At 38.1% G+C, this 72,089-nt stretch overlaps 1 protein-coding gene across 1 annotated transcript; it reads right to left on the bottom strand.

The window, feature by feature from the left end:
* Positions 1 to 30,330: 30,330 nt before the first annotated feature.
* MKRN3 (makorin ring finger protein 3) lies at positions 30,331 to 32,665 on the bottom strand. The gene has a single exon (XM_019945976.3). It carries the CDS (start codon positions 32,546 to 32,548, stop codon positions 31,046 to 31,048), a length of 1,503 nt encoding a protein of 500 aa, XP_019801535.1. The 5' UTR covers positions 32,549 to 32,665; the 3' UTR covers positions 30,331 to 31,045.
* Positions 32,666 to 72,089: the final 39,424 nt, after the last annotated feature.

Here is a 72,089-nt window from a genome sequence, read left to right as displayed (position 1 = left end):
ATAAGATTGTCTATAAAAAATTTGCTGGGATTTTTAAAAGAAATTTAGTTAAACTTATATATGAAGTTGGGGAGAATTGACATTTTTTACTATGTTGAGTCTTCCAATCCATAAAGACAGTATATCTCTCCATTTATTTGGATCTTCTTTGATGTCTTTCATCAGCATTTTGTATTTTTCAGTGTACAAGTACTGGATATGTTTGTTAGATTTATACCTAAGCATCTCATTCTTCACGAGTGATTACAAATTATATTACATTTACATTTCAGTTTCCATGTGTTCAATGCTAGTGTATAGAGATTTGTATGTTGGTCTTGTAGCCTGCAGCTTGCTGAACTCCCATGTTAGTTCTGAGAGTTTGATTCCTTAGGATTTCCTATGTAGTCCATTGCGTCATCTGCAAATAGGGACAATTTTATTTCTTCCTTTCTATCTGTATACCTTTTTTTTTCCTTTTACTGTCTTGTGCTGAGCTTCACATAATATATTGGACTGGAGGGGTGAAAGCAGATATCCTTGCCTTATTTTGATGGTGGGGGAAAAAAGTCTTTCACCATTTAAGTATAATGTCACCTGTAGGTTACCTGATGTGCTTTATCAAGTTGAAGAAGTTCCCTTCTATTCTTATTTTTCTTAGGGATTTTATCATAAAAGAGTGTTAAACATTTTATTAAATGTTTTTTCTGCATTGATTTCTTTGATCATGTGATTTTTGCTATTTAACCTATTAACAGGATGGATAACATTAATTTATTTTTGAAAATTAAAGCAGCCTTGCATTCTTGGAATAAACCCCACTTTTGCTGAATTTTATTTACCAATATTTTGTTAGGATTTTTACAACCATGTTCACGAGGGATGTTGGTCTGTAGTTTTTCATTCTTTCTTTCTTTTTTTGGGAGGTATGGGGGAGGGGGTACTGTGTTTGTCTGATTTTGGTACCAGAGCATTACCAATTTCATAAAACATTCTTTCCTCTTTGGCTTTTTGGAAGAGATTGTATAAAATTTGTGTTAAATCTTCTTTAAACAGAATTCTCTAATGAAACCATCGATTTTACAAGAAATTAGTTTCTAATATAGTCTTGCTTCAGGATGGAGGGAATTCTGCTGCACATAAGTATAACATCCAGTGGAGTTTCCAAAGAGAAGATACCAGCCTATACCTGAAGATGATCCAAGAATGGGTGTCATTGTTTCTCCTTTGGGAGAACCCAGGGTCAGCACCAGCCCCTACCTCAGAGTCAAGGGCAAAGTCCAGCCTGGACTGCAGCATATGACTGATGTCTGAAATTCCAAGTATATCACAGGTTTCCCCATCTCTGCCTTCCATTGCCAAGCAGGGCGTTTGGCCCTGGTCTCTGAGCTCTCGCTCTCTTTTACCCAGTGTGTGGCTCATTTTCACTCTCTTATGAATTTCTACAATTTAAAAGAAGATATTAGCATATTTACCCAGAAGAGTTGAAATTGTTAAGGATAAAATAAGAATTGAAACAGAACCAGAACAAAAAAATTCACAATTTTTATGGAAACACGAAAGACCCCAAATAGCCAAAGCAATCTTGAGAAAGAAAAACAGAGCTGGAGGAATCATGCTCCCTGACTTCAGACTATATTACAAAGCTACAGTAATCAAGATAGTGTAGTACTGGTACAAAAACAGAAATAGAGATCAATGGAACAGGATAGAAAGCCCAGAGATAAACCCAAGCACATATGGTCACCTTACTTTTGATAAAAGAGGCAAGAATATACAATGGAGGAAAGACAGCCTCTTCAATAAGTGGTCCTGGGAAAACTGGACAGCTACATGTAGAAGAATGAAATTAGAACACTCCTTAACACCATACACAAAAATAAACTCAAAATGGATTAAAGACCTAAATGTAAGGCCAGACACTATAAAGCTCTTAGAGGAAAACATAGGCAGAACACTCTATGACATAAATCACAGCAAGATCCTTTTTGACCCACCTCCTAGAGAAATGGAAATAAAAACAAAAATAAAGAAATGGGACCTAATGAAACTTAAAAGCTTTTGCATAGCAAAGGAAACTATAAACAAGATGAAAGGACAACCCCCAGAATGGGAGAAATATTTGCAAATGAAGCAACTGACAAAGGATTAATCTCCAAAATTTACAAGCAGCTCATGCAGCTCAATAACAAAAAAACAAACAACCCAATCCAAAATTGGGTAGAAGGGCTTCCCTGGTGGCGCAGTGGTTGAGAGTCCGCCTGCCGATGCAGGGGACATGGGTTCGTGCCCCGGTCTGGGAAGATGTCACATGCCACAGAGCAGCTGGGCCCATGAGCCATGGCCGCTGAGCCTGTGCATCCTGAGCCTGTGCTCTGCAACGGGAGAGGCCACAACAGTGAGAGGCCCGAGTACCGAAAAAAAAAAAAAATTGGGCAGAAGACCTAAACAGACATTTCTCCAAAGATATACAGATTGCCAACAAATACATGAAAGGATGGGCAACATCATTAATCATTAGAGAAATGCAAATCAAAACTACAATGAGGTATCACCTCATACCAGTCAGAATGGCCATCATCAAAAAATCTACAAACATAAATGCTGGAGAGGGTGTGGAGGAAAGGGAGCCCTCTTGTTGTTGGTGGGAATGTAAATTGATACAGCCACTATGGAGAACAGTATGGAGGTTCCTTAGAAACTAAAAATAGAACTACCCTACGACCCAGCAATCCCACTACTGGGCATATACCCTGAGAAAACCATAATTCAAAAAGAGTCATGTACCACAATGTTCATTGCAGCTCTATTTACAATAGCCAGTACATGGAAGAAACCTAAGTGTCCATCAAAGGACTAATGGATAAAAATGATGTTGCCCATATATACAATGGAATATTACTGAGCCATAAAAAGAAACAAAATTGAGTTATTTGTAGTGAGGTGGATTGGCCTAGAGTCTGTCATACAGAGTGAAGGAAGTCAGAAAGAGAAAAACAAATACTGTATGCTAACACATATATATGGAATATAAAAAAAAATTTTCTGAAGAACCTAAGGGCAGGACAGGAGTAAAGATGCAGACATACAGAATGGACTTAAGGACATGGCGAGGGGGAAGGGTAAGCTGGGACAAAGTGAGAGAGTGGCTTGGACATGTATACACTACCAAATTAAAATAGATAGCTAGTGGGAAGCAGCCACATAGCACAGGGAGATCAGCTCCGCACTTTGTGACCACCTAAAGGGTGGGATAGGGAAGGTGGAAGGGAGATGCAAGAGGGAGGAGATATGGGGATATATGTATATATACATAGTTGATTCACTTTGTTATAAAACAGAAACTAACACACCGTTGTAAAGTAATTATACTCCATTAAAGATATTAAAAAAACAAGAATTGAAAATATACTCAAAATATACTCAAATATAGTGGTGGTAAAGGCAGTGAGTTCTATAGTCTGGGACTTAGGTACTATCATTACACTTGCTACAGTACATTTTTGAGGTTTCTCTGCAATGAGTAGGCTGATAGCATACATTTGCAACTTCATGCCATCATCCTGTTACCCAGCTCCATGTTTAGGCAGAAGTGTTCAGCAAGAGGAAAATCAACATTTCAGTTAATTTATTTCTATATTAACCAGTAAGTTTACAGAGATAGCCAAAGGCAATAGTGGTTAAAGAAAGCTTATATTCAGATGAGGTGCCATTCAAGATTCTTTTGTTTCTGCTTCATGGGTTGACCACTTACCCTTAGATAAGGGGAACATCTACTATTAGGGTTCACATGGTTCTGGAAAAGCAACAAAAGAGTGAAGACACAGATAAAAGTCCCCATTATCATGGTGCTTACATTATAGTGAAGAGAGGTGAGTCACAAACAAATGAGGAAATGTCAGTAGTGACAATACTGTGTAGAAATTAAAACAAGACGAATTATAGGGAGATAAAGGGGCTCTGTAGATAGTGTGATCAGAAAAGGACTCTGAGAAATTCATATTTACATTGATATTTTAAAGACAGAATGGAGTCAGACCACATAAAAGTCTGGGGCAATAGCATTCTAAGAAGAGGAATTGCCTAGTGCCAAGGTCATCAGGAGGAGGTATTCATGGACTGGGTACAGAACATATTTCAGTGTGCCTGGAGCAGACTGAGTGGTCAAGGTTGGTGTGAGTGCTTGCCCTTTTTTTTGGCGATGGACACCCATAAATGAGGAGGGTAACTTGGGAACATTGATTTGCCTTGCTCTCCCATTAGCTGATTAGGGGTTGGTGCACAATATCCTTGTCTACAGATTGCACACAGGATCCCTTAAGAAGTCCATCTGTGGAAATGAGTGGGCTGAGGATATATGAATCAGGTTTGTGCAGCTGGCCAGGGCTACTGGGGCCAGCTGGCCTTAGGATCACATTTGTCACTTCTTCCATGACTTCGATAAGATGGATGTAACCTCACTTGTCTCTAATGTGATGCGTACTTCCTAGTCGTTTGGGTACATTGTAAAAAGGATATACCTAAAGGAATTCCCTGGTGGTCCAGTGGTTAGGACTATGCACTCTTACTGTTTAGGGCCCAGGTTTGATCCCTGGTGGGGAAACTAAGATCCCACATGCTGCGCAGCCAGAAAAAAAAATAAGAGAGAGAGAGAGAGAGAGAGAGAGAGAGAAAGAGAGACATCGACGGGTGTGCCTGAGAAATTTTTTTTAAAATAATAAAACACCTAAAAAATGACCCAAAAAATGGATATACCTAAGGGAAGTTTTTCTTGAAGTCTTTGAGAGGAGGCATTATTCAAAAATTAATACTAGTTTCAGAGAAAGCTACCTCAGTTTGAGGAAAGGGCCAGCTGTGTTCAAATAATTCTAGAAAAATAGATGAGCCATCTCCTTTTAAGGCTGTCTGAGTTTCATCTGTGTGGTTTAGGTACCAAAATGAGTCCAGGTCTGTGTTGTAGAATTCCCTGAAGAGTTTATATGGTATTCATGGAGAGGCAGACAGTGCTAGTGACTTCCTCGTCCAGGGAAGCATGTAGGGAGCATGGTACTGATCAAAATGAATTCCTATGCTCTTGGAAACCAGGAGCCACCAGAGACTTAGATGCCCTTCCTAGGGGCATGCTGTGTGCTGATGCCTAGAAGATAAAGCTAGGAGTTCCAGTCCATCATCACTGGTCATTCTGAACCCTGGGTTAACACCTCTGGGGCCCCACAGCCATGTTAAAGTCTACACTTTGGTTATGATTCCTGATCTCTGGAGGGTGGGGGAAAGAAATACATTTTAAAGGGAACCCAGAGTCTGCAGGAATGAAAGGGAAGCAGGTTGCACTGAGGGAGAGAATCACATAATAAAGTCACTAATTCCTGATTGTTTCAGGAGACAATGAGATGAAATACACTGTCTGAAATCAAGGTCTTGTGAAAGCACACGAAAGGCTTCCTACCAATTCATACAAGTTTTGATTTTTTTTAATGCATCCCCATCAAGGTAATAAAAAAATCAACTTTTTGTTTCAGCTCTAACATGCAAAGATCTTTCTGTACTTAAATGAAGAACAACCTCAACAAACAGACAATCAATGAGTTTTCTTGGACACTTCAGAGAACTGAGGCTGCAAAGCAATACAAGCACCCAGAAATGTAGAGAGAAGGAAACTCCAGTGAGTTGCAAGATGTGAAATTCTGGGGCAGAAGCTCTGGAAGCCAGAGGCTGGAGGAAAGCCTTCACAGAGAGCAGTGCTGAAACCTCATCCCATCTGGGGGAAGGATGTCTACCCACTCCAGCCTCACTCCAGTATTCTTGTGTCATCTAAGGAATAAGAAAATTGAAGCCAACAGGTGAGAGAGCTCCAGGGAAATAGGCTGGGGGCATCACAGTCAAGAAAGAAGGTAGGAGATGGGAAAAACTCTAGGGAGGGACAGAGACATCTGTAAAGATCCCCACGACAGAAGCACACTGTACCCCCGAAAGACTGAGACTTAATCAGAAGCTTAAAGAAAACTCCTGCCCCACGCTCCACCTCCTCACTAACAAACCTCCAACAAGAGCAATGGATTAGTGCAAGAGTTGCAAGTTGCAGAATCTCTCTGAAGATCAGTACAAAGGGCCCTGAAATTCAACACCCATTCATGACAAATACTCCTGAAAAACTAGAAATAGAAGTGATCTTCCTAACTTAATAAAATGTTTATATGAAAAATGTGCTGCTAACATCATACTTAATGATTAGAGACTCAACACTTTGCCTCTAAGATCAGGACAGCATGGCAGTGGTGACAGTATAGACACACAGATCAATGAAACAAAAGAGAAAACCCAGAATAGACTGTCACAAATATAGTCAACTACTTTTTGACAAAGATGCAAAGGCAAGTCAATGAAGAAAGAATATTCTTTTCAAAAAATGATGGTGGAAATATTGTAAGTCCATATGCAAAAAGTAAATTTTGATGCTGATCCCACATCTTACACGAAAAGTAACTCAAAATGTATCATAGAACTAAATATAAAATGTTAAACAATATAACTTTTAGAATAAAACAGAGAAGAAAGCTTGCATGCCTTTGGATTTGTTGATGGGTTCCTAGATACAACAAAAAAGCATAATCCACGGTATTAAAAATTGATGAATTGGACTTTATTAAAGATAAAATCTTTTTCTCTGCCAAAGTCACTGTTGAAGGAAAGAAAAGACAAGTCCCAGCCTTGGATAATATATTTGTACATCGCATATCTAATAAAGAAATTGTATTCAGAACATACAAAGAACTCTGAAAAGACAATAAAGAGAAAATGAATAGCCCAATGAATAAATTGGCAAAAGAACATCTCACAAAAAATTTTCAACACACTTGTAGATAGTCAGCAGCAAGCCTTAGTTTTACACTTTTTTTCTTCATTGTACCCTTTACTATCTATAGAGTTTCTAAATAGGAGTGTCCAGAAGCTATCCTAGAAGAGGGCAATGAGGTCTAGACAACTTTCTAGCTGACTCCCCAGAGTGAGGTTACATGTTTTTAACACATGCACATGACTATTCTTCATCCTAAAGTGAATACTTTCCCACCTCAGGAAGATCTCATTTAATTCCAGTTTTGTAGCATCCTATAACACAGCATCTTAGGCTGTGAACAAGTTTATTTTTAGAATGTCTTTGAGGATTATTTTCCATTCTCAGTAAACAACAGCAAACGTGTTTTATACCGCAGAGTGTTCTGTGAGATCTGGGTCTGTCCAAGTACAGAGTTCCTTCTGTCTGTGATCCATGGTCTGCGAAATAGATCCCACTAGGGCCATCTGGTGGCCACTGGGTAAACCAGCAGGTTTTTGTATTTTCTGTTTCTCTGGAGAACTTTAGCTTCACTAAAGCTCTACTAAGAAGTCTAAAAATTCTAAAATGAGGGCTTGCTACAGACTATCTGTAAGCTTCCTGAACATTTAGCAGAATTCAGTAGCCATATGCTTTGTAATGTATTTATCGCTCCATATATTTTACATATAATTATTATATAAATGGGGCTTCCCTGGTGGCGCAGTGGTTGGGAGTCGGCGTGCCGATGCAGGGGACACGGGTTCGTGCCCCGGTCCGGGAAGATCCCACATACCGCGGAGAGGCTGGGCCCGTGAGCCATGGCTGCTGAGCCTGCGCGTCTGGAGCCTGTGCTCCGCAACGGGAGAGGCCACAGCAGTGAGAGGCCCGCGTACCGCAAAAAAAAAAAAAAAAAAAAAAAAAAAAAATTACATAAACGTATAATCCATATGATTTCTCTGGACTCGGTTCATTAAATGACTCCATGCAATATATCCATTCTCCCCTTTCTACTACGTTTGCCTTATGTTAAGTCCCTAGCATCTCTTGCCTGGAACATTTCTCCTATGTAGTGTCTCTGCTTCCCCTCTTGAGCCATTTCCCAGAGTAGCCCAAATTAACTTTTAGAAACATATGTATCATAATAGGGTCATGTTTTTTCCCTGCTTAAATCTTCCAGTGATGTTCCATCACAATTGTTGTGGATAATTGTGTAGGCTCTTCACAATCACCCACAGAGTCCTACATGATCTGGTCTCCACCTATGCTGTCAACCTCATCCCCTACCTCTCTCTTCTTCATTCACTAGAAACCAGATGGACTAGTTTCTTTCTGTTTCTTAAACACAGCCTCCCAGACTTTGGTTTTTGTGTGTTGTTCCCTCTACCTAGAATGACTGGTTCCCAGGTATTTAAATGGATTGCTTTTCTCTAAAACCATGGGGTGGTCTCAGATCAAATACCAGGTCCTCAGAGATGTATCCCCTCTCTGATTACTTCTGGGTTGCTCAGATAAATTAACACTAAGCCGCAACGACAAAGAAACCCCCAAATCTCAGACATTTGGTTATATTATGTCATGTCATGTTACATTATGGTATGTTAGGTGAGATGTCATGTCTTGTCATGTTATATGATATCACATTATTCTTGATTATGCAAATGTCAGTATGGGTTAAAGAGAGTGGAGATTGAGAAGCTCTGCTCCATGTAATTATTCAGGGACTGAGGCACCTGCTCACTTACGACTCTGCTTGGCACCTGGTTATTAGAATCTATGCCATTCACCTGTCAGAGGAAGTAAGAGAGTGTGGAGGATTCTGTCAGAGGGTTTTATGGACCAGATATGGTAGTGGAGTGCTTTATTTCTGCCTACATCCCATCAGTTGGAATTCAACCACATGGTGTCAACTAACTATGACTGTGGACTGGAATGTAGGCCAGCTGTGAGTCCCGGGGAAAATAAGATTGGATGAAGATATAGCATTTTCTCTGCCAAGGTGGCCATTTTGTTCGTCGAATATTCACTTCACTGTCTCCTTACATGTTGAGCAAACCCCTTTCCTAAGGGAGACAACCCAAAGTTCATCTACGTATTGAAGCCAGTTCAAAGTTCAGGATTTCTGAATGATACTGAAGTCCTGATGTGGTTTTTCATGGTCAAGGACTTGGATATGTTATTTTCTCTCAACATCAAATAGTCAGTCAGAGAAAGGGAAAGGCTGGCCGTAATGAAAATTCTCATTTGGAAAAGCAAAGGAGACGCACAATTACCAGGGACCCGTAGGAATTATGGGATCCAACTGACACCGGTGATGCCTGTGATGCAAGTGAGAAGTAATATTGTAGAAGGACATAGTTGTGGGATGAAATCCTAGTTCCTACCTTTTTGAGTAAAGTGGGTAAAAATGGAAGATCTGAAATAATTACTACATTTCTTTACATTTAAATGCTGAGCAGAGAAAGGAGTTGTGGCTTGATTCCATGTTGAATTCTTTGTCTGAGTGTTTCACATGTGTTTCATACCCCACTCTCCCATTTGTACCTGGAAGGTCAGACCACTTGTAGGCATGAGGCACTTACTTTGAAGGAGCAACCAAAACTCTGACTCCAAAGAATGAAACTCAAAGACTGAAAAGAATGTAAAAAGACATATGCAACCGCATGTCTAATTTTTCAGTTCTTGATAGTTCAAAGAGGACTTAAGGGACAGAAAATGTGGATGGAAGATAGATAGAAATGGGTAATATGTGATCTTGAGCAGTGAGGTGAGGGTTGAAGTTGATGGTTCAGTAAAAAGGAATGTTCATTCAGAACAGGGATCCTTTTATAGCAGCTGTCCCAACCTTTTTGGCACCAGGGACTGGTTTCATGGAAGACAATTTTTCCACAGACCGGGGTGGGGCAGGGAGGGAATGGTTTCTGGATGATTCAAGTGAATTACATTTATTGTGCACTTTATTTCTATTATTATTACATTGTAATATATAATGAAATAATTATACAACTCATGATAATGCAGACTCAGTGAGAGCCCTGAGCTTGTTTTCACTTGCCACTCACTGATAGGGTTTTGATATGAGTCTGCAAGCAATTGATTTATTATGGTCTCTGTGCAGTCAAACCTCTCTGCTAATTATAATCTGTATTTGCAGCCACTCCCCAGCGCTAGCATCACTGCCTCAGCTCCACCTGCGATCATCAGACGTTAGATTCTCATAAGGAGTGCACAACATAGATCCCTTGCATGCACAGTTCACAGTAGGGTTTGCGCTCCTATGAGAATCTAATGCCGCCACTGATCAGGCAGTAATGCGAGTGATGGGGAGCATCTGTAAATACAGATGGAGCTTCACTTGCTCACCCGCTTCTCACCTCCTGCTGTGTGACCTGGTTCCTAACAGGCCACAGATCAGTACTAGTCCATGGCCCGGGGGTTGGGGACCCCTATTTTATAGCATGGGTCCCAATTCAATGCTTAATCTTTCCCGTTTCTCCTGGGACCCTCTCTAGGGAGAGATCAGCCCTTTAGCCATTGAGTATCTAGTCTGAGATAATGCTTCTATCTAATTTGTTGTTTGTGTCCAAAGATTCTAGAAACTTGTAATTCTAGGAGACAGGGTAGGTTGTTTGGACATACTGGGGAAGGCAGAGCAATAAGAAAGCCTAAACACCCAATCATAATCAGCTCAGAAAAATCCACATAGAAATTATCCTCTGATTTAGAAAAGGACCCTTGCTCTGTAGGATACCCCATAGTTGTTGGTGATCTATGATGATTGTTTGTCTTCCTTACCAGGCTGCAAGCTTTACGATGGCAAGAGTGGTGTCTCCTTTTCTCACTATCGATTTCTCAGCTCTTCTCACAGTGCCTGACTTACAGTAAATTTTCAGTAAATATGAGTTGAATAAATGAATAAATTTCCTGTAGCCATCGTTGTTAAACTGAATGAGAGTCAGGCAGTGAAGCCTGTATGTTCTCTGTGTATGTACACATTGCAGCTCAGAGTCAAATGCCTATGGCACATATTTGAGCTCCTTGTACCTTGTTTAGAAAGAATTGGCTGTGTTGAATGTTGTCTGCTTAAAATCTTTAGGGTTGGCCATATGGGAGCCACTGTGTCTAACAACAAACTCAATTTCATTATCTAGAAGAAATCCCTGGGTTGGAGGATGGTTGTTTTTTCTTGGAAAGAAAAGCCTAAGACATGTATCACAACTGAGCTCTGGGGGAACAAACTATATAGCCTAGACTTATGTGCTGTGACCACCTTTTTGTATTGGTACCAATTATTAGATGGGAGATGGTTTCTGAGTAGAGAGACCACCTAAGACATGCATAGTTTAGGGTATAAATTGAACAAAAGAGACACAAACCATGTTTTCTGGAGCTCCCAGACTAGTGGAGGACTATAAGTTCAATGACAGCAAAAGTACAGTGGATCATGCATCACAAGTCAGGAACGTTTAACAAATTTAAGGAGATTAGGGAAGGCCATCAGCAGAAGTGTCACAAAAACTGAAACTTGAAGGCTGAGTAAATGGTAAAACACTCAGGGATTAGATGTTCCAGACAGAGAGAAAGCATGAATGAAAGCCTGGGAAAGGGATCATGGTGCATTTGAGAGACAGAAGGGGAGGGAGAAGATGATGTATTCTGGAAAAGGTATTCTGCATTCAAAGAACTGACAGCAGATCACTGTTGCTAAAATTTCAAGTGAATGTGTGTGTATGTGAAGGAGTTGGGAATGGAGAATGTTGAATCTGGAAACATAAGAAGAAGGAATACAATGAAAGATCTTGTACATTATAATAATAGGTTTGGCCTTTAATAGTAATAGGAGACCTCTGAAGGCACTTAATCAGGAGAATGGTGTAATCAGATTTACTTTTTGAGAGAGATGAAATGAGTCTTACCATACTCCCTGGTTCCCCCACCTCCTAGAGCTCCTTTTTTTTTTTTTTTAACATCTTTATTGGGGTATAATTGCTTTACAATGGTGTGTTAGTTTCTGCTTTATAACAAAGTGAATCAGTCATACATAAACATATGTTCCCATATGTCTTCCCTCTTGCGTCTCCCTCCCTCCCACCCTCCCTATCCCACCCCTCCAGGCTGTCACAAAGCACCGAGCCAATATCCCTGTGCCATGCGGCTGCTTCCCACTAGCTATCTACCTTACTACGTTTGTTAGTGTGTATATGCCCATGACTCTCTCTAGCCCTGTCACAGCTCACCCTTCCCCCTCCCCATAACCTCAAGTCCGTTCTCTAGGAGGTCTGCGTCTTTATTCCCGCTTTACCCCTATGCTAACACATATATATGGAATTTAAGAAAAAAAATGTCGTGAAGAACCTAGGGGTAAAGTAGAGCTCCTTTTATCTGGCTGAAAATCCTGGGGCTTAAAGATAACTGATTTGGGCAAGTCATGAATCACTGTCAACATTGTAGGGAGGCTTTAAAAGTAACCAAGGGCTCAGAAGGTGTGAAAGCACCTTTTGCATAATGAGACCATTACACTAAGCCGGGTTGGCTTTGATGCTTTTGTGTAGACTCAGATTCTCATGGAGAAAACCAGCTCTGCCTCAGAAAAGAGACCCTTTTCTCTAACACCCCTGGAATGAGAGTACATCTTCCCCTTCCCCTATGGAGCCATTAGGCAGTGGGAAAAAACAAACAAACAAACAAACAAAAAAACTTAACCATTCTCCTCTCCACCAACTACTGGCTCAATATAAACTGAGCTGAAGCAAAAGTGACTAAGAGGCAGTGGGCATCTGAAGTGGCGTAAAAAGTATCTTGGTGGCCAGGATACCATTATGTGACAAGGAGAGGAAGTGGCAGAGGAGGAGAGGGCAGACCCCTGGATGGGGCAGAGTTTCAAGGGAGATGACTGTGGCAAAGGACACAGAGAAAACAGGAGTTAAGATATGATAGAACCTTCTTCACATGAGACCTCCTTTCAGGTCTGGTACGTGAGACATTGCACAGGAGATTGATGAGTCAAGGCATAACCAGATTCAAAAGTCTCTGTCTCAGACTGAAAATTCCAGATCAGCTTAAGGTATTGGCAGAACTCTGCAGGAAAGAAAAGTTTGAACATTCTTTGTGAATTAGCAGCTATTTGGTTTGAAGAAGGAAGGTGAAAAACCACCTGCATCCCTAATTGGGAGGATAGATCCCTCTCCGAGACTGTCACGTGGTACTAGGTTGCACCCAACTATGCCCTTTTAGACAGTAAGAAGTATCAACTGGTTAATTTCCCAACTGGAAAATTGTAAGGCTACCCTCAGCCCCTCTATCCCCAGAGTCAAATTTGTGACATACACTGAGGGGAAGAACAGAGGGTCTTTCCTCTAAGGTTAGAAAAATCATCCTGACTAGGGTGAAGAGAACGGATTGAGTGGGAATAATTGAGGAGACAGGGGAACCAGATGGAAGCTAGTCCAATAATCCAGTAAAGAGTAAAAGCTTGCTAAGGTAAGATAGTGGCAGTGAGATGGAGAGAAGCAATAGATTTGGAGATTAAGTGGAGCCATCCCTTGTCAACTACCTTGCACTCAAAGACAAGAGAGATATGGAAAGCTATCAAAGTTAAATACAGCTCTAAGTTTTCTGGCTTGAGTGACTGGATGTATACAGGTGTGCTTATTTGGGTAAAGGAACACAGAAAGGTAGCTACTGACGTGGGTATTCAGTTTCTGATATTTGTATCACATATCTAGGAAATAATTCACATAGGCAGATGCATTCATTTGTTTGTTGGTTTGTTTATTGCTTTATTCTGGAAAGCACTTGGGGTGCATTGTGGGCCCACAATGCAATCTGAAGGCAGAAGTTCCCAGTGTAAAGAGTTCATTGAAGCCTCCAGTCTGAAACTTGGGAAATCACACCATTCATTGGTTATCCCGGCTACGTGAGTCCTGGTGGAGCGGTTAAACATCTGTGGTCCAAGAGCTGCTTGTGCCTTGGCACAGAACCACCGAAGTGGCCTGCAAGGCTGCTCCCACATGGGTCTGTGAGGAGCAGTTGGGGTGGGAAATGGGGGAGAAAGTCATCTAATGGAAGGGAAGCCAGGGCAAAGATGTTGTTAGTTAGAGTTGGCTGAAGTGGAAAGATCAGCAGAGTAAGCACTCAAGGTGGAGTGCAGGTAACTGGGGGCCAGGTGACAGACTTGTAATTTCTGATTCCCACTGAGTGGGTAGCCTTCCTAGTTCATGGGGTAAAAATATGGGTGGTATTTGTGAAGCACCTGCCACGTGGTCTGGGGAAAGCATGGGGGAAATGTGGTGGAAGATATCCTAATAGCGTCAGGGGTAACCATGATGGGGGCTCGCGGTGGCCAGAAGGGGTTGGGAATTCCCAAGTGAGCACACAACACACAGACACAGAAGGTCAAGGTGACCAGGTCCAAATGGGCTGTGTTTGCAGGCCGGGGAGCTATCTGGTTCAGAATGCACAATTTGGCTTGACTCGGTGGGGAAATAGGATACAGTGCTGCCCTGTGGTCAGCAGGGGAAATACTCATAGTCTGACAGGACTCTTGGTACAGAGTAGGGTCAGCAGGCAAACAATGGGAAAATTCAGCAAAATAATATTTCACTGAATCCCACAATTCCATCAGGGCAGTACATTTAGTCCCTTGTTCCCAGAAAGTCTTAGTCCCCACTGTGGGGATTCACTGAGTTCACTATAAACTGGGCAAGGAGTGAGGTCTGTGGCATGGTGCTGTGTGCCTGAGGAGTCATCTCTGCTAGAGGAGGTGTAGGCTCCTCCAACGGTGAACTCGGGCTGGGTGAGGTGCTCTGGAGTGGTGGCTGGCAAGGGTGTGGGTGACCTTCCCATGGGCTATGCATTTGGGGTCACAGTCATGGGCTGGGAGCAGTGTAGCCTGATATACCTTGGAGGCTTCCCTGAGGACTGAGCTAACATATCTGGGCCTGCTGCGAGTGCAAGACATTCTTAAGAGACTCCCTGGGGACATCAAGGGCACAATTAGAACAGGAATGGGTGGCTACCCTTTTATTCCCTGACGAGCTCATCCACAGTACGTAAAGATTGTGGACACAGTTATATCCCTGCTAAGGAGGATTTTATGGATGCTATTTAGGCATTCCTGGGACTGGCCTGTGAGGGCAATTGGCAAATCATGGGACCACAGTTCCCATAACCGGGTGGGTTTTATGTATGGGCACTTAAAGGTCCAGCTAGCTTGAAGCAGTATTTGATGTACAGAAATCAGGAGGAAGGGAAAGTGTCATTTAGACATCATTTCCAGAAGGCCAATCTCTGCAAAGGACTCAATCCCTTCACTGCCCAGACTTGGTGGCATGCTGGCCTGAGCCCTTCCAATGGGGCTCTCCAACATTCCCTGCTATTACATCCTATAACCAGATGGGTTTTACGTATGATCATCATTGGTCTGGTTAGCTTGTAACAGTATTTGATGTACAGAAATAGGGAGAAGAGCATCATTTAGACATCACTTCCAGAGGGTCCATTGTCTGTAAAGGAATTCAATCTCTTTGCCAGGAGACCTGGTGGCCTGCTGGCCTCAGCCCTTCCAATAGGACTCTCCAACGCTCTCCACTTTTCCACCCTGTGGTGCAATTGCAGGCTGGAGCAGGACTGGTCCAGCATAGTATCTGTGTGATGGTTAGCCCTGAGGGGTCTACCAGTAGCTGTGTCACCCAGGCAATACAAAGCAATAAGAATAGCCATAGTTATACAGAGCACTGGCATTTCATGAGCAATTGTCAGGTTGCTTCTGGCTGAACTATTTATGTATTGATTAACGGCTCAGTGTAATTGCTCTTCGTGAGAAAGTCATGGGTTACCTCCTCAGGCGTGAAGTACGGCTGTGACTTGTAGCTTTCATCTCCAAATATGGCTTGCACCTACCGAGCAGAGTTTCTTTCCCTCTTTCAGACACCCAAACTTGTGCCCCTGGTTGGTCCTGTAGCAATGATTTCCACTCCCTTAAATTACTAGGGAATTAAGTTTAAATTGGCCAGCCTTTGTATCTTCTATATTTGGGAAGAGCAGCCAGTACGGAGAGGCTCTTTTCGAAGGGTCCTCACCATTGTCAGGGTTTCCAAAGAAACAATTTTGCACCAACTTGGTGGGCTTTGGGACAGGATGGCATTCAGTGAGGAGGGGGTCAATTGGATGATCTGCCCTTGATCAGGTCACCAGAGTGAAGCAGATGGCGAGATGACTGCAAAATTATTGAAAGAGGGAAGTGAAGTCAGAGGATAAAAGGAGAAGGATATCGTCTTGGAGGGCAAACACTTGAGGCTTGCCAGAGAGGAGCAAAAGTGACATTTGGGGGGGAGGGAGGAATGGATAATAACTGATATGTTGGATATAAAGGCCCAACATATAAAGGGGTGAGAGTTAAGTAATATGAGGGCCTGTGATAAGAATTCAACCCATTTCAAGGACCACATGCCTGGAAGTAATTTAAGGAGTGTCTCTTTAAGGAGGCCCTTAAGATGCTCAGTGAGGCCAGCTGCCTGGGGGCAGTAACCTAGATGGACTTTCCAAAACTGCTATGTTGGAGAGCTCACTGTTGAGTCTCCCAAGAGGTAAAGTGGGTACGTAGGTCAGAGTTAATGTCTGGTGATCCGAAAAGAACAAGAATAAATTTGGTAAGGAAGGAGATTACATTGTTTTCAAGAGGAATGCCAGGTGGGGGTCACCAAGAGCAGTCCCATATCAGTGATTGTGACAGCATATGTAGAAGCCCCAGTAGAAGGACAGTGACCAGTGAAACCACATCTTGACAGATGAGGCTGGACATGGGATCTTGTGAGGGACGATTGCCCAGGTGTATTGGTGTAGGTGGTGTGTGAGGCTGTGCACATTTGCCCTTCCAACTTCCTCGTAGGAACCCTCAGCATCAATATGATGCCAAAAATGACACTTTTCCAATTGCAAGGCATTTAAATCCTGGCAGCAGAGTTATGTGCAATTGCAGAGCTGTTTAAATATCCCATAAGGAGCTGTGTAAATGTGTATCGAACCCTGTCAAAAGTGAAAGCAAAGTAGGCCTGGAATTTCCCCATGATGGGAACAGAACATGTTAGCTAGGTCAAGGTCACTCCTTGCACCAGTGTTATGTCCTCAATCAATTCTGCAGTATCAGGAATTGGAGTCTTAATCGGGGGAACTGGAGTATTGAAGTTTCGATAGTCAATGGCCAGGTGCCATACATTAGCGGTTGGCTTAGGTTTTAGCCAAAAGGGGCTACCGAAAGGGAAGATTATGGCTTAATGTCCCCAGTCTCAAGCACATTGATAATGACAGGGTGTAGACGTTCAGTGCCTTATTTAAGTCGGTACTGGGGGCGTTTGCCACCTTGATTGACGAGGAAGAGTCACTGGTGCCCAGCAGGAAGGCTAAGAACTTGTTCCATGTGGCATGGGGCCATGTTAACGCATCCATGCCTGTTATGGGGAAAGAATAAGCCCAGGGGCAATCAGGAGAGGAAGCAGTTTGAGGTAAATGTCTCATTGGTTACATCCAAATGGGTCTGTACACCTTTGATTGTTTTACTGGCATGCCCTTTTGTGGGCTCCCCTTTTGTAAATTCAGAGGCACTGTCTGGAATGACAGTGACTTGGGCCCCACTGTCTAATAGGTCCTAAAAGACTGTACTTTAAGTGGAAGACAACTTTCCATTATTATTTTTATTAAGTTAAAATTCATGAAAATTGAAGTGTCCAGACTTTTAAGACCATATAAATGTAATTACTTTTGGCAAATGTATAAATCTGTGCAGTGCTGTGGTGGTGAACTAGCTCTCTAAACAATCACTGATGTGCTGTTTGTCAATGCCTATGGTGTAAATACTCTCACCACGTCCAGTTTCGAGCCACTGAGTATTGCTGAGTATGAAGCTGGGAGGGGATGTGCACTTGGCTCCTTTTAGCCATTAGTCCAACTCCAGCATGTGATTGGATGGGTGCAGCCAACACCCACACGAGATACAGAACATTTCCATCAGTTAAGCATGTTCCCGTATGGCCCCTTCGAGATCTCCATAGATCACCCAGGTTCTGATTTCCAACACAATAAATTAGGTTTTCCTTTTCTTTAACTTTTTATAAATAAATTCATATGGTATGTTCTCTTAACTATCTGGATGTTTTTGTCAAAAATATTACTTTGTCATCTCTTAATTTTGCTGTTTTCCTAAATAGTTATGTGCCCCCAAAACCATACTTAGGTTTTTTTGTTTTTTAGAAAATGAAAAGTAATTTTTGTAAGACTTTCAATATCACAGTTTTAACATTTATGCTCTTAGTTGAAATACATTACATAATAATCCCCTATCATTAAAATTTGAGGGAGGGGCACTGGGTTAATATGTCTCCTGTCTAAATCATTATTCATGTGGGAATAATAAACTCCATAGATCTTGCCTCAAAAACATTGGTGGAGTCCAGATCCTTGAGTGCAAACATCATGCTCATCTTTGGTCTACAGACACTCATGAGTTCCTCATTTATACTGTATCTAGATTCCATTTGATTCCCTTCATCCAGGTTTCATATAAACAACACCAAAAATGAGGTGCTGTTATTCCCATTTTCTCTCAGATGAGTAAACTGAGCTGTAGGACACTTCAGTAACTTGCCCAGCTTACTAAGACACAGAGATGGTGTTAGCTTCCAATCCTCCACCGTACCCTGTCCCCAAATAACTTCCCTTTCTCTAAGCATAGTCTAATGTTTCTTCTGCCTCTTATGTAACAGTCTGGATAAATGGTACCATTATATAAAATATATATGTAAAAATATCTATCTATCTGGAGAGATGGGTGGGAGAGAGAGAGACAGAGAGTTAGTAAAAGAAAATATGACAACTCCAGTGATGAGGAATGTAGCTTAGGAGAAAATTTTCAAACTGCCCAGGACCAGCCTCAATGCCTCTTCTTTAGATCTGCCCCAACTGCCCTAGCCTGCTACTCTGCCTTTATTTTTTGTAGCATCTGCTTTCATTATTACAGAGTCTCAGAGAACATGATATCTGGCCAGATTCTCTCATTGTTTGGTTCTTTGGCTGACTGAAGCCCTAAAAAAGAAACTCTATTAAGAATAAGTGTCTCTCACAGACATAGAAAACAAACTTATGGTTACCAAAGGGGATAGTGGGGGCAGGGGGGAGATAAATTAGGAGTTTGGGATTAACATATACACACTACTATATATAAAATAAACAACTAAGACCTACTGTATAGCACAGGGAACCACACTCAATATCTTATAATAACTTATAATGGAAAAGAATATGAAAAAGAATATATAACTGAATCATTTTGCTGTATACCTGAAACTGACACAACATTGTAAATCAACTACACTTCAATTAAAAAAAATGTGTCGATATAACAAGAACAAAAACAAATAAGTGTCTCAAAGGAAGGGTCATGATAAAATCTCACTGTATGCCCATCACCAGGTATTGCAGCACAGGTGGGACAGTTAAGAGCTTCTGGTTCCTTCAACAGATATCTGGAAATCTTCCAACTACGGGGAGTTTAACTGACCAAGGACCCCAACTGCTGTGCTCTGAAATCCATGATTGTGTTTATGTCAAAGCCATGCTTCCCATGGGCTGCTCCCAGCTAGTGACTGAATGTGACAAGGTCTACTTCTGAGAGATTAGGGGACTCCAGTGATGGCCAGCTGTGGCTTGAGGACTCCTGGATGGCCTTGCTGAGACTCCACTAGACTACACAGCAGGCCAGGATGATTCCATCCTACCTTCCTCCTCTCTCTCTGTCACCTTCAGTCAGACTTGGTCTGAAGTATCTCCCTGCCTTCCTGGACCTCTCTCCAACTTCTCTCATGGGAACTTACCCAAATAACATCCGTGCACACTTAATTCTGTTTTGGTGTCTGCTTCTCAGAGGACCCAGACTACCACCCCCTGTTAACCATTTGGATGGTATCTTTTTGGAAGGGTTGATGTTGGAAGAAATAAGGAAAGCCACAATGAATGAGTCTGAACCATTGCACCAGGAAGCAAAGAAGCATAGCAAAGAGAACACAAAATCTGAGGAACTGGGCAGAGTCCTGGCAGCAGAACAACTAACCCCTTGTTCAGAGGCAGATGAGATGGAAAGATAAGATCTGGAGTGTCTTTTATTCCCAGCAGTTCAGTGATACCTGTCCTTACCTTTGTGACTTGCCCATCTACAGTGAACATGTGTGTGCTTTTCCCCAAGCAGCTTTTTTGTAGGAGACACCCCCACCCCCACACTGGTACACTCACTCCAGATCAAAGGGTAGGCAGAATGGGAGGGGCCAGTCAACTCAAGTGTTTGGGAATCAGACAAGCCAGATTCAAATCTTGGCTCCACAACTTTCTGGATGTGGTCCTGAGGTGGGCAAATTACTTAACTTCCCCATCATTAGCATTATATTCCATAGATATCAGGAAGAGTACTAGTACACTGGGTGTTATGAAAATCAGATCATGCTTATAGACTCCATTTGCACTTTGCCTACTACATGGTAAAAACTTATTCATGGTATATATTTTTATAAGAAAGACAGGTCATTGCAAAGGTTTCTGGGTCAAGGCTTCTGGCCAGGCATCTTCCTTTTTTATCTGCTATCCATACCATGAGAAATTAATTTTTTAATTTTATGACTATAGGATCCTAAATGTGACAATTAAGTCCATAGTGTTCATTGCTATTTAAATCTAGTTTATCCTTATTTCTTTTTAAATAAGTGACTGATTAAGATGTGTTAAAAATATCTACTAAGCTTGTGGATTCCTGTATTTCCCCTATTGGTTCTTTTGTCTTTGTATTTTCTGAGGCTATGTAATCACATGAATACAAATTTAATTTGCTTTTAACTTCCCAAAGCATTGAAATTTTCTCACCTTTTCTACTAACACCTTTGCCTTAAAATTAACTTTGATATAAATCTAGGAAATCTTTCCTCTGCATTACTTGTGTTTAATTTCCAATATTACAGTTTACTTTCTATTTTTCTTGCTTGTTCTATGTCAATTTTCTCTTCTTTCTTACCTTTTTATAAATTTATTATTTGTATTCTCCTTTTTTCACCTTTTAGCTACTATTTCATTATTTTTTTAAAAAAACATCTCATTGAGAATCAGGAGAATACAGAATATTGAGTATAAAGACCTGTGCATGAGTCACAGACTGAATTATCACATGGCAATAGTAGACAGTACCAAGCCTTATTAGTGAATGTGTGTCTACATCTGTGGGATCCCTGAGAGTCAGCTCTGTTGCCATAGTGACTAGTGATAATAGTCATTGCTGGGTCCTTACAATGAGAGTGTGCTGTATTTGGCTGAAACCGTTTAAACAATTTTTCTCGTGGAGTCTAATCAATCATATCTTTGCATCTTTTCTCCACACAACCCACACTCATAAAGGAACCAAATGTACTAACCACTGACATTCAATTTTCAGGTCTACATTTATTTTATTTTACATACATACCTATATATGTATACATTTTCTCCTGTGTTCATATTTAATTATATATATTTTACACACATGTATGTATATGTATGTATATCTATAGATACATTATTTTTTTTAAAAAAAACTTATATTCTTTCACAAATGATTTCTCAGGAGACTTTTATGTACATATAATCAAACACACCAAATATAACTATATATATATAAGCAAAGACACTATATATAATTATTGCTGCCTTTACATACAAGTGATATAATTTCGTAAACTTCTGCACATTTAATTCCTGCTTACCACTATACATTTACAGGTCAGCCCATGCAAATTTCCTTCTGCTTTTTTGTTTGTTCACTTTTTAAATGTGACTTCATAATATTCCACTGTTTGTCTCTGCTATTTTTTAACCAGTTGCCTACTGTTGGATTTTTTAGGCATTTCCAATCTTATACTGTTATAACAAAGGCTGCAATTAACATCCTGGTATTTGAATTATTTCACATACATGTAGAATATACATGTAAGTCACATTTAAATAAATAGAATGACTGGTCAAGAAGTATGCATATGTAAATTTATGATTTGATAGTATCAAGTTTTCCTCTATGGAAAGTGTACCAATTACACTCCTACAAGCAATACATGAAGGTAACTATTTCCCCAACTGTCACCAGTGTGCTTTCAAATGTTTGCGTATTTGATAATTTGAAAGGAGAAAACTTAAACATTATTATTGGTGATGTTTAACAACTTTTCCTATCTTTAAATCTATTTGCAGTTTGTTTTCTGTGCAAGGTCTCATCATACTTTTATTAATTTCTTCATTATATTGTTTGTCTTTTGTTTTATTGGATCACTTTATAATGTATGGAAATAAGCATCTGCCCTGTTTTATGATTTCCTTTTTTTGGTAGGTTGATACTCTCTTCTGGTCTAGCTCATGTGAAATTTGTTAGGCTCATTTCAAGGTGGTCACATTTGTGAGGTAGTGCAGTGGTGAGAGGATGGGCCTTGGAATCACTTCATCATGGGCATATCTCTTAACCTCCCTACAAGGGGATAACACTATGACTTATCTTAGGATGGCTGGAAGGATTAAATGAGATAATGTATCTTAGAAAAGAAACTGGAACATAGTAAGCTCTGCACAGTTGCTACAGTTATTGTCAAAATTTCCTTTAAGACTTCTGTCAGTCATGTCATAGAAAGGCATTTTTGACTCTAGGACTTTAAAAGAAAAAAAATCCTATGTCGTTTCTGTACATTTTTAGTTTCATATTTACATTTGAAACTTTGATGTAAGTAGAATTTACACTGTATATAAAGTATGATATTTGGAGCCAATGCATTAGTTTTAAAGGTGACTCCAGAGCTTATCCAACGATTTTTATTTAATAATTCAAGTTATTTTTGTTTTAATCTTTTTTCATAAATTCAATTCCTATATGTGTCTGTGTCCATTTCTGGACCTTTTTTATATACGTCTTTGATCTCACAATTAAAGTGCCAATACCTCACTTTTCACACTGCTGGCATATGATACTATGTTTTAGTATCTGGTAGGGTTTAATGGTTACTTATATTTCAATTCTAAAATATTCAAGCTGTACTGTTTTTTTTCCTTCATATGAACTTTCACAGACTTACCTACGTATGTACGCATGTATGTGCTTATTTATTTAAGCTATATATGATCTATTTTTACTTGTCTTAGTCTGTTTGGGCCTGTTGAAATTGAAGAGGTGGCCCTGATTTCTGAATAGGCTTTGGGGTCATCTTCCCCTGTCTTGAAGAACAGAGCATGTTCAGAGCCAAACAGTTCTTATGGTCCTGCCTGTCAAATCCAGGAAGTCTGACAGGCTTCATTCTGTCTCATCTCTGCCCCCTTAGGTTCAAACTGGCATTGTTCCTGCTGGGGCAGCAGGTTAGGCTGGCGATACACACCCACACTAATCTCATCAACTGGTTGGTTTGCCACACCCCAAGTTTGCTCTTCTGAAGGAGCTTCCTTGTTTTTTTGTAATATGAACAGGCTGAGAATTTCCAAAATCTGTATATTGTTTCCCTTTTCCCTATCAATGCTGTCTTCATTTCTCTCTGCTCATATTTTACTATGAACAGTCAGGGGGAACCAAGCTACTCCTTCAACACTTTGGTAACAAATATCTTTGGCTAAATGTCCATTTCACTGCTCACAGGTTTTATTTGCCACTTTATAACAAGGGCTACATTTTCTGTTGTCAGTAACATATTCCTTATTTCTGCCTGAGATCTCATCAGAATGGCTATTACCATCCTTATTTCTACCAATATTCTGTATATGACTTTTTGTGTGTATTCCCTGTATATCTCTGCCTTCCTTTCTGAGCCCTCACCAGTTACTTTTAAAAGCCTCCACAGCAGTATCAATTTTTCTAGCAGGCACCTCAAGACTCTTCCAACCTGTACCTATTACCAGTTCCAAAACGACTTCCACATTTTTAGGTATTTGTTACAGAAGCACCCACTTCTCACTACCCCCCCATTTCTGTCTTTCTCAGTAGAGCCTACTATAGAATACCACGGACTGGGTGGCTTAAACAACAAGCCTTTATTTCTCACAGTTCTGGAGGTTGAAGTCGAGGTACCAGCATGGTTGGGTTCTTGGTGAGGCTCTTTTCCTGGTTTGCGGACGGCCACGTTCTAGCTGTATCTTCATGTTGTGGTGAGAGAGTAACCATCTCTCTTATGTCTCTTCTTATTAAGGCACTAATCCCATTCTCGAGGAATGACCAAATTACCTCATGGTAATCGACCAAATTACCTCATAACCAAATTACCTCCAAATACCACCACATTGGGGATTAGGGGTTCAACATATGAATGGGGGGGGCACAAACATTCAATCCAAAGGAGTAATTTATTAGGATTTTGTCAAGTACATAAATGAACTTAAAGAACTGACACATTAATATGATGATTTTTCCTATCAAATTCCATGGTATACATTTTCACTTCAAGTATTCTTTAAGAATAATTGCTTATCTTGTTAAAGTGTTTCTTTTCGTAGCTTTTTCAGATTTATTGTTACTTATTTCTATAGACTTTAAAGTACTGTTTCCATAGAAAATGTGTCCATTAAATTTTCTATATCTTTATATGTGAAACACATTAATTTTTGTTAGCATCTTACTGAATTTTTTTTAAGTTTTCCAGATAGTTTTGGATTTTCAACACAAAATATTATATTACCTCAGAGAGATAAATTTACATCCTTCTTTGAAAGTTTTGTATGCCTCATTTGTTTTATTTTGCATGCAACTGCACTGGTTATCAAAATAACACTAACTGGCAGTGCAGGGGTGGGGTCTACTTGTTTTTGCCTGATCACAGGAGCTAATTTTATGATTATATTCCTTTGCCTTATTAAAAGAATAAAAATGCTGAAATACTTTTTTTATTCTGGTTTTTACTAATTTTAAATTTTGTATTTTTCATGATAAATCATATTTCATATTATGAAATGATTTTCATAAATAAACCATATTTCAATAAATCACTTAATCATTTGTGTGTAAATGTGCATGTGTACTACACAGTACCATGAAATAATTTGGTATAAATTATGCATCATACAATGGAATATCATACAGCCATAAACAGGAAGGAAATCCTGCCATTTGCAACACCATGGATGATCCCTGAGGCATTATGCTATGTGAAATAAATTAGACAGAGAAAGACAAATGCTATATGATCTCATTCATAGGTGGAATCTGAAAAAAAAAACAAACTCATAGAAAGAGGGAGGAGACTGGTGGCTGCCAGGATAGGGGAGTGGAAGGTGGGGGAAATGGATGACGGTCGTCAAAGGGTACAAATTTCCAGTTATAAGATAAATAGATTCCAGGGATGTAATGTACAGCATAGTGACTATAGTTAATACTACTGTATTGTATATTTTAAAGTGACTAAAACAGTTGATTTTAAAAGTTCTCACCACACACACACAAAATTGTAACTATGTGAGGTGATGGATATTAACTAAACTTATTGTGGCAATCATTTTGCAATATATACATATATCAAATCATACATTTTACAACTTAAACTTACACAATTTTATGTCAATTATATCTCAGTAAAGCTGAAAAAAATAACAAAACAAAATAAAACCACATAAGTTGTCCTACTTTCCATTTTCCATTTGATAATAATTTCCAAATTGTGTAAAATGGCACTGAAATTATTTGTTCTTTAAAGGTTTATGAAAATCCCTGTTTTTAGGGGAAACTGTATTCTGTGAAATAATTTATTCATGTTAAATGGTAGGTTATATTTTGTGAAGCTACTGTTTAATTAATTACATGTGCCTAGAAAATTATCAATTTCTTTCAAGTTTTGCAATTAATTGGCATCTGATTGAGTAATGTTCTTTCTTATGTTTCTTTAATAGAATCTCTCTTTGTGGTGAACCCCTATTAGGTGAATGTGTGTGCAACTGTGTATGGGCACTTTGTTTCTCTTTTTTCGTTTTCTTAAGTTGGATAATGGTTTATCTATTTTATAATTTTTTAAAAAATCAAATCAGTCTTAATATTTAAATTTTCTCTATTATTTATTGTTTTCATCTCCTTTGCTTTCTTTAGTTATATGCTTTTGTGACTGTGCATTTAAAAAATTATAGATGTATACTATATACATGTACACATATACATATATAGTTAACATACCTCATACACCTGTATTGTACATAAAATTATACACATCATGAATTTAGTGTTTTTTCAGATATACAAAGATGCTAAAATCATTATTTCTTTCGATGTATTAAGATAAAAATATTTTCTCATGTTCTACCATCCTGTTACCTGGAATATAACCTACTCTTTCCTGATGTACTCTTCTTCTACTGTGCTATTTTTTTGTTAATTTTTCATTTGAGATTTTTTGACATCAATATTCACAAATGAGATTGGGCTCTAATTAACTTTGTATTGTACTGTATTGGAAACATTTTGATACCAATGTTAGGTGTCATTCATACGTTTTGTAAGTGTCCCCTTTCTTCTCTTCTCTGGAATGGTTTATATATATATCATTGCAATCTATTTCAAGCTTTTAGTAAATTTCTGGGACAAATGTCTTCTGCTCTTCTCTTTTTTGGGCAGTCAGGAACATAAGTACATTCCTGATAACTTTAATTTTTCATTAGCAATTGGTTTGGTTTGATTTACTTTGTATTTTAGATTGTTGTTTGGAAAATTACTTTGAAAAATTTAAATTCCTATCACATTTCCAAGTGCACTTGCCTCAGTGTAACAAGGGTTTATCTCCCATTTCTTTGGTGTCTTCTTTTCTCTGATTACTTCCTACTCATTGTTTCCTATTTTGTTTAATTGCACTTCTACCTTTATTTGTGATTACATCAGTGGTTTATCTGTATATCGATTTTTTTTAAAAAGCAGCTTTTTACATCTGCATTTTATGATCCACTAATTTTTGCTTTAATCTTTCTTAATTCTTTCTGCTTCCCAGTGTGTGTGTGTGTGTGTGTGTGTGTGTGTGTGTGTGTGTCTGAATGTTGTAGTTTCTTTAAAATTTACAGATTTGGATATCTATTTAATTATGTAATTTGTCTTTCTAGATACTATATATTAAGATTAGTTTTACTCTGAGCACAGATTCAGCACTATCCTATAGATTATGGTATATATAAATTTTCATTACCTTATTCTATCCTTCTGGAAGATTTTGAATTCACTTTCATCAAAATTTTTTTGAGAGAGATATTTAAAAGAATTTTCATGTGGTAGTGGTTTATTTTCTTGTATTGACATCAGAGAATGTTGCCTGTACTACTAATTTCTCATTTGAAAGTTTCACTGTGATCTAATACATAGTCAATTATTTTTTGTTAGTGATCAACACTGGAAAATGTGATATGCTATAATTTTTAATGGCAAAATTCTGACATGTATTAATTTATTTCTTTGCACTAGTGTTGGGTTATTTTCCAAACATCCCTTTTCCATCCCCACCCAAACTTCATTCCACACTTAGGCTGTAGTTTAGCATTTGCTGTGGAAACAGAAACCACACCCCCGTGATGTTCACAAAAGTGAAAAATGGAACACCATATAGACATAATTATGAACTGGAAATCTCTGCCTTAAAGTCACTGATATTCAGTAAACGGATTTAGGGAAGGAGTACTAGGTAAATTTTTAGCATATTTGTAAGTCTTTACATCCACCGAATTTAGATACATGAAGAATAAGAAAATCAGATTTGCTTCACCCAGGCATTCTTTGTCTGGTTAGAATGACACTCTATATATGGCACGAGCCCCAGGGTCTGAATACATGAGTCTCCTGGAGGAGGGGCAGCATACATTCTGAATCACTCACAGAGCAAAGCTTTGTATGGCAAGGGCTCCTTTGTTCCTGACTGCAGCGGGGGTGGCTCAGCTGTCCTTATGGGCAGGCCCTTCGGACACTTCACCCAGCTTTGGATGTACTGACATCCCTGTTATTCGATCTCTCTCTGAATGAGCTGATGAGGGAAAAGGGAATCCCATTTTTTAAAAATATCATCTTACTTATTTTCCTCATGTAGGCATCTGTCACAAATAATATGATTTGTTTTTTTCTTGTTTGTTATATTTTCAGGAATTGAATAGCACATTTTTAGTTTTAACTGACTTTTGCCAAAAAAAATTGCTTGGTCTTTTTGAAATTATGAACATAAAGGTAATGTTCCTACTTCCTAAGAAAATAATCATAAAATAATAATGTTACCTTAACACAAGTTCCAAAGTTTCCCAAAGAGAAAAACTTGGTGGAGTTTTAATTCTTGTGCAAGCTTTTCTCAGTTTTACAAACACACATAAATACCACTTTTATACATGCTGTTTTAAAAATACCACCTATGTTTCAAGCTTTGTCCAGGTTATATTTGATCCTCACAACAACTCTGCAAAATAGGTGGTGTTATACCCATTTCTCATATAAAGAAACTGAGGTATAGGAAACTTAAATAACTTGCTCCTGACTGCAGGGCTGGTAAGAAGCAGAGTTGGGATTCTAGTCATCCTTTGTCTGTCTCCCAAACCATTTTATCTTCTATACACCCTTGTCACACACTATCTCCCGATCTTGATTGTTTGGTTCAAGATACTATTTGAATAGAAATGTGATATTTCACAACATTAGGTAGTGCATATTAGGACAAACTTTTCAAAGCTTTCTGTGCTTGGTTTAAAATGCCGTCCTTGACAGCATCGCCACCACTCAGTGCTCATGTTTTGAGCCTCTGGTGTCAGTGTGGTCTTTGAGAGTGCCCCATCTGGTCTTATTCTTTGGTTGTTTGGTTATCTAAGCCCCCTTTCCCCTGCATGACTAGGGAAGCCTGGGGGTAGAAATATGTTTGGATTTCATTTGGATTCACTCACCCTACATGCCAGCAACAGCCAGGCATCCGGGGCCTCTTGACTGATGAATTATTTGGATATCAAGAATCTAGAGGGGAAGGACCCCAGTGAAACAGGCTGATACTTACCCACAGAATCAGGAATCATGTAAGAAGGGAGAGGCAGTGTACCAATATGGGCAGCTGAGGCACATTCTGAGCAGTGGACTAAGAAATACTGAGTCTGGCAGCCCACAGATAAAGTGCCAGGGCTCCCACATTCTGTAGCTTATTTATGCCCATCTCTGTCCCACCCAGCTGAACCTCCATATGTAAATATTGCACATGTGTTTCCAGTACCTATATTCAGTGGGTCCACCTGCTCTCAGTTACACACGTGGGGCAAGGGGCAGCATGCTGCCTATGCTCTGGAAATATACTACCTGAGGTCCATTCGCTGTTCCACTAGTTCATGCCTACGGGTCAGGGCTATATGGGCAAGTCATTTAACCCCTCTATCTTATTTATCTCATCATGACGGTGCTAAAAATTATAGCAAGTACCTCATAAGGTGGTCTTGAGAATTAAATCAGTGTTTTGAAGAGTATAAATGCTGTAAATGCACCCTGTCTTTGTTGCACAGTCAGGGAAGTCTGTATCTCCTGTGACTTATGCCCCTAGGATACTTTCAGCTATCTTAGCCAGGAGGAGAGCTTTCTGCAGTTGATATACAGCATTTTATACAGGTCAATTAGGTAAACTATTAAAATTGTGCTATTCAACTCACATTTTTTCTTTGCTTGTTCAGTTACTGAGAAGAGGTATTCAAATTGTCTACCAAGATTCTGTAGTTTTCTTATCAATTATTTATTTGTATATCTAATCTTATGGTACCAAACTTAAAATTGGAATAGTTTTATCTTCCTGGTAAATTATAACTTCATGTTTATATATCGTCTTTATTTATCTCCAGCCATGTATTTATCCTTAATGTGAACTCCATCTGTGCTCAAAAGTCACAGCACCTCTGATTAATTTTTCATCCTTTACTTATAATGTTTCTGTATTCTTCTATTGTAGGTGTGTATTTTAAACAGCATACAGTTTCATTTTAATTTTAATCAAGTCTACTAATCTTTGAGTTTTAGTTTTTAAACCAATTCCATTTAATATAATTACGGTGTATTTGTGTTTTAAACTTTCCAAATCACTATTGCATTTAGCTTTTGTCACTTTCTATATTTCATTTATTATCTTTCTATTCTTGCATTCTGACTGATTTCAAAAGGTTTATTGTTCTTTATCTTTTAAAATCTTGTCACTTTTATGTTGAAAACTTTTGTCAAAAGCCCCTTCTTTGGAATGTCTAGAGATGACACAAAATATTGAACACAAAGAACTGTGTATCTGAGTCCAGGACTGTGCTGTTATAAAGATCAATGAGATGGTGGCTGAACTGCACGGGAATTCACATTTCTGTACTAATAACAGCAATGAGCTATTAATGCCATCACAGGAATTACCAATGTCGTATTTTGTAAATGTCTACCACATTTGGATAGAGCCACTCAAATAGCTGTTTTCATTAGATGCTAATCACTGAAGCTGTGAAAGGGACAGAATGATTATTCATGTACCTCACACTCACACAACACCAAATCCTATCAGCCTTTGACCTTCAGCTTCCAGCTCTGTATTTATTTTATTAAATAAACATTATATTATGGTATACACCTTTTAAATATATTTTCAAATACATAACTTTCATACACATTAATATGCATATGTATGTATATATAGAATTCTTAAATATATACTTCCAAATATAAATAATTTCACATCAAGCTAAACAGGATAAAAACATGTAAACATATGCACCTGGTTCTGGTCAAGTAAAACACAAAACCACAAGGTAACCACAAGTTAAAGAGTGCACTTGAAGGGGAACAGGGGAAGGAACAGACGTGTAAACAACAGAGATGCTGAAGCTGCACCACAAAGCCCCACGAGGGTCCATTTCTTAAGACTGAAGTAGCAAAAAGCTCCTTGTTCAGTTAAGACTTCTCCTTTCACCCTGTCACATTTATTCTTGAGGGGCTTCAAAATGAGTGTGGAAATTCTGTAAACACTAGACTAGAACTGAGTCAATCCTGTTGAAAACAGAGATGACAAAGTAAACCATAAACTGACAGTCATATTAATTTCTCCAAACAGTAACTTTAAGGACGTTTTGTTACTTTTTAACACAGTGAAACACCATAATCCTGGGGAGCAAGAAATGGGAATGGGCAAGAAAACAGTGATGGATGCTCTATACAAATGGTTTCAGCAGCCCCTGTAAGTGACAGATGTGTCTATAAACAAAACACAGGCAAGAGCAGATGACAGAGCTTCAGCACACCAGACAACATGCCACAGCATAATGCCACAGATTCAAATTGAAATATTCTTCCAGCTCACAATGACGCAAGTCCCATAGGGCCTCTGTGAAGGGGAGCTCACTAGCTCCCAGTGAAAGAAAACACTTACACAACAGATTGGCCAGCCAAAGCATGACAAGCTCTTTTTTACTGCTTTTAAAGGGCATGCTGCCCTCTCCCACCTGCAGAGGCTCGAAACGTTGACCGCGGCAAGTACCGGACGCCTCAGCACCCTGCCTCTGAGGCTCCTCTCCCTGGCCCTCAGGGAACGCATGTCTGTAAAAACAGTTCTCTCCAAATGGGCAGACCCTGCCTCGAGCAAAATACCTGCAGGTCTTGTGGCTCATTGCCTCCAAGTACTGCTGAATAAGTTTCTGCTTCTCTTCCTCCTCCTCCACCCAGAATTCACTGGGAATGACAAAGGTGGAGATGACCCTGCACTGCGGGCAGGACTTGACGACCCTGCTCCCAAACTGTCTGGCACTCCTCCACCTGCGGATACACTTAAGACAGTAGGTGTGGTTGCAGCTGGAGAGAATGCCAAAGCGGCAATCATTCAGGTTGGCTTTCTCATAGACAACCTCCATGCAGATGCCACACACTTTGTCCGCACTGCGCTGCACAGCAAACGAGAGCTCCATATTCTTCTCGTGTGCTTCAATGCAGGCCTTTACATGGTCTGCCCTCTGGGCACCGTCCACAGGGTGCAAGACCTGCAGCCCACACATATCACATATATCTCCGTGGAGATAGATACAACTCTGCCCACGAAAGCACTGCCCCACGATAGCATCGCGGCAAAGCTGCTTCCCCACGCCCAAGGCAATCTGCTCCCTCTCAGTCACCGAGCTCTGCAGAGGAGCCTCGGAGACAGAAGGGGCCAGGCGGCCCCGGTAGGGTTGCCCCGGAACAAACTCAAAGGCACCCTCCCAGCCTTCTGCACCTGCTCCTCCGGCAGCTTCAAGGCCTGCATTGTCTGTCTTAGCTTCAAAGAAACCCCTTTCAGCAGCCGAGCCAATCAGAGGCAAGGAGCGTGAGGACGCAGCAGGGGGGGCTTCCGCCACTTCCTGAGGCAGGGGCTCCATTTGCGCAGCCGTACTGGGGCCACTGTCTGCAGAGGCCTGGGGCAACAAACCGTGGCCTTCGCTGGCCACCTGCCGGCCCGAGAGGTCGTGGGAGTATCGGCAGTTCTCCCCCTCCTTGCACAGCCCATGCAGATAATACCTGCAGACGACTTGCTTTGTCCAGCTGCCGCTGCTCCGGCCTTGCAGCCATCTGGGCCTAGCCCCTCCCCATGAGGCCTGGGCGGGCCTCAGACGTGACGGGCGGAAGGGGGCCGGGCCTGGAGCCGAAGACCACCGGGAGGCTGGGCGCACCGGGACGCTGGGCCGGGGGACGCCCTCCCCCGCTGCCTCGGCACCCCCAGAGGCCCCAGCTGCCTCGTGGGGCTCTGTGGGAGCTGCAGGCTCTTCCATGGCAGATTCTTGTCCCCCAGATGGTGCCGGAACTTCCCTGGTATCTCTTCCTTTCGGGCTTGAGGCCCGGAGGCCGCCAGCCAGCTCCTGGGCTCCTCCCTAGAAGATGTGCATCTTTTTTCCCTCTCCCCCGCTCCCTGCTTCCTGTGCCTGTGTTCCTACTTCCTTCTCTGGGCAGGCGCGGCGGACACTTCCTGTGCGGACAACGTCAGTCGTCCACCGGGTCGGCGCGCGGTCGGTCCGGCAGGAATGGTGACCGGCTTCCTCCTGTGTTCGCAGCCGGCATCACGGCCCGCTCTCCGCTCCGGCGCTGTCCCTGCTCTGCTGCGCTAGGCCCCTCGCCGTTCCGCGGCTCTTCTGAGCGAAGGAAGCACAGCCGTTTGAGGTTTTTAATGTAATCTGTTCCAGTGTTCTTTCATACGCATTGATTTCGTTGCTTTTTCATAATGTCTATTGAAAGCATCATAATCCTCGCGTTTTTTTATTGCTCCCGTGTAAAATTCATCTTATTTCTGAACCATCTCACACATTTTATAAAGGCTTTGTCTGTTCACTCCGTTTTATGTCTGTGGGTCTTATTTTTTAAATTATTTTTATTTCTGGGTTTCTTGACTGTCACTGCTGGAAGCCTTATTTATTTAGTTGTGTTGACAAGACCTGATTCCTTCTGCTCTTTGTTTTCTGGAAATTCTTACGGGCTTAGGTTGGAAAGGCTTTTCGCCAGTGAGGCATGAGCAGGGTTCTGATCTGAGGCCACTTTAGCGCCTTTCAGCTCTTAGGTTATTGTGGATTGCAGGGCTCCCCTCCCACTGTGCAGAAGCTGCAGACTTCATTGGTCCTGATGCTAGCCTAATAAGCCACTGTCCCCTTTGTGTCCCCTTTGGCTTTTATTTTCTCTTTCTGGTTAACTCACAGTGGCTCTTTGTTTCCCTTTCTTTCTTTCACCCAGTTTTGTACGGTATTGTGCTGGGCCAGCCTTTCATAGTATATTCTCTACCCTTCTGCCCATGAGTGGTGCTTTTTAATTTCCACGCCTGAGCTGTCATTTTGCAGATATATGTTATTAGATTAGTAAAAAAAAATTATTTTCCTAAATATAAAGAGTACTTATGGATGTATACTGAATTTTGTCATGTAGTTTTCTGCATTTCTTAAGAGCTGATCACGTTATTTTCTCTTTATTGTGTTATTGTGGTTATTTGCACTGACAGATTTTTCAAATGTTTAACTTACCGTTTTTTTCCAAGAATAAAGCTTTCTGGTATGATTTATTATCATTTTATATATTATTGGATTCTGTTTGCTTAAACAAGTTTCGTAGAGGGAATTTTATGGGCCAAATTTATATTTTAAAATGGAAGAAAGTATGAATATAGCAGAGAAATTACATTGAAGTAAATAATAGAGATAAGAAATTAAAGAAAAACAAACATGAAGTAGGGGGAATTAATCAAAATCCTTTGAAAGGATTATTGAACCTGATAAATTTCTCGTGAAATTTATCAAGAAAAAATGAAGGCTCAAATAACCAAGATCAGAAATTTAAAAAGTAGTATCACTACATTAATAACAGATATTAAAAATCATGTGAGGATATCAGATACAAGGTTAGGCCATTAAATTTGAAAATCTGTGTGAAATGGTCATATTTCTAGAAACATATTTATTAATAAAAATGACAGGACCAGAAATAAAGAACGTAAGTATTGATCTGTTAGATAAATTAAATCTGTAATTAAAAATAATTCCATAAATGAAAGCTTTTAAGGTTTTCCATCTGAAATAAATAGAAAGACAAAACGGTCTATATGTGTTATTGCAAGTCCTAGCCAGTACAATAGGCAAACAAAGAAATAGAAGATGTTAGAATCGCAAAGGAATTATTAATGGAAGACAGCAGAAAATTAAGAATAATTTACTGATAAACTATTAGACTTAAACACATTTAGCAAGGACAATGAATGGTATTGCAATACACAATCATTTGTATTTATATTTATATGTATATATTCATGTATACAATCAATGATACATAGACATTTAGAATTCATAACATTTATAACATTAAAAGTTAACTATCCTGGGAATTAAAGTTCTAAAACATTAAAATCATTTTATTTCTGAAAACCTAAAGAAATTGAGGTTTATTCTGATCATGCAGTAGAAGGCTCAGTATTTTCAGAAGGTAAACTTTTCCTCATTAGATAAATCATGCGAGAATGTTGCTGTTTTCCACTGCGAATCTAGGAAATCTTGGTGATGTTATGTTTTCCTCCTTTATATTGAGTTTTGTATTTTGGATGCCAACTCTTTGAAAGTTTGGCTCACTTGCATTCTTTTTTCTCCTCTAAATTCATTGGTTAATGAATATTCCTTTGACAGCCCCCCAAATTTTTACAGAAAATGGCTTGAAACAGATATTGGGCTTATATACCAGGCTCTCCACAAATTCACAAACATAAAAATCCTGAATATAAATGTATTATTTGTTTAATGGTAGTATGTTCTCAGCACCATGTCTAAATTAATTTGATTGACGTTTTACAGACCAGCACCACCAGATAGGATGTTCCATGATGATTTTTTATGTGTTGTTCTGCACAGTAGTCATTAGCTCACATGGCTCTTGAGCACTTGAAATGTGGCTGAGTAGTAGCTACTGTTGGACAACAAAATTCCAGATAGTATCTGACCATCTTTCTCCTCAAACATGAAGAAATGGAGAAAAATAATATTTTCTAACCTACCCAGCTATGCAGCTGGCGTGGGACAGTATTTGCTTTCAGATCCCCGCCTGTGTGGCTCCCAATCATGTTTGTGTCCTGCCATCTCACAGTGAAGCACATCTCGTTTTACAATGACATATTCTGTGCTCACTATTAGAAACTAAAATTGTACCCCATGATTTTAAATATCATCTGAGATTGAATAACTGGAAATATTAGGCAATGCATCTTGAGAGAAATAATCAAATATTTTCCATCCCAGTCAAATCTCTATCCTCAGAGAATTTTCTCTGACCATCATACTTCAAAATCTTATCCTGATTTTTTTAAAATGTGAGCACTGATGTTGCTCTCACACAGTCTCTGAGAATACACATCTGATCCTGTCTCCAGTTATTTGGCTCAGCTGAGCCCTCTTTTCCCAAAAAACCACTGAGGGCCTCCAGGTCTGGGACCCGGCTGAGACCAATTTGTGTACACAGTGGTGTGCAGGGCAGCAGGAGATCTCCTGGATGGTCAGCATTGGGGTGTCCAAGTGGAACAAAGGGAAGTAGTGTTCCACCTGAGCAGACTGGGCTGAGAACCTGGTTACCAGGGAACAGATGACAAGGGGGAGGTGGCTGACAGAGCTGAGACACAGTCCAGGCAGTGTAACAGAAGCCTGACAGGCAGGAGACTAGTTATGAGGTGGACTATGGCCATGGGTGGAAAAGAACCAGAGATGCCCACAGTCTTTTATTCTAAACATCTCAGGCCTGCTGGGCCCAGCCCCAAGTGGCTCATGTGTCCATATTTAAAGGAGACACATTTGTCTCCAAGCAGTTTCCTCCAGCACACACACCTACTTCAGGTCTGACATTTAGGCACTACTGGGGGGGGGGGGGTGGAGGGCGAATTAAAAGCAATTGTCTAGAATAAGGCATCAGGGGTTCAAATCCAGGATGCACTGCTCTCTGAGGAATTCATCTTGGGCAAATTAATCACTCTTTTATCTCATCTGGCAAACAACAAGAGCCACCACCAATAATAAGAGTGATCAACTCACAGGTTTGTTGCAATAAATGAAATAATTATTATAAAATTATTGGAACAGTGCCTGTTACAAGGACAATATTTGAGATAAAATTCTTTTGTATTTTAGAATCACTGTGACTAGAGTGACCGTGTCAAGCTCCATTTTCTGCTGTCTGGATACAGCAGTAATATGTCTATAGGATCCCTGCAAGTTCCTGGCATATAAGAGATAGGGAATAAGTACTTATTTTCTTATACTGATGGACAAACTGATTTTTATTTTGAAATTTACAGAGGCATTTTTCTCCAACTCCAGTTCAGAAGTCCAAACTCACCAAATTCCATACATTAATTATGTGCAGTTTTTTGTATATCAATTATACCTCAAGAAAGCTGTAAATAACTCAAAACCAGGCACAATTAAATATATTATCACAAAAAGAAGTTCAGTTTTAGGTACCTTTGTGCAGCACTTTTTGTCCCCACATCATTTGTAATTGCATGGGTGTCTGCATGGGACAGGAGTCCTCTAGGCTTATCCTAGGAGAGGGAAGGCTGTTTTGAAAAATCTAGTCACCATGAGTGAACAACTTGATAAAAAGAAATATACTCAAAGATGTCTTTCTAATTCCATATTTTAATATGGACATAAAAAGGTATAAATTATCTTAAAGCCATTCAAATACAGTATCACAAAACTCTGATTATGAAAATTACACTGAGCTATCTATATTGGATTCAAACACAGAAAATTTCAAGAAATATTCTGAAAGCTTTTCTGTAAGTGCCAAGAATTAAGCTATGTGTATACTGTAGTGTGGTTAACAGAATTTATTCATATTCATTTATTTTACAGACCTAAAACATACTTAAATTTTAATTTCTAGCCATAACCCAGATTAAATAGTTTTTATAAGGCTGATAGCTCCATGCAGAACCATGATAGAAACTGGATAAATATGAAAAGTAAATGCTTGAAAGACTTAGAAAATAGCTAATATGGTGAGAGTTCAAGGGGCATTAAATAACCTAAATCACCTATGAGTTATAGAAGAAATCACAAAGAAAATGAAAAATATTTCAACTGACAACGAAAATATGACTTATGAAAACACTTAGGATACACCTACAGCCATGCATAGAGGCACAATGTATAGCCTTAAATATATTCATAAGGAAGGAAGATACTTTGCTTCCAGGTGGTAGGAAAAGAAAGATGAACAGAGATGGAAGGGGAATGTCACGTGATGATGCTGGAGTCCTACTGCCTCTTCCCCTTTAGAAGAGGACATAGATGCTATGACAGTTGTACACTCAGACCTGAATGCTGTGGCCACAGGGAAAAAAGGACAGAATCTGAATCTTCGTTCCTTGAAGAAGGAGTGATTTTTATATTTTAAAACATAAATATACTCATATAGTTTTCCATGTTATTTGCCCTGTTTCTTTCCTCCTCCAAAACATTTAGGCAATTATTAAAGAGAATTGTGAGCAATCACGCACGACTGACCGGACAAATGTTGGTTTCCCACAAGAACGTTATAAAGTGCATTAATATTTATGGCTACTAGAGGGTGTGGATGTAATTGATTGAATAAGCAAAGGGGGGGAAACCCAGTAAAGTGATAGATTGTGATACGCTATTAATACTGCTGATCTAACTGTGTATAAAAACACTACATTCACCAAATCTAGTCTGTGAAAATTGCACACCAGACACTTATTACAATTTACATATTGGGCCTAATGATGTCTAATAATTTCAAAGGATTGAAATAATTCAGAGTATATTCTCCGACCCCAGACTGAAATTGAGCCAGAAATCAATAAAAATATTAGAAAAATAATTTTTAGGTCGGGATATTAATAATTATATTTCTAAATCACCCACAGGTCAATGAAAAAAATCACAAAAGCAATCAGAAAATACTATGCTTTGAATAATAATGAGTTTGCTTATATAAAAGTTTGTGCGCTGGGTGGAAAGCAATGCTTGCAGAAAATTTTGTAGCTTGAAATGAATATATTAGAAAGTGAGAAAGTAATATTATTTCTGATACAATCACTAAATTTGGGTAATTACAAATGTACATTACATTACAAAATTGACAACAAATTTAGCGAAAAGAATATATGTGGAAGGAAATAACAAAAACAAGAACAGAAATTAATAAAAGAAAGCAAACATATAACAAGTAGAATAGGCAGAGGCTCGTTCTTTAGTAGGATTAATAATTCAGGTAAACTTCTAGTATGTTTCACTGAAAAAATAAAATGGAGATTTCTCAACTAACCAATATCAAGAATGAAAAATGTAGTTGAAATGTTTAACTTCCTAGAAAATACAAATTATCATAAATAAAATGGAAGTAAATGGGAAATATAAATAGCCTTCTAGCTTTTAAAAGAAATTAATTATAAATAAACACCTTCTTAAAAAGAAAACTCCAGGCGCAGATAGATTCACAATAAATTCTATGAAGTATGTAAGAAGGATCATTACAGACACATGGTGCTCATAAACGTTGATGCACATTTCAGGAAAATTGAAAAATGAAGTCCAATGATCTATAAAAGGGTTATACATAACAAAACCAAAAAGGGTTTGTTCTCATAATGTAAGGTAATATCAATATTTGAAAATCAATTGAAAAACAACAAACTTATGCATGTAGAAAACAGATTAGTGGTTGCCAAAGGCAGGGATGGGGCTGAGTGAAATGGGTGAAAGTGGCCAAAAGGTACAAACTTCCAGTTCTAAAATAAATAAGTCCTGGGGATGTAATGTACAGCGTGGTGACTATAGCTAATAATACTGTATTGTGTATTGAAAGTCACTTAGAGAGTAGATCTTAAAAGTTCTCATCACAAGAAAAACATTATAACTGTGTGGTGATGGATGTTGTAACTAGACTCATAGTGGTGATCATTTCACAACATATACAAATATCAAATCATTTGATTGTACACCTGTAACTAATATAATGGTTTAAGTCGTGCATATATCAATAAAAAATAAAACGAAAGAGCTGATTTATACGCACACACAACACACACACACACACGGGTGTTTCTCAGAACACTAATTGTAAGCTGCATTTAAAAGTGTTTTATGAGTGAAATAAATTTATACCCATTCTTTAAGCACATAGAGAAGTTTTTCAGAACACTTGTAATAAAGATGTTTCTAAGATGCTGCTTGCATGCTGCACTGAGAACAGTGTTATATCAGTGAATGGAAGTTACAACCATTCTGAAATTCATTCAGAGAAGTGTTTGAGAATACTTGTAGTTAAGACATTTCTAAGATGCCTCTTGTGAGATGCGTTGAGAACAACGCCATACCAGTGAGTGGAAGTTATATCCGTCTGTAATACATGCAAAGAAGTTTTTAAGAGCACTTGAAATAAAGATATTTCTAGGAATGATGAAAACAAACAAAATCAGTCAGTGTAAATAACAACATTAAAATATTAAAGGAGAAAAATAAAAGAATAAACTCTCAAAAACCCAGATTTTTATGTTTAAACAGTGTGCATTTATGATAAAGCTCTTAGGACACTAGGAATAGAAAAGAATTTCCCTGACTGATTAAAGAGATCCTCTTTAAGAACTCTAGATAAAAGTCATATTGATTTATATAAATGTTGAAATGTACAAAGATTTCCCTCTGACACCAAGAATGAGGCCACAATGCCATCAACCAACATTTATATTTAAATTTTTACTTAAGGTCTTAGCTACTGTAATAAGGCAAGTAAAGAAATACAAGTTATTATAATTGGAAATGAGTTATTAACAGAAGGACAGTGGAAAATCCAGAAGAATCTACAGTTGAACTACTTGAAGTAATAAATTTAGCAAAGCCATTGAGAAGAAATCAGTATATAAAAACCAATTGTTGGGCTTCCCTGGTGGCGCAGTGGTTGAGAGTCCGCCTGCCGATGCAGGGGACACGGGTTCGTGCCCCGGTCCGGGAGGATCCCACATGCCACGGAGTGGCTGGGCCCGTGAGCCATGGCCGCTGAGCCAGCGCGTCCGGGACCTGTGCTCCGCAACGGGAGAGGCCACAACAGTAAGAGGCCTGCATACCGCAAAAAAAAAAAACAAAAAACAAAAAACAATTGTCTATTTACATTTCTATAATGAACAGTTAGAAATGAAATTTAAGAACTCACAGAACTAAAGATGCATGGGGCATTTTTAATATTTTAGGAATAAATCTAAAGATATGTACATAGAAATCTATAAACTATCATTGAGAGAAATTTAGGAAGTCCTAAATAAATTGAGAATTATTCCATGATAAGGAGTAGAAGATGTAGTATTTTAAGGAGGTTAATATATGGAAATTTGATCTATGGATTAATTAGAAGCTCAATCAAAATGAGTCTGTGGGGCTTCCCTGGTTGAGAGTCCGCCTGCCGATGCAGGGGACACGGGTTCGTGCCCCGGCCCTGGAGGATCCCACGTGCCATGGAGTGGCTGGGCCCGTGAGTCATGGCCACTGGTCCTGAGCCCCTGGAGCCTGTGCTCCACAGCAGGAGAGATCACAACATTGAGAGGCCCGCATACCGAAAAAAAAAAAAAAAAAAAACTGAGTCTGTGTGTATAACTTGAAAGGGTCAGAGGAAATGCATATGCAAATGCTAATAACCAAATATAATTAGGCAACCTTGAAGGAGAAAAAAAAGAAGAATTGCTTTTACCAGACATCAAAATGCATTTCAAGGCTAACTGTACTTAAAACAGTGGATACTGGTACAATCATAGAGGGAGAACTGAATAAAACAGAGAGTTCAGAAATAGACCCCCACACAAGGACGTTTAATTCTTAACAAGTGTGGAACTTCAGAGTATTGAAGACAGTTTTTTCCATAAATGGTATTGAGTCAACTGAATAAATAACTTAAAAAAAGAAACTTGATCCCTGTCTCATAATATGCATACAACATTATCTCAAGAGAAATATAGATATGAACCTGAAATATAAAACAATAAAGATTTTAGGAGAAAGCTAACATTATCCCAAGAAATAACAACAAGAGTCTTGATTTCTTGTTTTAAACACGAACATGAGATTCTCATATGCAGGGTTGAACTACTGTAGTATTATTAATCTATCCTCACATACTAGGTAGAGATGAGCTATTATTTTTCTACTGTAGTATTCTGCTTGCGCTGCTGCAGAAAAATACTGCAGATTGCTTAAACAGCAGACACTGTCTCACAGTTCTGGAAGCTGGGAACTCGAAGAAAAGATGCTGATTGCTTTGGTTTCTGGTGAAACCCTCATCCTGGCTTGCAGACAGCTGTTTTGGTGCTGTCTTCACATGGCAAAGAGAGAGACAGTGAGTGTCTTGTGTCTTCTCTTAAAGGACATTAATCCTATTGGATCAGGACCCGCCCTATGACTTCATTTAACCCTAATTACCTCCTTACAGATCCTATCTTCAAATATAGTTACACTGCATCTATACTCATTAAAGATATTATCCTGTAATTTTCTTATTTTGAGTAGTATCTTTGTCTGGTTTTGGTATCAGGGTGATGGTGGCTTCATAGAGTGACTTTGGGAATATTCCCTCCTCTTCAATCTTTTGGAGTAGTTTGAGAAAGATAGATATAAGCTCTTTTTGTATGTTTTGTAGAAATCCCCAGTCAAGCCATAGGGTTCTGGACTTTTGTTTGCAGGGAGGTTGTTGTTGTTTTTTCCTGTGGTGTTTGCATAAGCTGTTAGATACATTTATTTTCAATATGCATCTTTTGTTATATGACTTTGTAGTTATTTCTTTAGACATGAATAATGCATAACACTAAATAGATAATAAACTATAGTATAGTTGGTATCTGTGTTTCATTCCAGTTTACCTGGTATAGTCTATACATAGTCAGAGTTCAATAAACATTTTTTTTAACATAGATGCAAGGAGAGCATCAATCAAAAGTCCATCAGAGAACAGAGAGACATGCTAAATCACCCTTTGTGAGAAGAATAACCACTGGGAATTGGAATATCAGCTTTACCTCTAAGCAGGTTTAGGCTGTAAAGAAGCACTTTCTTATATATGAGACACTCAGGGGTACTCTCATTGAGGGATTATGTGTGGGAAAATCTGCCTTCCTGCAAAGGTCTCAAATGAGGAAATCTGTTTCTTTACCTGCTCATTGAAAACAATAATAGAATCCTCTGAGAATTTATAATCATTGGACTGATAATTCTTGCTGATTCTGCTGGTGTATTTTCTTGGAAGAAAAAATTCCCAGCCCCCAAAATTACTGTGATTAAAGGTTGGTATTGTCCTTTGGAGCCTGGAAGATAAAAATAAAAATTTGTTCCAGATTCATTATCCTTTATCCATTCCCCTCAGCATTACCAGATGTTTAATTTAGCCAAATATGAGCCAGCACCCAGGTCATCAGAAACATAGAGATAAGGCAGATCTTCTGTAATGACTTTAATAAAGTTTTTTTTTGAATTTTTTTATTGAGGTATAGTTGCTTTACAATGATGTGTTAGTTTCTACTGTACAGAGAAGTGGAGCTCCTTGTGCTACACAGTAGGATCTTATTAGTTACCCACTTTATACATATTAGTGTATATATGTCTATTCCAATCTCCCCATTCATCACACACACCCCCACCACTTTTCCCCCTTGGTGTCCATATGTTTGTTCTCTACATCTGTGTCTCTATTTCTGCCTTGCAAACTGGTTCATCTGTACCATTTTTCTAGATTCCACATATATGCGTTAATATACGATATTTGTTTTTCTCTTTCTGACTTACTTCATTCTGTATGACAGTCTCTAGGTCCATCCATGTCTCTACAAATGACCCAATTTCGTTCCTTTTTATGGCTGAGTAATATTCCATTGTATATATGTGCCACATCTTCTTTATCCATTTGTCTGTCGATGGACATTTAGGTTGCTTCCATGACCTGGCTATTGTAAATAGTGCTGCAAAGAACATTGGTGTGCATGTGTCTTTTTTTTTCTAAAGAAAAAGTTTATTCTCTCTTCCTCTCTGCAGGTGTCTTTTTGAATTATGGTTTTCTCTGGGTATATGCCCAGTAGTGGGATTGTCGGGTCATCTGGTAGTCCTATTTTTAGTTTTTTCAGGACCCATACTGTTCTCCATAGTGGCTGTACAATTTACATTCTCACCAACAGGGCAAGCCGGTTCCCTTTTCTCCACACCCTCTCCAGAATTTATTGTTTGTAGATTTTCTGATGATGCCCACTCTAACCGGTGTGAGGGGATAACTCATGGTAGTTTTGATTAGCATTTCGCTAATAATTAGTGATGTTGAGCATCTTTTCATCTGCCTCTTGGCCATCTGTATGACTTCTTTGGAGAAATGTCTAGTTAGGTCTTCTGCCCATTTTTGGATTAGGCTGTTTTTGTTTTTGATATTGAGCTGTATGAGCTGTTTGTATATTTTGGAGATTAATCCTTTGTCAGTTACTTTATTTGCAAATATTTTCTCCCATTCTGAGTGTTGTCTTTTCACTTTTTTTATAGTTTCCTTTCTTTGCTGTGAGAAAGCTTTGAAGTTTCATTAAGTCCCATTTGTTTATTTTTGTTTTTATTTCCATTACTCTAGGAGGTGAGTCAAAAAGGATCTTGCTGTGATTTATGTCAAAGAGTGTTTTGCTATGTTTTCTTCTAAGAGTTTTATACTGTCTGGTCTTGCATTTAGATCTTTAATCCATTTTGAGTTTATTTTTGTGTATGGTGTTAGGGAGTACCCTAATTTCATTCCTTTAAATGTAGCTGTCCAGTTTTACCAGCACCATTTATTGAAGAGGCTGTCTTTTCTCCATTGTATATCCTTGTCTCCTTTGTCATAGATTAGTTGACCATACGTATGTGGGTTTATCTCTGGGTTTTCTATACTGTTCTACTGATCTATATTTCTGGGTTTTTTGCCAGTACCATATTGTCTTGATTACTGTAGCTTTGTAGTATAGTGTGAAGTCAGGTAGCCTGATTCCTCCAGCTCCATTTTTCTTTCTCAAGTTGCTTTGGGTATTCGGGGGCTTTTCTGTTTCCATACAAATTGTAAAACTATTTTGTTCCAATTCTGTGAAAAATGCCATTGGTAATTTGATAGGGATTGCAATGAATCTGTAGATTGCTTTGGGTAGTTTAGTCATTTTCACAATATTGATTCTTCCGGTCCAAGAACAAAGTATATCTCTGCATCTGTTTGTGTCATCTTTGATTTCTTTCATCAGTGCCTTATAGTTTTCTGTATACAGGACGTTTGCCTCCTTAGGTAGGTTTATTCCTAGGTATTTTATTCTTTTTGTTGCAATGGTAAGTCAGAGTGTTTCCTTAATTTTTCTTTCAGATTTTTCGTTGTTAGTGTATAGGAATGCAAGAGATTTCTGTGCATTAATTTTGTATCCTACTACTTTACCAAATTCATTGATTAGCTCTAGTAGTTTTCTGGTGGCATCTTTAGGATTCTCTATGTATAGTATCATGTCATCTGCAAACAGTGACAGTTTTACTTCTTTTCTAATTTGTATTCCTTTTATTTGCTTCTCTTTTCTAACTGCTGTGGCTAGGAGTTCCAAAACTATGTTGAAAACTAGTGGCAAGAAAAGACATCCTTGTCTTCTTCCTGATGTTAGATAGAGGAAATGCTTTCAGTGTTTGACCACTGAGAATGATGTTTGATGTGTGTTTGTCGTACATGGCCTTTATTATGTTGGGATAGGTTCCCTCAATGCCCACTATCTGGAGAGTTTTTTATCATAAATTTGTCTTGAATTTTGCCAAAAGCTTTCTCTGGATCTACTGAGAATATCATATGGTTTTTATTCTTCAATTTGTTAACATGGTGTATCACATTGATTGATTTGTATTTAATGAAGAAGCCTTGCATAGCTGGGATAAGTTCCACTTGATCATGGTGGATGATCCTTTTAATGTACTGTTGAATTCTGTTTGGACACTTAGGTTGCTTCCATGTCCTGGCTATTGTAAATAGAGCTGCAATGAACATTGGCTTACATGTGTCTTTTTGAATTATTGTTTTCACAGGGTATATGCCCAGTAGTGGGATTCCTGGGCCATATGGTAGTTCTATTTTTACTTTTTTAAGGAACCGTCATACTCTTTTCCATAGTGGCTGTATCAATTTACATTCCCACCAACAGTACAAGAGGGTTTCCTTATCTCTACACCCTCTCCAGCATTTTTTGTTTGTACAATTTTTCATGATGGCCATTCTGACTGGTGTGAGGTGATACCTCATTGTGGTTTTGATTTGCATTTCTCTAATGATTAGTGATGTTAAACATCCTTTCATGTGTTTGTTGGTAGTCTGTATATCTTCTTTGGAGAAATGTCTATTTAGTTTTTCCTAAAAAACCTAGTTAGTGGTGATCATTTCACAACATATACAAATATCAAGTCATTTGATTATACACCTGTAAGTAATATAATGGTTTAAGTCGTGCATATATCAATAAAAAATAAAACGAAAGTGCTGATTTATACGCACACACAACACACACACACACACAAGGGTGTTTCTCAGAACACTAATTGTAAGCTGCATTTAAAAGTGTTTTATGAGTGAAATAAATTTATACCCATTCTTTAAGCACATAGAGAAGTTTTTCAGAACACTTGTAATAAAGATGTTTCTAAGATGCTGCTTGCATGCTACACTGAGAACAGTGTTATATCAGTGAATGGAAGTTACAACCATTCTGAAATTCATTCAGAGAAGTGTTTGAGAATACTTGTAGTTAAGACATTTCTAAGATGCCTCTTGTGAGATGCGTTGAGAACAGCGCCATACCAGTGAGTGGAAGTTATATCCGTCTGTAATACATGCAAAGAAGTTTTTAAGAGCACTTGAAATAAAGATATTTCTAGGAATGATGAAAACAAACAAAATCAGTCAGTGTAAATAACAACATTAAAATATTAAAGGAGAAAAATAAAAGAATAAACTCTCAAAAACCCAGATTTTTATGTTTAAACAGTGTGCATTTATGATAAAGCTCTTAGGACACTAGGAATAGAAAAGAATTTCCCTGACTGATTAAAGAGATCCTCTTTAAGAACTCTAGATAAAAGTCATATTGATTTATATAAATGTTGAAATGTACAAAGATTTCCCTCTGACACCAAGAATGAGGCCACAATGCCATCAACCAACATTTATATTTAAATTTTTACTTAAGGTCTTAGCTACTGTAATAAGGCAAGTAAAGAAATACAAGTTATTATAATTGGAAATGAGTTATTAACAGAAGGACAGTGGAAAATCCAGAAGAATCTACAGTTGAACTACTTGAAGTAATAAATTTAGCAAAGCCATTGAGAAGAAATCAGTATATAAAAACCAATTGTTGGGCTTCCCTGGTGGCGCAGTGGTTGAGAGTCCGCCTGCCGATGCAGGGGACACGGGTTCGTGCCCCGGTCCGGGAGGATCCCACATGCCACGGAGTGGCTGGGCCCGTGAGCCATGGCCGCTGAGCCAGCGCGTCCGGGACCTGTGCTCCGCAACGGGAGAGGCCACAACAGTAAGAGGCCTGCATACCGCAAAAAAAAAAAACAAAAAACAAAAAACAATTGTCTATTTACATTTCTATAATGAACAGTTAGAAATGAAATTTAAGAACTCACAGAACTAAAGATGCATGGGGCATTTTTAATATTTTAGGAATAAATCTAAAGATATGTACATAGAAATCTATAAACTATCATTGAGAGAAATTTAGGAAGTCCTAAATAAATTGAGAATTATTCCATGATAAGGAGTAGAAGATGTAGTATTTTAAGGAGGTTAATATATGGAAATTTGATCTATGGATTAATTAGAAGCTCAATCAAAATGAGTCTGTGGGGCTTCCCTGGTTGAGAGTCCGCCTGCCGATGCAGGGGACACGGGTTCGTGCCCCGGCCCTGGAGGATCCCACGTGCCATGGAGTGGCTGGGCCCGTGAGTCATGGCCACTGGTCCTGAGCCCCTGGAGCCTGTGCTCCACAGCAGGAGAGATCACAACATTGAGAGGCCCGCATACCGCAAAAAAAAAAAAAAAAAACTGAGTCTGTGTGTATAACTTGAAAGGGTCAGAGGAAATGCATATGCAAATGCTAATAACCAAATATAATTAGGCAACCTTGAAGGAGAAAAAAAAGAAGAATTGCTTTTACCAGACATCAAAATGCATTTCAAGGCTAACTGTACTTAAAACAGTGGATACTGGTACAATCATAGAGGGAGAACTGAATAAAACAGAGAGTTCAGAAATAGACCCCCACACAAGGACGTTTAATTCTTAACAAGTGTGGAACTTCAGAGTATTGAAGACAGTTTTTTCCATAAATGGTATTGAGTCAACTGAATAAATAACTTAAAAAAAGAAACTTGATCCCTGTCTCATAATATGCATACAACATTATCTCAAGAGAAATATAGATATGAACCTGAAATATAAAACAATAAAGATTTTAGGAGAAAGCTAACATTATCCCAAGAAATAACAACAAGAGTCTTGATTTCTTGTTTTAAACACGAACATGAGATTCTCATATGCAGGGTTGAACTACTGTAGTATTATTAATCTATCCTCACATACTAGGTAGAGATGAGCTATTATTTTTCTACTGTAGTATTCTGCTTGCGCTGCTGCAGAAAAATACTGCAGATTGCTTAAACAGCAGACACTGTCTCACAGTTCTGGAAGCTGGGAACTCGAAGAAAAGATGCTGATTGCTTTGGTTTCTGGTGAAACCCTCATCCTGGCTTGCAGACAGCTGTTTTGGTGCTGTCTTCACATGGCAAAGAGAGAGACAGTGAGTGTCTTGTGTCTTCTCTTAAAGGACATTAATCCTATTGGATCAGGACCCGCCCTATGACTTCATTTAACCCTAATTACCTCCTTACAGATCCTATCTTCAAATATAGTTACACTGCATCTATACTCATTAAAGATATTATCCTGTAATTTTCTTATTTTGAGTAGTATCTTTGTCTGGTTTTGGTATCAGGGTGATGGTGGCTTCATAGAGTGACTTTGGGAATATTCCCTCCTCTTCAATCTTTTGGAGTAGTTTGAGAAAGATAGATATAAGCTCTTTTTGTATGTTTTGTAGAAATCCCCAGTCAAGCCATAGGGTTCTGGACTTTTGTTTGCAGGGAGGTTGTTGTTGTTTTTTCCTGTGGTGTTTGCATAAGCTGTTAGATACATTTATTTTCAATATGCATCTTTTGTTATATGACTTTGTAGTTATTTCTTTAGACATGAATAATGCATAACACTAAATAGATAATAAACTATAGTATAGTTGGTATCTGTGTTTCATTCCAGTTTACCTGGTATAGTCTATACATAGTCAGAGTTCAATAAACATTTTTTTTAACATAGATGCAAGGAGAGCATCAATCAAAAGTCCATCAGAGAACAGAGAGACATGCTAAATCACCCTTTGTGAGAAGAATAACCACTGGGAATTGGAATATCAGCTTTACCTCTAAGCAGGTTTAGGCTGTAAAGAAGCACTTTCTTATATATGAGACACTCAGGGGTACTCTCATTGAGGGATTATGTGTGGGAAAATCTGCCTTCCTGCAAAGGTCTCAAATGAGGAAATCTGTTTCTTTACCTGCTCATTGAAAACAATAATAGAATCCTCTGAGAATTTATAATCATTGGACTGATAATTCTTGCTGATTCTGCTGGTGTATTTTCTTGGAAGAAAAAATTCCCAGCCCCCAAAATTACTGTGATTAAAGGTTGGTATTGTCCTTTGGAGCCTGGAAGATAAAAACAAAAATTTGTTCCAGATTCATTATCCTTTATCCATTCCCCTCAGCATTACCAGATGTTTAATTTAGCCAAATATGAGCCAGCACCCAGGTCATCAGAAACATAGAGATAAGGCAGATCTTCTGTAATGACTTTAATAAAGTTTTTTTTTGAATTTTTTTATTGAGGTATAGTTGCTTTACAATGATGTGTTAGTTTCTACTGTACAGAGAAGTGGAGCTCCTTGTGCTACACAGTAGGATCTTATTAGTTACCCACTTTATACATATTAGTGTATATATGTCTATTCCAATCTCCCCATTCATCACACACACCCCCACCACTTTTCCCCCTTGGTGTCCATATGTTTGTTCTCTACATCTGTGTCTCTATTTCTGCCTTGCAAACTGGTTCATCTGTACCATTTTTCTAGATTCCACATATATGCGTTAATATACGATATTTGTTTTTCTCTTTCTGACTTACTTCATTCTGTATGACAGTCTCTAGGTCCATCCATGTCTCTACAAATGACCCAATTTCGTTCCTTTTTATGGCTGAGTAATATTCCATTGTATATATGTGCCACATCTTCTTTATCCATTTGTCTGTCGATGGACATTTAGGTTGCTTCCATGACCTGGCTATTGTAAATAGTGCTGCAAAGAACATTGGTGTGCATGTGTCTTTTTTTTTCTAAAGAAAAAGTTTATTCTCTCTTCCTCTCTGCAGGTGTCTTTTTGAATTATGGTTTTCTCTGGGTATATGCCCAGTAGTGGGATTGTCGGGTCATCTGGTAGTCCTATTTTTAGTTTTTTCAGGACCCATACTGTTCTCCATAGTGGCTGTACAATTTACATTCTCACCAACAGGGCAAGCCGGTTCCCTTTTCTCCACACCCTCTCCAGAATTTATTGTTTGTAGATTTTCTGATGATGCCCACTCTAACCGGTGTGAGGGGATAACTCATGGTAGTTTTGATTAGCATTTCGCTAATAATTAGTGATGTTGAGCATCTTTTCATCTGCCTCTTGGCCATCTGTATGACTTCTTTGGAGAAATGTCTAGTTAGGTCTTCTGCCCATTTTTGGATTAGGCTGTTTTTGTTTTTGATATTGAGCTGTATGAGCTGTTTGTATATTTTGGAGATTAATCCTTTGTCAGTTACTTTATTTGCAAATATTTTCTCCCATTCTGAGTGTTGTCTTTTCACTTTTTTTATAGTTTCCTTTCTTTGCTGTGAGAAAGCTTTGAAGTTTCATTAAGTCCCATTTGTTTATTTTTGTTTTTATTTCCATTACTCTAGGAGGTGAGTCAAAAAGGATCTTGCTGTGATTTATGTCAAAGAGTGTTTTGCTATGTTTTCTTCTAAGAGTTTTATACTGTCTGGTCTTGCATTTAGATCTTTAATCCATTTTGAGTTTATTTTTGTGTATGGTGTTAGGGAGTACCCTAATTTCATTCCTTTAAATGTAGCTGTCCAGTTTTACCAGCACCATTTATTGAAGAGGCTGTCTTTTCTCCATTGTATATCCTTGTCTCCTTTGTCATAGATTAGTTGACCATACGTATGTGGGTTTATCTCTGGGTTTTCTATACTGTTCTACTGATCTATATTTCTGGGTTTTTTGCCAGTACCATATTGTCTTGATTACTGTAGCTTTGTAGTATAGTGTGAAGTCAGGTAGCCTGATTCCTCCAGCTCCATTTTTCTTTCTCAAGTTGCTTTGGGTATTCGGGGGCTTTTCTGTTTCCATACAAATTGTAAAACTATTTTGTTCCAATTCTGTGAAAAATGCCATTGGTAATTTGATAGGGATTGCAATGAATCTGTAGATTGCTTTGGGTAGTTTAGTCATTTTCACAATATTGATTCTTCCGGTCCAAGAACAAAGTATATCTCTGCATCTGTTTGTGTCATCTTTGATTTCTTTCATCAGTGCCTTATAGTTTTCTGTATACAGGACGTTTGCCTCCTTAGGTAGGTTTATTCCTAGGTATTTTATTCTTTTTGTTGCAATGGTAAGTCAGAGTGTTTCCTTAATTTTTCTTTCAGATTTTTCGTTGTTAGTGTATAGGAATGCAAGAGATTTCTGTGCATTAATTTTGTATCCTACTACTTTACCAAATTCATTGATTAGCTCTAGTAGTTTTCTGGTGGCATCTTTAGGATTCTCTATGTATAGTATCATGTCATCTGCAAACAGTGACAGTTTTACTTCTTTTCTAATTTGTATTCCTTTTATTTGCTTCTCTTTTCTAACTGCTGTGGCTAGGAGTTCCAAAACTATGTTGAAAACTAGTGGCAAGAAAAGACATCCTTGTCTTCTTCCTGATGTTAGATAGAGGAAATGCTTTCAGTGTTTGACCACTGAGAATGATGTTTGATGTGTGTTTGTCGTACATGGCCTTTATTATGTTGGGATAGGTTCCCTCAATGCCCACTATCTGGAGAGTTTTTTATCATAAATTTGTCTTGAATTTTGCCAAAAGCTTTCTCTGGATCTACTGAGAATATCATATGGTTTTTATTCTTCAATTTGTTAACATGGTGTATCACATTGATTGATTTGTATTTAATGAAGAAGCCTTGCATAGCTGGGATAAGTTCCACTTGATCATGGTGGATGATCCTTTTAATGTACTGTTGAATTCTGTTTGGACACTTAGGTTGCTTCCATGTCCTGGCTATTGTAAATAGAGCTGCAATGAACATTGGCTTACATGTGTCTTTTTGAATTATTGTTTTCACAGGGTATATGCCCAGTAGTGGGATTCCTGGGCCATATGGTAGTTCTATTTTTACTTTTTTAAGGAACCGTCATACTCTTTTCCATAGTGGCTGTATCAATTTACATTCCCACCAACAGTACAAGAGGGTTTCCTTATCTCTACACCCTCTCCAGCATTTTTTGTTTGTACAATTTTTCATGATGGCCATTCTGACTGGTGTGAGGTGATACCTCATTGTGGTTTTGATTTGCATTTCTCTAATGATTAGTGATGTTAAACATCCTTTCATGTGTTTGTTGGTAGTCTGTATATCTTCTTTGGAGAAATGTCTATTTAGTTTTTCCTAAAAAACCTAGTTAGTGGTGATCATTTCACAACATATACAAATATCAAGTCATTTGATTATACACCTGTAAGTAATATAATGGTTTAAGTCGTGCATATATCAATAAAAAATAAAACGAAAGTGCTGATTTATACGCACACACAACACACACACACACACAAGGGTGTTTCTCAGAACACTAATTGTAAGCTGCATTTAAAAGTGTTTTATGAGTGAAATAAATTTATACCCATTCTTTAAGCACATAGAGAAGTTTTTCAGAACACTTGTAATAAAGATGTTTCTAAGATGCTGCTTGCATGCTACACTGAGAACAGTGTTATATCAGTGAATGGAAGTTACAACCATTCTGAAATTCATTCAGAGAAGTGTTTGAGAATACTTGTAGTTAAGACATTTCTAAGATGCCTCTTGTGAGATGCGTTGAGAACAGCGCCATACCAGTGAGTGGAAGTTATATCCGTCTGTAATACATGCAAAGAAGTTTTTAAGAGCACTTGAAATAAAGATATTTCTAGGAATGATGAAAACAAACAAAATCAGTCAGTGTAAATAACAACATTAAAATATTAAAGGAGAAAAATAAAAGAATAAACTCTCAAAAACCCAGATTTTTATGTTTAAACAGTGTGCATTTATGATAAAGCTCTTAGGACACTAGGAATAGAAAAGAATTTCCCTGACTGATTAAAGAGATCCTCTTTAAGAACTCTAGATAAAAGTCATATTGATTTATATAAATGTTGAAATGTACAAAGATTTCCCTCTGACACCAAGAATGAGGCCACAATGCCATCAACCAACATTTATATTTAAATTTTTACTTAAGGTCTTAGCTACTGTAATAAGGCAAGTAAAGAAATACAAGTTATTATAATTGGAAATGAGTTATTAACAGAAGGACAGTGGAAAATCCAGAAGAATCTACAGTTGAACTACTTGAAGTAATAAATTTAGCAAAGCCATTGAGAAGAAATCAGTATATAAAAACCAATTGTTGGGCTTCCCTGGTGGCGCAGTGGTTGAGAGTCCGCCTGCCGATGCAGGGGACACGGGTTCGTGCCCCGGTCCGGGAGGATCCCACATGCCACGGAGTGGCTGGGCCCGTGAGCCATGGCCGCTGAGCCAGCGCGTCCGGGACCTGTGCTCCGCAACGGGAGAGGCCACAACAGTAAGAGGCCTGCATACCGCAAAAAAAAAAAACAAAAAACAAAAAACAATTGTCTATTTACATTTCTATAATGAACAGTTAGAAATGAAATTTAAGAACTCACAGAACTAAAGATGCATGGGGCATTTTTAATATTTTAGGAATAAATCTAAAGATATGTACATAGAAATCTATAAACTATCATTGAGAGAAATTTAGGAAGTCCTAAATAAATTGAGAATTATTCCATGATAAGGAGTAGAAGATGTAGTATTTTAAGGAGGTTAATATATGGAAATTTGATCTATGGATTAATTAGAAGCTCAATCAAAATGAGTCTGTGGGGCTTCCCTGGTTGAGAGTCCGCCTGCCGATGCAGGGGACACGGGTTCGTGCCCCGGCCCTGGAGGATCCCACGTGCCATGGAGTGGCTGGGCCCGTGAGTCATGGCCACTGGTCCTGAGCCCCTGGAGCCTGTGCTCCACAGCAGGAGAGATCACAACATTGAGAGGCCCGCATACCGCAAAAAAAAAAAAAAAAAAACTGAGTCTGTGTGTATAACTTGAAAGGGTCAGAGGAAATGCATATGCAAATGCTAATAACCAAATATAATTAGGCAACCTTGAAGGAGAAAAAAAAGAAGAATTGCTTTTACCAGACATCAAAATGCATTTCAAGGCTAACTGTACTTAAAACAGTGGATACTGGTACAATCATAGAGGGAGAACTGAATAAAACAGAGAGTTCAGAAATAGACCCCCACACAAGGACGTTTAATTCTTAACAAGTGTGGAACTTCAGAGTATTGAAGACAGTTTTTTCCATAAATGGTATTGAGTCAACTGAATAAATAACTTAAAAAAAGAAACTTGATCCCTGTCTCATAATATGCATACAACATTATCTCAAGAGAAATATAGATATGAACCTGAAATATAAAACAATAAAGATTTTAGGAGAAAGCTAACATTATCCCAAGAAATAACAACAAGAGTCTTGATTTCTTGTTTTAAACACGAACATGAGATTCTCATATGCAGGGTTGAACTACTGTAGTATTATTAATCTATCCTCACATACTAGGTAGAGATGAGCTATTATTTTTCTACTGTAGTATTCTGCTTGCGCTGCTGCAGAAAAATACTGCAGATTGCTTAAACAGCAGACACTGTCTCACAGTTCTGGAAGCTGGGAACTCGAAGAAAAGATGCTGATTGCTTTGGTTTCTGGTGAAACCCTCATCCTGGCTTGCAGACAGCTGTTTTGGTGCTGTCTTCACATGGCAAAGAGAGAGACAGTGAGTGTCTTGTGTCTTCTCTTAAAGGACATTAATCCTATTGGATCAGGACCCGCCCTATGACTTCATTTAACCCTAATTACCTCCTTACAGATCCTATCTTCAAATATAGTTACACTGCATCTATACTCATTAAAGATATTATCCTGTAATTTTCTTATTTTGAGTAGTATCTTTGTCTGGTTTTGGTATCAGGGTGATGGTGGCTTCATAGAGTGACTTTGGGAATATTCCCTCCTCTTCAATCTTTTGGAGTAGTTTGAGAAAGATAGATATAAGCTCTTTTTGTATGTTTTGTAGAAATCCCCAGTCAAGCCATAGGGTTCTGGACTTTTGTTTGCAGGGAGGTTGTTGTTGTTTTTTCCTGTGGTGTTTGCATAAGCTGTTAGATACATTTATTTTCAATATGCATCTTTTGTTATATGACTTTGTAGTTATTTCTTTAGACATGAATAATGCATAACACTAAATAGATAATAAACTATAGTATAGTTGGTATCTGTGTTTCATTCCAGTTTACCTGGTATAGTCTATACATAGTCAGAGTTCAATAAACATTTTTTTTAACATAGATGCAAGGAGAGCATCAATCAAAAGTCCATCAGAGAACAGAGAGACATGCTAAATCACCCTTTGTGAGAAGAATAACCACTGGGAATTGGAATATCAGCTTTACCTCTAAGCAGGTTTAGGCTGTAAAGAAGCACTTTCTTATATATGAGACACTCAGGGGTACTCTCATTGAGGGATTATGTGTGGGAAAATCTGCCTTCCTGCAAAGGTCTCAAATGAGGAAATCTGTTTCTTTACCTGCTCATTGAAAACAATAATAGAATCCTCTGAGAATTTATAATCATTGGACTGATAATTCTTGCTGATTCTGCTGGTGTATTTTCTTGGAAGAAAAAATTCCCAGCCCCCAAAATTACTGTGATTAAAGGTTGGTATTGTCCTTTGGAGCCTGGAAGATAAAAATAAAAATTTGTTCCAGATTCATTATCCTTTATCCATTCCCCTCAGCATTACCAGATGTTTAATTTAGCCAAATATGAGCCAGCACCCAGGTCATCAGAAACATAGAGATAAGGCAGATCTTCTGTAATGACTTTAATAAAGTTTTTTTTTGAATTTTTTTATTGAGGTATAGTTGCTTTACAATGATGTGTTAGTTTCTACTGTACAGAGAAGTGGAGCTCCTTGTGCTACACAGTAGGATCTTATTAGTTACCCACTTTATACATATTAGTGTATATATGTCTATTCCAATCTCCCCATTCATCACACACACCCCCACCACTTTTCCCCCTTGGTGTCCATATGTTTGTTCTCTACATCTGTGTCTCTATTTCTGCCTTGCAAACTGGTTCATCTGTACCATTTTTCTAGATTCCACATATATGCGTTAATATACGATATTTGTTTTTCTCTTTCTGACTTACTTCATTCTGTATGACAGTCTCTAGGTCCATCCATGTCTCTACAAATGACCCAATTTCGTTCCTTTTTATGGCTGAGTAATATTCCATTGTATATATGTGCCACATCTTCTTTATCCATTTGTCTGTCGATGGACATTTAGGTTGCTTCCATGACCTGGCTATTGTAAATAGTGCTGCAAAGAACATTGGTGTGCATGTGTCTTTTTTTTTCTAAAGAAAAAGTTTATTCTCTCTTCCTCTCTGCAGGTGTCTTTTTGAATTATGGTTTTCTCTGGGTATATGCCCAGTAGTGGGATTGTCGGGTCATCTGGTAGTCCTATTTTTAGTTTTTTCAGGACCCATACTGTTCTCCATAGTGGCTGTACAATTTACATTCTCACCAACAGGGCAAGCCGGTTCCCTTTTCTCCACACCCTCTCCAGAATTTATTGTTTGTAGATTTTCTGATGATGCCCACTCTAACCGGTGTGAGGGGATAACTCATGGTAGTTTTGATTAGCATTTCGCTAATAATTAGTGATGTTGAGCATCTTTTCATCTGCCTCTTGGCCATCTGTATGACTTCTTTGGAGAAATGTCTAGTTAGGTCTTCTGCCCATTTTTGGATTAGGCTGTTTTTGTTTTTGATATTGAGCTGTATGAGCTGTTTGTATATTTTGGAGATTAATCCTTTGTCAGTTACTTTATTTGCAAATATTTTCTCCCATTCTGAGTGTTGTCTTTTCACTTTTTTTATAGTTTCCTTTCTTTGCTGTGAGAAAGCTTTGAAGTTTCATTAAGTCCCATTTGTTTATTTTTGTTTTTATTTCCATTACTCTAGGAGGTGAGTCAAAAAGGATCTTGCTGTGATTTATGTCAAAGAGTGTTTTGCTATGTTTTCTTCTAAGAGTTTTATACTGTCTGGTCTTGCATTTAGATCTTTAATCCATTTTGAGTTTATTTTTGTGTATGGTGTTAGGGAGTACCCTAATTTCATTCCTTTAAATGTAGCTGTCCAGTTTTACCAGCACCATTTATTGAAGAGGCTGTCTTTTCTCCATTGTATATCCTTGTCTCCTTTGTCATAGATTAGTTGACCATACGTATGTGGGTTTATCTCTGGGTTTTCTATACTGTTCTACTGATCTATATTTCTGGGTTTTTTGCCAGTACCATATTGTCTTGATTACTGTAGCTTTGTAGTATAGTGTGAAGTCAGGTAGCCTGATTCCTCCAGCTCCATTTTTCTTTCTCAAGTTGCTTTGGGTATTCGGGGGCTTTTCTGTTTCCATACAAATTGTAAAACTATTTTGTTCCAATTCTGTGAAAAATGCCATTGGTAATTTGATAGGGATTGCAATGAATCTGTAGATTGCTTTGGGTAGTTTAGTCATTTTCACAATATTGATTCTTCCGGTCCAAGAACAAAGTATATCTCTGCATCTGTTTGTGTCATCTTTGATTTCTTTCATCAGTGCCTTATAGTTTTCTGTATACAGGACGTTTGCCTCCTTAGGTAGGTTTATTCCTAGGTATTTTATTCTTTTTGTTGCAATGGTAAGTCAGAGTGTTTCCTTAATTTTTCTTTCAGATTTTTCGTTGTTAGTGTATAGGAATGCAAGAGATTTCTGTGCATTAATTTTGTATCCTACTACTTTACCAAATTCATTGATTAGCTCTAGTAGTTTTCTGGTGGCATCTTTAGGATTCTCTATGTATAGTATCATGTCATCTGCAAACAGTGACAGTTTTACTTCTTTTCTAATTTGTATTCCTTTTATTTGCTTCTCTTTTCTAACTGCTGTGGCTAGGAGTTCCAAAACTATGTTGAAAACTAGTGGCAAGAAAAGACATCCTTGTCTTCTTCCTGATGTTAGATAGAGGAAATGCTTTCAGTGTTTGACCACTGAGAATGATGTTTGATGTGTGTTTGTCGTACATGGCCTTTATTATGTTGGGATAGGTTCCCTCAATGCCCACTATCTGGAGAGTTTTTTATCATAAATTTGTCTTGAATTTTGCCAAAAGCTTTCTCTGGATCTACTGAGAATATCATATGGTTTTTATTCTTCAATTTGTTAACATGGTGTATCACATTGATTGATTTGTATTTAATGAAGAAGCCTTGCATAGCTGGGATAAGTTCCACTTGATCATGGTGGATGATCCTTTTAATGTACTGTTGAATTCTGTTTGGACACTTAGGTTGCTTCCATGTCCTGGCTATTGTAAATAGAGCTGCAATGAACATTGGCTTACATGTGTCTTTTTGAATTATTGTTTTCACAGGGTATATGCCCAGTAGTGGGATTCCTGGGCCATATGGTAGTTCTATTTTTACTTTTTAAGGAACCGTCATACTCTTTTCCATAGTGGCTGTATCAATTTACATTCCCACCAACAGTACAAGAGGGTTTCCTTATCTCTACACCCTCTCCAGCATTTTTTGTTTGTACAATTTTTCATGATGGCCATTCTGACTGGTGTGAGGTGATACCTCATTGTGGTTTTGATTTGCATTTCTCTAATGATTAGTGATGTTAAACATCCTTTCATGTGTTTGTTGGTAGTCTGTATATCTTCTTTGGAGAAATGTCTATTTAGTTTTTCCTAAAAAACCTAGTTAGTGGTGATCATTTCACAACATATACAAATATCAAGTCATTTGATTATACACCTGTAAGTAATATAATGGTTTAAGTCGTGCATATATCAATAAAAAATAAAACGAAAGTGCTGATTTATACGCACACACAACACACACACACACACAAGGGTGTTTCTCAGAACACTAATTGTAAGCTGCATTTAAAAGTGTTTTATGAGTGAAATAAATTTATACCCATTCTTTAAGCACATAGAGAAGTTTTTCAGAACACTTGTAATAAAGATGTTTCTAAGATGCTGCTTGCATGCTACACTGAGAACAGTGTTATATCAGTGAATGGAAGTTACAACCATTCTGAAATTCATTCAGAGAAGTGTTTGAGAATACTTGTAGTTAAGACATTTCTAAGATGCCTCTTGTGAGATGCGTTGAGAACAGCGCCATACCAGTGAGTGGAAGTTATATCCGTCTGTAATACATGCAAAGAAGTTTTTAAGAGCACTTGAAATAAAGATATTTCTAGGAATGATGAAAACAAACAAAATCAGTCAGTGTAAATAACAACATTAAAATATTAAAGGAGAAAAATAAAAGAATAAACTCTCAAAAACCCAGATTTTTATGTTTAAACAGTGTGCATTTATGATAAAGCTCTTAGGACACTAGGAATAGAAAAGAATTTCCCTGACTGATTAAAGAGATCCTCTTTAAGAACTCTAGATAAAAGTCATATTGATTTATATAAATGTTGAAATGTACAAAGATTTCCCTCTGACACCAAGAATGAGGCCACAATGCCATCAACCAACATTTATATTTAAATTTTTACTTAAGGTCTTAGCTACTGTAATAAGGCAAGTAAAGAAATACAAGTTATTATAATTGGAAATGAGTTATTAACAGAAGGACAGTGGAAAATCCAGAAGAATCTACAGTTGAACTACTTGAAGTAATAAATTTAGCAAAGCCATTGAGAAGAAATCAGTATATAAAAACCAATTGTTGGGCTTCCCTGGTGGCGCAGTGGTTGAGAGTCCGCCTGCCGATGCAGGGGACACGGGTTCGTGCCCCGGTCCGGGAGGATCCCACATGCCACGGAGTGGCTGGGCCCGTGAGCCATGGCCGCTGAGCCAGCGCGTCCGGGACCTGTGCTCCGCAACGGGAGAGGCCACAACAGTAAGAGGCCTGCATACCGCAAAAAAAAAAAACAAAAAACAAAAAACAATTGTCTATTTACATTTCTATAATGAACAGTTAGAAATGAAATTTAAGAACTCACAGAACTAAAGATGCATGGGGCATTTTTAATATTTTAGGAATAAATCTAAAGATATGTACATAGAAATCTATAAACTATCATTGAGAGAAATTTAGGAAGTCCTAAATAAATTGAGAATTATTCCATGATAAGGAGTAGAAGATGTAGTATTTTAAGGAGGTTAATATATGGAAATTTGATCTATGGATTAATTAGAAGCTCAATCAAAATGAGTCTGTGGGGCTTCCCTGGTTGAGAGTCCGCCTGCCGATGCAGGGGACACGGGTTCGTGCCCCGGCCCTGGAGGATCCCACGTGCCATGGAGTGGCTGGGCCCGTGAGTCATGGCCACTGGTCCTGAGCCCCTGGAGCCTGTGCTCCACAGCAGGAGAGATCACAACATTGAGAGGCCCGCATACCGCAAAAAAAAAAAAAAAAAAACTGAGTCTGTGTGTATAACTTGAAAGGGTCAGAGGAAATGCATATGCAAATGCTAATAACCAAATATAATTAGGCAACCTTGAAGGAGAAAAAAAAGAAGAATTGCTTTTACCAGACATCAAAATGCATTTCAAGGCTAACTGTACTTAAAACAGTGGATACTGGTACAATCATAGAGGGAGAACTGAATAAAACAGAGAGTTCAGAAATAGACCCCCACACAAGGACGTTTAATTCTTAACAAGTGTGGAACTTCAGAGTATTGAAGACAGTTTTTTCCATAAATGGTATTGAGTCAACTGAATAAATAACTTAAAAAAAGAAACTTGATCCCTGTCTCATAATATGCATACAACATTATCTCAAGAGAAATATAGATATGAACCTGAAATATAAAACAATAAAGATTTTAGGAGAAAGCTAACATTATCCCAAGAAATAACAACAAGAGTCTTGATTTCTTGTTTTAAACACGAACATGAGATTCTCATATGCAGGGTTGAACTACTGTAGTATTATTAATCTATCCTCACATACTAGGTAGAGATGAGCTATTATTTTTCTACTGTAGTATTCTGCTTGCGCTGCTGCAGAAAAATACTGCAGATTGCTTAAACAGCAGACACTGTCTCACAGTTCTGGAAGCTGGGAACTCGAAGAAAAGATGCTGATTGCTTTGGTTTCTGGTGAAACCCTCATCCTGGCTTGCAGACAGCTGTTTTGGTGCTGTCTTCACATGGCAAAGAGAGAGACAGTGAGTGTCTTGTGTCTTCTCTTAAAGGACATTAATCCTATTGGATCAGGACCCGCCCTATGACTTCATTTAACCCTAATTACCTCCTTACAGATCCTATCTTCAAATATAGTTACACTGCATCTATACTCATTAAAGATATTATCCTGTAATTTTCTTATTTTGAGTAGTATCTTTGTCTGGTTTTGGTATCAGGGTGATGGTGGCTTCATAGAGTGACTTTGGGAATATTCCCTCCTCTTCAATCTTTTGGAGTAGTTTGAGAAAGATAGATATAAGCTCTTTTTGTATGTTTTGTAGAAATCCCCAGTCAAGCCATAGGGTTCTGGACTTTTGTTTGCAGGGAGGTTGTTGTTGTTTTTTCCTGTGGTGTTTGCATAAGCTGTTAGATACATTTATTTTCAATATGCATCTTTTGTTATATGACTTTGTAGTTATTTCTTTAGACATGAATAATGCATAACACTAAATAGATAATAAACTATAGTATAGTTGGTATCTGTGTTTCATTCCAGTTTACCTGGTATAGTCTATACATAGTCAGAGTTCAATAAACATTTTTTTTAACATAGATGCAAGGAGAGCATCAATCAAAAGTCCATCAGAGAACAGAGAGACATGCTAAATCACCCTTTGTGAGAAGAATAACCACTGGGAATTGGAATATCAGCTTTACCTCTAAGCAGGTTTAGGCTGTAAAGAAGCACTTTCTTATATATGAGACACTCAGGGGTACTCTCATTGAGGGATTATGTGTGGGAAAATCTGCCTTCCTGCAAAGGTCTCAAATGAGGAAATCTGTTTCTTTACCTGCTCATTGAAAACAATAATAGAATCCTCTGAGAATTTATAATCATTGGACTGATAATTCTTGCTGATTCTGCTGGTGTATTTTCTTGGAAGAAAAAATTCCCAGCCCCCAAAATTACTGTGATTAAAGGTTGGTATTGTCCTTTGGAGCCTGGAAGATAAAAACAAAAATTTGTTCCAGATTCATTATCCTTTATCCATTCCCCTCAGCATTACCAGATGTTTAATTTAGCCAAATATGAGCCAGCACCCAGGTCATCAGAAACATAGAGATAAGGCAGATCTTCTGTAATGACTTTAATAAAGTTTTTTTTTGAATTTTTTATTGAGGTATAGTTGCTTTACAATGATGTGTTAGTTTCTACTGTACAGAGAAGTGGAGCTCCTTGTGCTACACAGTAGGATCTTATTAGTTACCCACTTTATACATATTAGTGTATATATGTCTATTCCAATCTCCCCATTCATCACACACACCCCCACCACTTTTCCCCCTTGGTGTCCATATGTTTGTTCTCTACATCTGTGTCTCTATTTCTGCCTTGCAAACTGGTTCATCTGTACCATTTTTCTAGATTCCACATATATGCGTTAATATACGATATTTGTTTTTCTCTTTCTGACTTACTTCATTCTGTATGACAGTCTCTAGGTCCATCCATGTCTCTACAAATGACCCAATTTCGTTCCTTTTTATGGCTGAGTAATATTCCATTGTATATATGTGCCACATCTTCTTTATCCATTTGTCTGTCGATGGACATTTAGGTTGCTTCCATGACCTGGCTATTGTAAATAGTGCTGCAAAGAACATTGGTGTGCATGTGTCTTTTTTTTTCTAAAGAAAAAGTTTATTCTCTCTTCCTCTCTGCAGGTGTCTTTTTGAATTATGGTTTTCTCTGGGTATATGCCCAGTAGTGGGATTGTCGGGTCATCTGGTAGTCCTATTTTTAGTTTTTTCAGGACCCATACTGTTCTCCATAGTGGCTGTACAATTTACATTCTCACCAACAGGGCAAGCCGGTTCCCTTTTCTCCACACCCTCTCCAGAATTTATTGTTTGTAGATTTTCTGATGATGCCCACTCTAACCGGTGTGAGGGGATAACTCATGGTAGTTTTGATTAGCATTTCGCTAATAATTAGTGATGTTGAGCATCTTTTCATCTGCCTCTTGGCCATCTGTATGACTTCTTTGGAGAAATGTCTAGTTAGGTCTTCTGCCCATTTTTGGATTAGGCTGTTTTTGTTTTTGATATTGAGCTGTATGAGCTGTTTGTATATTTTGGAGATTAATCCTTTGTCAGTTACTTTATTTGCAAATATTTTCTCCCATTCTGAGTGTTGTCTTTTCACTTTTTTTATAGTTTCCTTTCTTTGCTGTGAGAAAGCTTTGAAGTTTCATTAAGTCCCATTTGTTTATTTTTGTTTTTATTTCCATTACTCTAGGAGGTGAGTCAAAAAGGATCTTGCTGTGATTTATGTCAAAGAGTGTTTTGCTATGTTTTCTTCTAAGAGTTTTATACTGTCTGGTCTTGCATTTAGATCTTTAATCCATTTTGAGTTTATTTTTGTGTATGGTGTTAGGGAGTACCCTAATTTCATTCCTTTAAATGTAGCTGTCCAGTTTTACCAGCACCATTTATTGAAGAGGCTGTCTTTTCTCCATTGTATATCCTTGTCTCCTTTGTCATAGATTAGTTGACCATACGTATGTGGGTTTATCTCTGGGTTTTCTATACTGTTCTACTGATCTATATTTCTGGGTTTTTTGCCAGTACCATATTGTCTTGATTACTGTAGCTTTGTAGTATAGTGTGAAGTCAGGTAGCCTGATTCCTCCAGCTCCATTTTTCTTTCTCAAGTTGCTTTGGGTATTCGGGGGCTTTTCTGTTTCCATACAAATTGTAAAACTATTTTGTTCCAATTCTGTGAAAAATGCCATTGGTAATTTGATAGGGATTGCAATGAATCTGTAGATTGCTTTGGGTAGTTTAGTCATTTTCACAATATTGATTCTTCCGGTCCAAGAACAAAGTATATCTCTGCATCTGTTTGTGTCATCTTTGATTTCTTTCATCAGTGCCTTATAGTTTTCTGTATACAGGACGTTTGCCTCCTTAGGTAGGTTTATTCCTAGGTATTTTATTCTTTTTGTTGCAATGGTAAGTCAGAGTGTTTCCTTAATTTTTCTTTCAGATTTTTCGTTGTTAGTGTATAGGAATGCAAGAGATTTCTGTGCATTAATTTTGTATCCTACTACTTTACCAAATTCATTGATTAGCTCTAGTAGTTTTCTGGTGGCATCTTTAGGATTCTCTATGTATAGTATCATGTCATCTGCAAACAGTGACAGTTTTACTTCTTTTCTAATTTGTATTCCTTTTATTTGCTTCTCTTTTCTAACTGCTGTGGCTAGGAGTTCCAAAACTATGTTGAAAACTAGTGGCAAGAAAAGACATCCTTGTCTTCTTCCTGATGTTAGATAGAGGAAATGCTTTCAGTGTTTGACCACTGAGAATGATGTTTGATGTGTGTTTGTCGTACATGGCCTTTATTATGTTGGGATAGGTTCCCTCAATGCCCACTATCTGGAGAGTTTTTTATCATAAATTTGTCTTGAATTTTGCCAAAAGCTTTCTCTGGATCTACTGAGAATATCATATGGTTTTTATTCTTCAATTTGTTAACATGGTGTATCACATTGATTGATTTGTATTTAATGAAGAAGCCTTGCATAGCTGGGATAAGTTCCACTTGATCATGGTGGATGATCCTTTTAATGTACTGTTGAATTCTGTTTGGACACTTAGGTTGCTTCCATGTCCTGGCTATTGTAAATAGAGCTGCAATGAACATTGGCTTACATGTGTCTTTTTGAATTATTGTTTTCACAGGGTATATGCCCAGTAGTGGGATTCCTGGGCCATATGGTAGTTCTATTTTTACTTTTTTAAGGAACCGTCATACTCTTCTCCATAGTGGCTGTATCAATTTACATTCCCACCAACAGTACAAGAGGGTTCCCTTATCTCTACACCCTCTCCAGCATTTTTTGTTTGTACAATTTTTCATGATGGCCATTCTGACTGGTGTGAGGTGATACCTCATTGTGGTTTTGATTTGCATTTCTCTAATGATTAGTGATGTTAAACATCCTTTCATGTGTTTGTTGGTAGTCTGTATATCTTCTTTGGAGAAATGTCTATTTAGTTTTTCCTAAAAAACCTAGTTAGTGGTGATCATTTCACAACATATACAAATATCAAGTCATTTGATTATACACCTGTAAGTAATATAATGGTTTAAGTCGTGCATATATCAATAAAAAATAAAACGAAAGTGCTGATTTATACGCACACACAACACACACACACACACAAGGGTGTTTCTCAGAACACTAATTGTAAGCTGCATTTAAAAGTGTTTTATGAGTGAAATAAATTTATACCCATTCTTTAAGCACATAGAGAAGTTTTTCAGAACACTTGTAATAAAGATGTTTCTAAGATGCTGCTTGCATGCTGCACTGAGAACAGTGTTATATCAGTGAATGGAAGTTACAACCATTCTGAAATTCATTCAGAGAAGTGTTTGAGAATACTTGTAGTTAAGACATTTCTAAGATGCCTCTTGTGAGATGCGTTGAGAACAGCGCCATACCAGTGAGTGGAAGTTATATCCGTCTGTAATACATGCAAAGAAGTTTTTAAGAGCACTTGAAATAAAGATATTTCTAGGAATGATGAAAACAAACAAAATCAGTCAGTGTAAATAACAACATTAAAATATTAAAGGAGAAAAATAAAAGAATAAACTCTCAAAAACCCAGATTTTTATGTTTAAACAGTGTGCATTTATGATAAAGCTCTTAGGACACTAGGAATAGAAAAGAATTTCCCTGACTGATTAAAGAGATCCTCTTTAAGAACTCTAGATAAAAGTCATATTGATTTATATAAATGTTGAAATGTACAAAGATTTCCCTCTGACACCAAGAATGAGGCCACAATGCCATCAACCAACATTTATATTTAAATTTTTACTTAAGGTCTTAGCTACTGTAATAAGGCAAGTAAAGAAATACAAGTTATTATAATTGGAAATGAGTTATTAACAGAAGGACAGTGGAAAATCCAGAAGAATCTACAGTTGAACTACTTGAAGTAATAAATTTAGCAAAGCCATTGAGAAGAAATCAGTATATAAAAACCAATTGTTGGGCTTCCCTGGTGGCGCAGTGGTTGAGAGTCCGCCTGCCGATGCAGGGGACACGGGTTCGTGCCCCGGTCCGGGAGGATCCCACATGCCACGGAGTGGCTGGGCCCGTGAGCCATGGCCGCTGAGCCAGCGCGTCCGGGACCTGTGCTCCGCAACGGGAGAGGCCACAACAGTAAGAGGCCTGCATACCGCAAAAAAAAAAACAAAAAACAAAAAACAATTGTCTATTTACATTTCTATAATGAACAGTTAGAAATGAAATTTAAGAACTCACAGAACTAAAGATGCATGGGGCATTTTTAATATTTTAGGAATAAATCTAAAGATATGTACATAGAAATCTATAAACTATCATTGAGAGAAATTTAGGAAGTCCTAAATAAATTGAGAATTATTCCATGATAAGGAGTAGAAGATGTAGTATTTTAAGGAGGTTAATATATGGAAATTTGATCTATGGATTAATTAGAAGCTCAATCAAAATGAGTCTGTGGGGCTTCCCTGGTTGAGAGTCCGCCTGCCGATGCAGGGGACACGGGTTCGTGCCCCGGCCCTGGAGGATCCCACGTGCCATGGAGTGGCTGGGCCCGTGAGTCATGGCCACTGGTCCTGAGCCCCTGGAGCCTGTGCTCCACAGCAGGAGAGATCACAACATTGAGAGGCCCGCATACTGCAAAAAAAAAAAAAAAAAAAAAACTGAGTCTGTGTGTATAACTTGAAAGGGTCAGAGGAAATGCATATGCAAATGCTAATAACCAAATATAATTAGGCAACCTTGAAGGAGAAAAAAAAAGAAGAATTGCTTTTACCAGACATCAAAATGCATTTCAAGGCTAACTGTACTTAAAACAGTGGATACTGGTACAATCATAGAGGGAGAACTGAATAAAACAGAGAGTTCAGAAATAGACCCCCACACAAGGACGTTTAATTCTTAACAAGTGTGGAACTTCAGAGTATTGAAGACAGTTTTTTCCATAAATGGTATTGAGTCAACTGAATAAATAACTTAAAAAAAGAAACTTGATCCCTGTCTCATAATATGCATACAACATTATCTCAAGAGAAATATAGATATGAACCTGAAATATAAAACAATAAAGATTTTAGGAGAAAGCTAACATTATCCCAAGAAATAACAACAAGAGTCTTGATTTCTTGTTTTAAACACGAACATGAGATTCTCACATGCAGGGTTGAACTACTGTAGTATTATTAATCTATCCTCACATACTAGGTAGAGATGAGCTATTATTTTTCTACTGTAGTATTCTGCTTGCGCTGCTGCAGAAAAATACTGCAGATTGCTTAAACAGCAGACACTGTCTCACAGTTCTGGAAGCTGGGAACTCGAAGAAAAGATGCTGATTGCTTTGGTTTCTGGTGAAACCCTCATCCTGGCTTGCAGACAGCTGTTTTGGTGCTGTCTTCACATGGCAAAGAGAGAGACAGTGAGTGTCTTGTGTCTTCTCTTAAAGGACATTAATCCTATTGGATCAGGACCCGCCCTACGACTTCATTTAACCCTAATTACCTCCTTACAGATCCTATCTTCAAATATAGTTACACTGCATCTATACTCATTAAAGATATTATACTGTAATTTTCTTATTTTGGGTAGTATCTTTGTCTGGTTTTGGTATCAGGGTGATGGTGGCTTCATAGAGTGACTTTGGGAATATTCCCTCCTCTTCAATCTTTTGGAGTAGTTTGAGAAAGATAGATATAAGCTCTTTTTGTATGTTTTGTAGAAATCCCCAGTCAAGCCATAGGGTTCTGGACTTTTGTTTGCAGGGAGGTTGTTGTTGTTTTTTCCTGTGGTGTTTGCATAAGCTGTTAGATACATTTATTTTCAATATGCATCTTTTGTTATATGACTTTGTAGTTATTTCTTTAGACATGAATAATGCATAACACTAAATAGATAATAAACTATAGTATAGTTGGTATCTGTGTTTCATTCCAGGTTACCTGGTATAGTCTATACATAGTCAGAGTTCAATAAACATTTTTTTTAACATAGATGCAAGGAGAGCATCAATCAAAAGTCCATCAGAGAACAGAGAGACATGCTAAATCACCCTTTGTGAGAAGAATAACCACTGGGAATTGGAATATCAGCTTTACCTCTAAGCAGGTTTAGGCTGTAAAGAAGCACTTTCTTATATATGAGACACTCAGGGGTACTCTCATTGAGGGATTATGTGTGGGAAAATCTGCCTTCCTGCAAAGGTCTCAAATGAGGAAATCTGTTTCTTTACCTGCTCATTGAAAACAATAATAGAATCCTCTGAGAATTTATAATCATTGGACTGATAATTCTTGCTGATTCTGCTGGTGTATTTTCTTGGAAGAAAAAATTCCCAGCCCCCAAAATTACTGTGATTAAAGGTTGGTATTGTCCTTTGGAGCCTGGAAGATAAAAATAAAAATTTGTTCCAGATTCATTATCCTTTATCCATTCCCCTCAGCATTACCAGATGTTTAATTTAGCCAAATATGAGCCAGCACCCAGGTCATCAGAAACATAGAGATAAGGCAGATCTTCTGTAATGACTTTAATAAAGTTTTTTTTTGAATTTTTTTATTGAGGTATAGTTGCTTTACAATGATGTGTTAGTTTCTACTGTACAGAGAAGTGGAGCTCCTTGTGCTACACAGTAGGATCTTATTAGTTACCCACTTTATACATATTAGTGTATATATGTCTATTCCAATCTCCCCATTCATCACACACACCCCCACCACTTTTCCCCCTTGGTGTTCATACGTTTGTTCTCTACATCTGTGTCTCTATTTCTGCCTTGCAAACTGGTTCATCTGTACCATTTTTCTAGATTCCACATATATGTGTTAATATACGATATTTGTTTTTCTCTTTCTGACTTACTTCATTCTGTATGACAGTCTCTAGGTCCATCCATGTCTCTACAAATGACCCAATTTCGTTCCTTTTTATGGCTGAGTAATATTCCATTGTATATATGTGCCACATCTTCTTTATCCATTTGTCTGTCGATGGACATTTAGGTTGCTTCCATGACCTGGCTATTGTAAATAGTGCTGCAAAGAACATTGGTGTGCATGTGTCTTTTTTTTTCTAAAGAAAAAGTTTATTCTCTCTTCCTCTCTGCAGGTGTCTTTTTGAATTATGGTTTTCTCTGGGTATATGCCCAGTAGTGGGATTGTCGGGTCATCTGGTAGTCCTATTTTTAGTTTTTTCAGGACCCATACTGTTCTCCATAGTGGCTGTACAATTTACATTCTCACCAACAGGGCAAGCCGGTTCCCTTTTCTCCACACCCTCTCCAGAATTTATTGTTTGTAGATTTTCTGATGATGCCCACTCTAACCGGTGTGAGGGGATAACTCATGGTAGTTTTGATTAGCATTTCGCTAATAATTAGTGATGTTGAGCATCTTTTCATCTGCCTCTTGGCCATCTGTATGACTTCTTTGGAGAAATGTCTAGTTAGGTCTTCTGCCCATTTTTGGATTAGGCTGTTTTTGTTTTTGATATTGAGCTGTATGAGCTGTTTGTATATTTTGGAGATTAATCCTTTGTCAGTTACTTTGTTTGCAAATATTTTCTCCCATTCTGAGTGTTGTCTTTTCACCTTTTTTATAGTTTCCTTTCTTTGCTGTGAGAAAGCTTTGAAGTTTCATTAAGTCCCATTTGTTTATTTTTGTTTTTATTTCCATTACTCTAGGAGGTGAGTCAAAAAGGATCTTGCTGTGATTTATGTCAAAGAGTGTTTTGCTATGTTTTCTTCTAAGAGTTTTATACTGTCTGGTCTTGCATTTAGGTCTTTAATCCATTTTGAGTTTATTTTTGTGTATGGTGTTAGGGAGTACTCTAATTTCATTCCTTTAAATGTAGCTGTCCAGTTTTACCAGCACCATTTATTGAAGAGGCTGTCTTTTCTCCATTGTATATCCTTGTCTCCTTTGTCATAGATTAGTTGACCATACGTATGTGGGTTTATCTCTGGGTTTTCTATACTGTTCTACTGATCTATATTTCTGGGTTTTTTGCCAGTACCATATTGTCTTGATTACTGTAGCTTTGTAGTATAGTGTGAAGTCAGGTAGCCTGATTCCTCCAGCTCCATTTTTCTTTCTCAAGTTGCTTTGGGTATTCGGGGGCTTTTCTGTTTCCATACAAATTGTAAAACTATTTTGTTCCAATTCTGTGAAAAATGCCATTGGTAATTTGATAGGGATTGCAATGAATCTGTAGATTGCTTTGGGTAGTATAGTCATTTTCACAATATTGATTCTTCCGGTCCAAGAACAAGGTATATATCTCCATCTGTTTGTGTCATCTTTGATTTCTTTCATCAGTGCCTTATAGTTTTCTGTATACAGGACGTTTGCCTCCTTGGGTAGGTTTATTCCTAGGTATTTTATTCTTTTTGTTGCAATGGTAAGTCAGAGTGTTTACCAAATTCATTGATTAGCTCTAGTAGTTTTCTGGTGGCATCTTTAGGATTCTCTATGTATAGTATCATGTCATCTGCAAACAGTGACAGTTTTACTTCTTCTTTTCTAATTTGTATTCCTTTTATTTATTTCTCTTTTCTAACTGCCATGGCTAGGAGTTCCAAAACTATGTTGAAAACTAGTGGCAAGAAAAGACATCCTTGTCTTCTTCCTGATGTTAGATAGAGGAAATGCTTTCAGGGTTTGACCACTGAGAATGATGTTTGATGTGTGTTTGTCGTACATGGCCTTTATTATGTTGGGGTAGGTTCCCTCAATGCCCACTATCTGGAGAGTTTTTTATCATAAATTTGTCTTGAATTTTGCCAAAAGCTTTCTCTGGATCTACTGAGAATATCATATGGTTTTTATTCTTCTATTTGTTAACATGGTGTATCACATTGATTGATTTGTATTTAATGAAGAAGCCTTGCATAGCTGGGATAAGTTCCACTTGATCATGGTGGATGATCCTTTTAATGTACTGTTGAATTCTGTTTGGACACTTAGGTTGCTTCCATGTCCTGGCTATTGTAAATAGAGCTGCAATGAACATTGGCTTACATGTGTCTTTTTGAATTATGGTTTTCACAGGGTATATGCCCAGTAGTGGGATTCCTGGGCCATATGGTAGTTCTATTTTTACTTTTTTAAGGAACCGTCATACTCTTCTCCATAGTGGCTGTATCAATTTACATTCCCACCAACAGTACAAGAGGGTTCCCTTTTCTCTACACCCTCTCCAGCATTTTTTCTTTGTACAATTTTTCATGATGGCCATTCTGACTGGTGTGAGGTGATACCTCATTGTGGTTTTGATTTGCATTTCTCTAATGATTAGTGATGTTAAACATCCTTTCATGTGTTTGTTGGTAGTCTGTATATCTTCTTTGGAGAAATGTCTATTTAGGTTTTCCACCCATTATGGGACTGGGTTGTTTGGGGTATTTTTTGATATTGAGCTGCATGAGCTGCTTGTATATTTTGGATATTAATCCTTTGTCAGTTGCTTCAATTGCAAATATTTTATCTCATTCTGAGTGTTGTCTTTTCATCTTGTTTGGTTTCATTTGCTGTGCAAAAGGTTTTAAGTTTCATTAGGTCCCATTTGTTTATTTTTGTTTTTATTCCCATTTCTCTAAAAGGTGGGTCAAAAAGGGTCTTGCTGTGATTTATGTCAGAGTGTTTTGTGTATGTTTTCCTCTAAGTGTTTTATAGTGTCTGGCCTTACATTTAGTCTTTAATCCATTTTGAGTTTATTTTTGTGTATGGTGTTCACAAGTGTTCTAATTTCATTCTTTTACATGTATCAGTAGAGTTTTCCCGGCACCAATTATTGAAGAGGCTGTCTTTTCTCCATTGTATATTCTTGCCTCCTTTATCAAAGATAAGGTGACCATATGTGCATGGTTTTTTCTCTGGGCTTCCTCTCCTGTTCCATTGATCTATATTTCTGTTTTTGTGCCAGTACCATAGTGTCTTGATTACTGTAGATTTGCAGTA

This window comes from Tursiops truncatus, chromosome 2, assembly GCF_011762595.2.
Source record: "Tursiops truncatus isolate mTurTru1 chromosome 2, mTurTru1.mat.Y, whole genome shotgun sequence".
NCBI classification, from domain to species: Eukaryota; Metazoa; Chordata; class Mammalia; order Artiodactyla; family Delphinidae; genus Tursiops; species Tursiops truncatus.
The sequence above is the reverse complement of the archived record's forward strand: the minus strand, read 5'-3'. Positions and strand labels throughout refer to the sequence as shown.

Bases quoted from the DNA above. Each gene is read 5' to 3' on its own strand.
- MKRN3 (XM_019945976.3), bottom strand. From the start codon at position 32,548: ATGGAAGAGCCTGCAGCTCCCACAGAGCCCCACGAGGCAGCTGGGGCC.